This window comes from Vidua macroura, chromosome 3, assembly GCF_024509145.1.
Source record: "Vidua macroura isolate BioBank_ID:100142 chromosome 3, ASM2450914v1, whole genome shotgun sequence".
Lineage (NCBI taxonomy): Eukaryota > Metazoa > Chordata > Aves > Passeriformes > Viduidae > Vidua > Vidua macroura.
In genome coordinates, this window is record NC_071573.1 from 17,869,920 (window position 1) to 17,931,909 (window position 61,990).

General features: G+C 49.4%; 2 protein-coding genes across 10 annotated transcripts; one reads left to right on the top strand and one right to left on the bottom strand.

Annotated features, from left to right (window-relative positions):
* Positions 1–1,183: 1,183 nt before the first annotated feature.
* Positions 1,184–11,532, bottom strand: MRPL14 (mitochondrial ribosomal protein L14). 5 transcript variants are annotated; one of them, XM_053972388.1, is made up of 3 exons: positions 11,467–11,532; positions 4,160–4,246; positions 1,184–1,844 (listed from the first exon to the last, which is right to left on the bottom strand). In XM_053972388.1, exons 2-3 carry the CDS (start codon positions 4,231–4,233, stop codon positions 1,478–1,480), a joined length of 441 nt encoding a protein of 146 aa, XP_053828363.1. In that variant the 5' UTR covers positions 4,234–4,246; positions 11,467–11,532; the 3' UTR covers positions 1,184–1,477. The 5 variants fall into 5 exon arrangements, with proteins under 5 accessions (XP_053828363.1, XP_053828364.1, XP_053828361.1 ...); XM_053972389.1 differs by lacking the exon at positions 11,467–11,532 and adding an exon at positions 11,349–11,362; XM_053972386.1 differs by lacking the exon at positions 11,467–11,532 and adding an exon at positions 11,066–11,297.
* An 81-nt stretch (positions 11,533–11,613) lies between these two features.
* Positions 11,614–60,184, top strand: TMEM63B (transmembrane protein 63B). Of its 5 annotated transcripts, none has more exons than XM_053972382.1 (24): positions 11,614–11,754; positions 41,524–41,728; positions 42,333–42,412; positions 43,925–43,963; positions 47,450–47,540; positions 48,329–48,366; positions 49,119–49,261; positions 49,544–49,595; positions 49,872–49,980; positions 50,504–50,574; positions 51,370–51,450; positions 51,576–51,699; positions 51,794–51,927; positions 52,072–52,209; positions 52,466–52,619; positions 52,888–52,994; positions 53,760–53,846; positions 55,189–55,254; positions 55,394–55,556; positions 55,726–55,831; positions 55,967–56,134; positions 56,271–56,386; positions 56,610–56,690; positions 57,701–60,184. In XM_053972382.1, exons 2-24 carry the CDS (start codon positions 41,546–41,548, stop codon positions 57,863–57,865), a joined length of 2,496 nt encoding a protein of 831 aa, XP_053828357.1. In that variant the 5' UTR covers positions 11,614–11,754; positions 41,524–41,545; the 3' UTR covers positions 57,866–60,184. The 5 variants fall into 5 exon arrangements, with proteins under 5 accessions (XP_053828357.1, XP_053828358.1, XP_053828359.1 ...); XM_053972383.1 differs by having other exon boundaries at positions 11,732–11,768; XM_053972380.1 differs by lacking the exon at positions 11,614–11,754 and adding an exon at positions 40,243–40,318.
* The last annotated feature ends 1,806 nt before the right edge of the window (positions 60,185–61,990 follow it).

Here is a 61,990-nt window from a genome sequence, read left to right on the forward strand (position 1 = left end):
CAAAGGCAATGCTCATCGGGTGCAGAGGACTTGGAGCAGCAGACCCAACATTCCCCAGACAACAGCAAACAAGGAACATGTTGCCAGCAGCATGATTCTGCTTTCCCACAGAACTGAGTTCACAGGGAAGTTTTACTTAGTAGGACAGCGCCATTACTTAAAGGTTAATATTGAAATTAAACCTATAATCTTTTGTGTGTTACCTGGAGTAATGGAGTTGGAGGGGATCCAAGGCTCACTTTTTCCAGGGACAATGTGGATTTCACAGTGGGGACCATGGGGCAGATACATCTGCAAGGAGTAACTGGAGTGCGCGATAGCTCAGCACTACATACTTTAGATCTTCTCACTGAGGCAATGCAGTGCCAAAGTAAGGAGCTTTCCCAGCATAACAGGAAGAGAAGGCAGAAGGGCAAAGAGCAGCCAGCCACCACTGCCACCCAACCTGTGAGGAACTGGCCTAACTGCTGCTGACTATACCTCCTGCTCACTCTTCCCCAGCACTGCTATGTCTAGGAGTGTTCTGCACTGATGTACCTTCACCAGTCATGAGCACCAAGTTTCTCTGCTCAGCTCCATAGAAAAGCAGCTCTTTGGCTCCTGGATCCCAACCAGTCCTGAAAGCAGAGTAGCATTTGCCCATCCCTGTGCCTAAGCATAGGAAACTGGAGAACAGCCAACCTCACCAACTGCCCACTAAAGATGATGTCCAACAATGGTCCCAAGAAACAGTCCAAAAGGAAGCTTCTTTCTGTGGTCCTTTCAATCTGAACCCAGCCCTTGCATTAATCTGAGAACACAGTTTTCAGGGGTTGGTCAGGTGGAGAGCACAGGCTGTATCTCAAATCACCCTATGGCTCCCCCTTCAGTTCCCCTTCCTACTTCTGCTTCCCAGTCTCTGCTATGCCCTGTTCAAGCACACACCACTGACAGATGTCACAGGCCACCATGCCCTCCTGATTCTAATTGTTCCTAACTATTTCTTTTAGGCAAAGACAGAAATTAGTCTTTTTACCAAATGTGCCCAAAGCACCCATAGTTCATTATGTATCTCTCCTACTCTATTACTTGTGAATCCATTTTTTAGACTCCCAGTATGACTGGGCCAGGGATTGAGTCTTGTTCCTGGGGAACTGGGAAAGGCAGAAATAGAGAAAAGAGAACATAAGCAATACAGCACAAGGATTTTCATGTTCTCATTTTAATGATGACAGACCAGAATAACACCACAGGAGGAATAAGGGTGAAGGACTGTTTACCAAACATACTGCAGGTGTTCTGTGAAATAAATCAACCTTCTTTTGGAGAAAAATAAACTATTTCAATATTTAAATTAGTTGCTTGAAATTCTTAAAAGGGAGGAAATATTCTTGATGAACATCAGCTTTTTCATGTTTCACCAGTTTCTGGAAAAGGACCAAGGAACAGCTACTGCACGAAAGGATATAAAAGGATTGCTGAAGACCTCTCTTAGCATTTATACAAAGTTGCGGGCAATAGCCAATACTTTGGAGAACTCGCCTTCTCTTCTTCGCAGTGTATAGGGTATTGGTGTTCTTATTCTAGTCCCTATTGGATTTCCATTATCTTCTATGAGTACCACATTGTTGGAATCAAATCTAGGCGTCATGGTGGGGCCAGGCATCTTGTGCCCTACAATTAAAGCCTTCTTCTTTTCTCCTTTGATAGCCAGAAGGATCTTATCTCCAACTTTGCCAACTCCAGTCTTGTTATACACATGGATACATTTTGGTGGCCGGTGGTATGGTGTGTTCCCCAAGGTGCTGTTGTCCACCACTCGCACACGGGTTAGTTTCTGTATTGCTCGACATGCTCCAGTGATGCTACCAAAAGACAGGAGAGAATGAGAGACAGATCTCCTCACTAATCCTTGGGGAGCAAAGGCAAACACAGAACAGAATCTTGTCATTACACAAGCCACTCAGAAGGCACCAGCAACGAATATATACCATATGGGTGACACACTGACTGCATTCAATGTGCTCTTTGAAAGACAGATGCTACTTTAGGCTTTGCACGTTCTTTACTAAATGTCAAATACAAAATGACCTTTCTACTCCAAAACACAACTAAAAGATGGCATGAAGAGTGGCTTGCATATATGGGCTTTTTAGCAATTGCAGATGATGTAGCTTCAATCTACAAGCAAAAAAATGTGCTCACTTCTGTTTCAAACAGCCTGCAGGAAGCTAAGACTCAAGTCAGGCTCTTTCAATCTTCCACACAGTACCCAGCACTAAGGACTTTTATGATCAACCTTCCTTTCACTGACATCTGTGAGTCTCACAGTTTATTTTATTCTCAGTAAGACCTTTGAGGTCCTGCTGTGGTTGTCCTAAGCTGTTCCCAACTAGAATCTAAGAGATCACCACCTTCCCCCTGTGGAAGGAATCCAGAGAGACACAGTCTCTTCTGTATGCTTGCTTTGTGGGAGTAAGAAACAACATAAATAAACTGCACAATATTAGTTGTTAGGTCTGACTCTGAATATTCTTGGGAACAGCAGGAACATACTACCTTAGAGAAACCATTATTCTTTTATTCAGCAAAGACAATTGGAAAAGCAGGAAGATCCTCTCTGCTGCTGAACAACTGCTTTGCAATGAGGTACTAGAAATATGCTGGCCAGAGCTGCAGGAATGCCAATCTGCTGCCAGCTGAACTACTCGGTGACAGCATATGGAAGCAACCTAACGATTCATCTTGTTTTTCAGAAGTGTGTAAAGTAAATAGGGACCATCATCCCTTCTTGAAGAGGAAAGGCCTGTATTTGCAAAAATACCTAAAAGATGAGCATGCACACCAAATGTGGTGTGGATGGACATCAGTTGAAGCAGGAATTTTTACACACGCTGAAGGACAGTGGAGTCAATCTGCATTAGTCCAATTGCTCCAGAGGTCAAGCACTGCCCTCTCAAGATGTTTCACATAGTAGAGGCCTACTTTAGCTTTCCTGTCTCTCTCAGAAGTCACTAATCTCTGCAACCAGCCATGCCATCCCATCCAGTCCCATCACATCCTCTGGCAGGGACTGCAGTACATCACACTCTCTCTCCTCTGCCCACCATCTGTGGCTGCACAACAGGGAAAGCAGAAGGGAGGAGGCTAGAAAAAGAGAAGTGTTGTCACAGGAAGGAGCAGGGAAAACCTCGGTGGGACCAAGTGTATAACACAGCAGTAGCAAATAGATATGAATGTGACTGTCCAGGAACCACTATATAAGAATAACCACACTGGGAGAACTTTTTCTTTCCCTTTTTTCTTGATTTCTGCCACAGTCTTGGAGGAATACTCCACAAAGAAAAGGTCTCCCCATTAAGTTTTCTGAAGTCCTGTTGACCTCTATGGCCTGGACTTCACCTCCCTGTCATTGTCACTTATACATGCTTTAAATGTATGCTGGCCAATGCTCTCATGCAGCCAACTTAAAGACAAAGCCAGAAAGACCTGGATACCTCCTTGAGATAGCTCCCAGGACTATCACACAACCTAGCCCCAAGCATGTCTTAATCCTCCCTCTAGACCACAATTCTGGGAATGACTATTCTCATCCTTGAAACTGAAGCACTGACCCTTCAAAGAGTTGGATTCCCCAAACTGGCAGAGTGTACTGTGGGATTAAGCTCTAAGATTTGTGCAAGGCATTGTAAAATATGAAGTCCATAAATTTAAAACTTTGAATGCCTAGAGCAAGAAACAAAAGAAAAATAACAAAATAGACACTGTTAAAGTATGAGAAAGTAATTTTTCAGATTATTTTTATTCTAAATAAATTATAAACTCTTGAATAATTCTGAGCACTGTAATTTGCTCTGCACCAGCAAGAGCTCGCTGTTGTTTTTTTTTTTTTTTGCACTTGCATGAGAAACACAGACATTTTCAAGTTCTACTTGCAGGCCCATGTATCGCTGTCAAAGGCCTAAAAGCCTCCTTACACACATATGAAAATGCAGAATGCCAGGAACCTGCAAATGGAGGTTCACTTTTCAACCTATGAAAGAACAACTGTAGGATTTTTTTTTTAATTTTATTACCCTTTTGAATTACAAATGCTGTATCTTATTCTTGATCAACTTAACAGCAACTCTTTCAACCATGAAACATTCTGAAGAAAACAAAAGCAAAATTTAAAAGTTACCTGAACTGTCGTTGGATCACAGCACTACTTAGATGGGTTAAAGATAAACCAATTTGTCTATTCAGGAGAGCCATTTGGTAGCCACCCCTGCATAAGAAACAAAAGAATTATTAACTCTGGAAAATTGACAGAATTTGGTTTGCTTTCTTTCCTTTACATGAATCACACGCTAGGGCCTCAGCACCTATTTAGATGTCGCAATCCACAGGACACAGAGTGGTAGCAGCAGCTGTAGCACACTACAAGCAGATATACAACCCCTGCCTGAATTCAGGAGAAAATGTAATTCAGACACATATACTACAAAGCTGGATTCAGTATCACTGCATTGCAGTTTCCTAGACACAGAGGTAAGGGCCCCTCTGTGTGCACTGTGAATCATATAACAAGAATCAGGTTTTGAGAATTTCAGATGTGAATTGGTTTAGAGGCTGCAGTGCCCAGAAAAAGCCATCATGGTTACTCGTTAAAAGCTACCAAGGTTACCTACAAAACCAAGCAAAAGGCCAAATAACTTACAGACTGGCATCACAGCTTCAGGAAACAATTTGCCAGACAAGAAAAAAGTCAGAGCTCCATTGGTGAGGGCACGCTCTCTCTTTGCATACAAAGATGTTAAGCAGCCTCTTAAGAGACCACAGTTACACCACTGCCATTCTTGCCCTGTTCAGGCTGCCCAGAGAAAATAGTTCTCTGTACCTTTACAGTTCTCACTCCATGCTACTGTACACCATGCTGACTGCAGCAGAGCTGGGTTACAAGGGTAACCTCCGACTGAGAGCCACATCCTATCTATTCCCTGCCTACGTCTGTGGCAGTTCCCTAACCTCATTCTGTCAGACTGACTGGGACCGGCTTGCGTGTGCAGTCACAAAGGCTTATCTGAACCCAGATCACTTTCCCAAACATCATTAGGGAGTGATGACCCAGGTGGTTATGCTGGCAGATCCAAGTGAAGGGAGGAAACAACACAGACCTAGAGCCAGGCCTCTTTCAGGCCAGCTCAGGTACAGCTAAGACTTTCCACCTGACTGCAACTACTACCGTGTGACACAGCTTACTGTGACCTTGGCAGAGTAACCAACACGTGCTCTGCTTCTCCCTTTTCAAAAGCAAACACTAAAAATCCATTGATCACCTCACCTCTCTCTGACCATTCTGATGAGTTTTGGGCCAAACTATAGTAATACATTGTAAAGCCATTTTTTTAACTTTTATTTTTAAAATAAAGCTGAGTTAACTTCTCTAGGGGAAAAAACATACACACAGAACCTTCCAATAGACAATGCCACAGCTCTTAAAACAATCAAGGTCCAGCCTAAATCTTAACTCCCTTTTTTATTTTTTTTTCTCCAATTTGTTTGCTTACTTGGGGATGTGTGTAAGTTTTAGGGTTTGCAGTTGTTCTACAAAGCAAGTGTTACCTGACAGCACGATCAAAATCACAGGATGTGCACCACGGCAGTTTTGAGTGGTGCTACCTGAGCATAGCACAGGTGGCAAACCAACTCTGTCAAACAGGCAGGTTTGGAAGAGAACAGCAACAGCCAAAGCTTACATTTATTTACTTAAAAAAAAAAGCCACTTTTCTGTAGGGTAGATGATCATTAAATGAGTTGAGGGCTTACCCACACTGTCTCCTCTCTGCAATGAGACTCCAAAAATGCTGTGTTTATGCCTCATGTCCTTATCTAGCTGTGTGATCATAATGACAGCAAGGCCCTGTTGCATTTACAGTGCTGCTGGCAATCAAGGTCCAATACGTGGCCTTGCTGCTGCTCAGATTTCTAAGCAAGTTCAACTATGCTGACTTGCTTTAAGCCCACTGTCTGCCTGAGTCCTGTGCTGCACAGGGTGTGCTGTCTCCCCATGTGAAACTCAAACTTGGTGGGTAGTAATGCTCCTACTTCCTCCAGACTCACAAAGAGCCTTTGGATCCCTCTACAAAACCCAAAAAAACAGCAGCAAGTTGGGCTCTCTGTTGTCTTTCATGGACACTTCTTTGTGTCCATGGGGGAGTTCAGATAGCAGTGTCACCCCCATTTCTATTTCCTAGCAGGCATGGTAGCCTTGGTGGCTGGAGAAGGCTCATCCTCACCTTTACGAAAGACCAATAGGAGAGGTCTGCAGGCTCACAAGGCAGGCACAGCTGCAGGCTCTGCCTGCTGTCCAAGGGACAGCAGCATCAGGACCAGCATAGCCAGATGTGCTTAAAGCACATCTAAAATGTGCTGAAGTGGTGCATAAACTCTGAACTCACTCATCACTCCTGGGAGAAGTCACTGTTTGTTTCTACCCTGTGGCAGCAGTGAAGGTTTGAAGTTACAAAACTACCACCGGAAGCATCAACAGTATTAAGTGTCCAAGGACTGTTTATTTTTTCAGATGACTCAGTATCCCCTTCTTAGCTAAGAATTATTCCTCAGCATATTAAGATGTGTCACAAGCTAAGAATTTTCTCATGATTGATTATTTGGTATGAAGCATCCTGTTAGCAGGATTTACTTTAACTGAGTAAACAAGGGGGATGCGTCCAAATAGCAGGAGAGTTCGGGGTGGAGGGAAAAGAATGCATCTATGGCATTAAGAACAGCATTCAAGGGTGCAAGTGTGTTCACAAAGAGTGAATCACAACTTCAGCTATTTTAACATGCCAGTTTCCTTTCTAGAAAGGAACAGCTAATAGTCTGGGTCTGACTCCAGGTGCTCTTCAACCAGACCCAGTCCCAATTTGATCCCACTGTGGCTGTGAACATCTCTCCTGCCCTCAGTTTCCCCCTATGGAGTTGCTAACTACTAAACAATTAAGCTTTGAAGGGCACAGAAGCTTTCACTCTGCCACACTTGGTGCTGCCACACGAACGCTCCCAAGCGTGCCAAAATAGAAGAACTGCTATAAATCGATGACAGCCATCAGCCCCAGTGCCCCCAGCACTTTTCTCCTTCCAAGCACACCAGGGGGCCTTAAAAAGGCTCAGAAGAAGCTGAACTTAGGCATGAGGAATGCTTAAGATCCAAGTTTGCCTCTGAAGGTGGCTCTCCCCAGGTCACCAGGTTTCAGTGCCCCCAGGTGTACGGGAAGAGTAACCCATAACTTTCAAACACAGCAAAATTTGTAAGAATTCCCAGAAGTCTACCATCGGTACTGCCCAACTGATACAGGCAGGAGCACACTCCAAAATACCATGCCCTTGATAGACAAAACACCACCACTTGCTTAGTACTTAGTCACTAATATACCCCTGACCAAGGATTTATCCTTGAAGGGGGTTTTGGAGGTCATCTAGTCGAATCTCCTGCTCAAGCAGGATTAATTTCCAAGTTTTTCATGCTAAGCAAGAGCAGTATTTAAACAGATACTATCCTAAAATGAGAAGCCTCAAAGGCAACTATTGGTATAACATTGACCACGCACAGCTGCACCAAAGCAGCAATAAAGAACCATGAGAGTAATCTCTTGCTGTTTCTACCCTGCTGACCCTAATTTCTAGTAGTGGCTCTATCTCATGAAAATCACAGTCACAGAGACACTTTGCCCCTCTCCACATATCTGTTAAAAGTTATCACAGACCTTAGACAAGAGCTCAAAGTAACAGTCAGAAAAGGGTGAGGAATTTGTTAATCAAATATTCACTAAAATGACCCTATTTCTACTTCACTGAATTTCTTTTGAGCATGCAGTAACCTTCTACTGCAAATACTCTTCTCAAGGGCCCTTCAGCCTTACCCCATTCAATGCAGAAGAGTGACATAACATTTCAGCACTGCTCAACAAAGAAACTCTTCACCAGTTATAAATGTATGGAAGTTATTTACCCACTGCACCATTTTCAAGTGCTCTAGCTATCACCTTCAGTGGTTTTCCTTGATATTAAAGAACTAACTTGTATTTGCTGCAATCTTGAGTGGCTTTTGAATGGAGAAATTCTGGAAAGTTTCATCCCAGCTAATAAAATTGGAAAATACTAAAGATACATGTACACTATGTTCATCAAATGCATGCAAATGCACGAGTAGATCACCTCACGGAACTGATACAGAGCAAGGACATGTGCCAGACAAGGAAGACAGGATTACATACTCACTTTAAATGAACATCAGGGCACACAGCTCCAAGAAAGGAAGCCCTGTGTCCCCCCAGTACACACTTCCATCACCTCCCTTATGCTGGCTTTAGTAGTTATGTAAATCAGTCAGTTTTCAGCTAGATCAGTTTCTTGATCCAGCTCAACCTGAAGGCACATGAACACTGCTGCAACGGAATGTGGCACAACACAAGACTGGGACTTCTGCCACTGGCAACACAGCCTTATGTGGTGACAGTATCTCCAAAGAAACACAAGGAGACCTGGACAAGAAAAGAATCTCTTGTCATTTCAGCAAGAACACCGGTGTGCCTCACTAGGATGGTCTGCATGAATCTGCTGTACTAATACATCTATGGGAGTACTGAAAAGGTATCTGAACACTCCAGAAGGCAGTGCAACAGCTCTGACCAAGTTCTTACCAGTGGTGCACACCCTACAAAACAGTCAATGCACCCTGCCTGCATCCTAGAGTAAATGTAATTTTAAAGAGTGCTGTTACTTGGCAATCCAGCAGTACTTTCCTTTTTAACCACAAGTTTTGGAACTAACCCCTCCTCCCTATATTCCCAAGATCTCTAATTCTATAATCATTCAGCTATTCCTTTTCCTTCTTTCTGTTGCCAACTCATCCACACAGACAGGCCCTATGGAAAACCAACAGATGTTACAAAGCATATGCTGAGGCCAACTACCCAAAGCCTGCTGTCAAAGCCAAAGAAACCAGGTAAAAATATTCTTCACTTTTATAGCAGTGACCTGATCTGCACAGCCAAACAGTGGGGACAAACATCACCTTTATTCTTTCAAAAGGTCAAAAGAGACATGTTCCAGGCAGCATAAAGGTTTGAACTGCATCTGTCATCCATCATTAAAACACAGGAAATAAACTCAAGACAGTACATGCAACACAAATGCCTAAACCCCTACTCTGCCACTGCAGGTCTATTTATAGACCGTCTGCCACAGTGAGCTGCAGGAGCCAACTGTGAACTAGGGGACTCAATCTATTCACAGCTCTCCTCATAAAGGAAACAATGTGATTAAGGGCTGCGTGTGTTAAAAATACACAAGATAGTCATTACCAAGACATAATTGGTTTTGCATCAATGACAAACAAAAAGACCAGGATTCACAAAGAGGAATTAAGTCTTTTTTAAATCTGTTTATGAACAGGATTAGCTATTAAACAGGATATTTACTGATCCAAGTTACAGAAACTCATTACAAGTGCATCTGTTAACAATTTTGAAGCAATACACATTAACCTCATTTTCCAGACCAAGATCAGGAATGGCAGATAACAAAAGAGCTGCATACCTTTAAAATAAAACTTACTTTTGACATTTTAAGTATCCAGAAGTTACAACTCTAAAGTACTTTTTGTCCTAATATCCGAACACCTAAAATCATCCTATATATTCATATTCACAGCACTGTACTAAAACAGGGAGGGGTTATTCCCAGTGCACCAGCAGAAAATTAAATTACAGAGAGGACAACTATCTGCGTGAAGTCAAAGGAAATGAGCAGGATGGCAGGTACTGGATTAGCCACAGAAGTTCTCTCTGGTGGGCCTGTGGGGTTTGAGGTGAAGCCAAGAAAGGCCCCTCCCCTGTCTCCGCCTTTTGGGAATCACATGTGAATTCAGAGAACTGCCCGCACCATCATCATTTTACACGGCTATCACCTCTCAAATGTCTCTTTACTGGTTTTAAAAGTATTGAGATCTCAAGAACAGGACAATGGAAAGCCACAAGGCCAGATTTGGTTCCCAGCCCCGACCTGGGTGGCCAGGCCTCGACCAGTAAGGTGCAATCACAACCCAGACAGCAGTAACCACGCTGGGGGGAGCTGTGGCAAGGAGAACACAAACAAGGAGGAAGAGGTGTAGCTGTGTCTCAACCATGAAGAAACGTCAGGAACAAGTGACCTAGGCTAGTTGTTCACAGAACAAAAAACCATATTGGCTCTAGGTCTTCCTGATAAAGCTGTACCAGAAAAGGATGCCTACTGCTGTTGGAATTCAGGCTTAAGAGAAACATGACAAAGGCATGCTCGCATTACAAGGCAGTACAGAGCTACCTGTAGCTTTAGTGGCATAAGCCTCATTTCTCACTCAGAAACTTCCCTTAACTCAGTCTCCTTCCAAACAAGACCCTCTCAGGCAAGCCTGGAGCTCTGGAACCAGAGAAGCGTACAGAGCTCAGATGAGCATCTGTGTCCTGCTGTTAAAAAGGCTGGCTTGCCCACCTGTTTTTACTACAAAGATTAAGGTATGCATGCTTTTAAGAAATATGTCATACCGTCTTTTCCCGCAATTTCCTCTCCTTACTCAGTGGACCTCCAAAAGAGGTTTCTGAAGAATAACCAGGAAAGCACAGGCTAGCGCCCACACTTCCCAAGCCCCCATGACACACGCGAGTAAATACCACACTTGTCAGGACACAGGAATTTTGGTCTAACTTTGCTGCGTGACTACTCATACCCACAAAAGCCTAACCCCAGCATCGCAGTCCCATACGAACTCTGAGCAAATAAACTCTCTGAACATGCAGGAACTTCAGAAGAATGTTTTCCCTCTTTCCTAGGCCACGCCGCAGAGGCAGGGACTGCGGTCCAGCGGGAGCACAGCGTGCAAGCGACACAAAGGCTCCAGCTCCCAGCTGCTTTTGCGCGATGTCACCACCCTGTGCCGCCCTCCGTGCCGCCCGAACTCGCGCCGCGCATCTTCGGGGACAGCGCGTCTCCGTCCCTCCAGAGCAGCATGCTCAGTCAGGGTTGACGCGTTCCAAGCCTGGGCACAGAGCACCAGAGGCACCTGCCACCGGCTCCCTCCAAGGCATGGGCGGCAGGGCCGGGACCCGGGGGCAGGGAAGGCCCGGCCAGCCCCGGGGCCCACATGCGATTACGGCAGCGTCACAGCCCCAGCATCCGGGGACTGAGAGGGGCCGTCCGCGCCCCGAGCCGCTCGGCCACAGGGCCGTGTGAGGGCCCGGCGCTGGCTCCGTGAAAAAGCCAGCACGCCAGGAGCAGGCCGGTCCGGCGGCGGGGCAAGGCCGGGTACCGGTCCTGCTGGGAACTGCGGTACCCAGCTACACTACCCTGCGCTGCACTCCCAGCGTCCGGTCCGTCCCGTCCCGTCCCGTCCCGTCCCGTCCCGTCCCGTCCCGTCCCGTCCCGTCCCGTCCCGTCGCTCGCGCCCCAGGCCCCACCGCGCACCTCCGCGTGGAGCGCGCGCGCCCTACCGCCCAGCGCAGCCCCCGTGCGCACGCGCAGCACCGCCCCGCCACCGTGCCGAGCCAGCGGCTGCGCGCCCCGCCCACTGCCGGGGCCACGCCCCCCACCGAGCGCAGCCGAACCGAGCCGAACTGAGCCGAACTCGGCTGAGCGCAGCGGTCGTCGCTCGCTGCCGAGGGCGGCGGAGAGCAGCGCGGTACCGCAGCGCCTGGCCCGGCCCGGCCCGGCCCGGCCCGGCCCGGGGGGGAGCCCGTCCGCGCTTGACACGGGGTAAGGAGCCGCCGGTAAGCGGGCGGCAGCTGGGGCACTGCGGGGCGCGGCGGCCGCGGCTCCTCTAGGCCCGGAGGGATTTTGCCGGCGGGGATGGGGGGTCCGCGGCGGCGCCTCAGGCCGTGCTGCGGCCGGGCCGGGCCGGGCCGGGCGCGCGGCCGTTGCGCCGAGCCCGCGGTGGAGGCGGCCGGGGCCGGGGGCGCCGCTGCCATCTTGGGGCGGAGCGGGGCGGGGGGCGCGCCCGGCGCGGCGCCCGTGGAGCGGCACGGGCCGCCCGCCGCCCCAAGGCCGCCCGGGGTTTCCTTCTGTATCCCGGGCGCCTGTCCTTTGCCGTCCCTCGCCTCGGCTGCTGTTGGGTAACCGGGTTTGTGCACCTCGGGGGTCTCCGGACCCCTGCCCGCGGCGCGCCCGTCTCTTCTGCGGTCGGCGCTTTTGTGCGTGTTCGGGCTCGGAGAGCAGCCTGGCCGCCCCCCGCCGCTCCTGCAGGCACCGCTGTGAAGCAGAGCAGCAAGGTGGCAGGAGGGATGTTCCAAGGGTGGTGGGAGTCGCGCGCAGGTTTCTGATATTGCCCTGCTTATCCTCCCCTGGAATACTTAACAAAGGGCTATTGGATACAGCTCATGTCCGTGGCCAGATAACCAAGCAGTCCCTTTTTGCTCTTGTCTCGGTCGCCAACCCCTCCACATCAGCAAGCCATGTTTTTTTCCTCCTGCTGTAGAGTGCACCCTTTATGTAGCTACCTGCTGGAAGAGGCATCACGCCAAAAATCTGCAGTGTGGCTGTAGTCAGCCCGGTGTTCTCAGCAGGTTTGGTAGCTCTCAGCTAGATGGAGAGCAGGTGTTTTGGCAATTTGAGGTTCTGGGCACCTCCCTCCCTTGCTCCTCTCGATAGAAGTTAGAAACAAAAAGCCTGTTTGTGTGTGCTCAGGGTGGCTAATTTAGTTGTGTGTAGTCCTAGAGGAGTCCCCTCTCTCCTGGATTTATCTGTTACTGTGAAAGTGTCCTGCTCCGTAGTGTCATTCTCTGGAGGAAGCACACACAGAAGGCCATGAGCTGTGGGGCAGGAGCATCCTATTAGTGGCGGTCACAAAGCTGCTGAAGGGTTGCGTGGCTCAGGCACCTGAGCTGAGTGGTGCTGAGCTTGGGTGGTGCTGCCGATGCCCTACCTGAGTGTGGGACAGAACCTTTGCGAGTGCATGGTGGGGACCAGTACCCTTCCCCTCCAAACAATCACACTGTACAGTCCCTAATAGCTTTTATTACTCTTAATGCTTCTGAGAGAGCGCAGAGCTGACCACTCAGCTCGTAACTGACTGCAGGAGGACTCCATTCAACCAGAAATAGCAAAGCATTACTTCCAATGACTGCAATTAGCTGGTATCTACCGAGGAAGGCCTTTTTCATCTTGAGCCTTTTAGTAGTAGGAATATGCTATCTTTATGGGGAGAGAAGTCCATTCTGCAGTCCTCACCTGGATACCATAAGAGCAAAATAAACATGAAAGAGCGTGCTTTTGAGGGGATTAGGAAGAGGCTCTGGTTTGACTCATAAGTATGTTTTGTTGCAATAAGTTTGCTCTATTTTTGTCTGTTCCTGTCTTTGGTAACCTTGGAAGGAACTGAAGCTACTGTATTTTCTGGGGGTGTCAGTTTTCATGTCAAGAAGGCATCACCACAAGGCTTTCCAATGCTCTATTTTCTTGCCATTTGACCAGAGCGTAGTGTAACTGTCCTGAATTGTTCTGAATCCATGAGTTGAGCCAAGAAAAGAAAAATCCTGAGTGTGCCTTCTAGTTTGCGTGGGGGTTCATTTTTTTCTTTCTTTCTGGTCTTAAAGTATCCTTGCTTATATTTTTCAGCTTTCTGCAGTAATAAAGTAGGCTAGTAACTTGCTTGGAGGGGTTTTTATATTGTTAACATAGAAAAAAAATCTTCATGAAATCTCTTCATTTTGGGAACTAGAACTTCCAGAAAATCCCAGGTAGCCTGAGGTTTGCAGTAAAAGTTTGAGAGCTGGCAGTGCTCAGGCCCTGTTTTTTGTCTGTTGCTAATTACACTTCTCGTGAGCCTCCGGTCACTGGGAGCCCCGCAGCATCCTGCCGGCAGCTCCTCTGCCGCCCGCCCATCCACACCAAGGTGCAACCCCAGCCTGCCTCCTTTCTGTAAGTGCCCCAGCACCATCCTGGTGGCCAGCATGAGGCTGTGTGCTGAAAATCCAAGGGCTGCAGACAACACCTGCCGCTCCCACCCAAGACAGTTGGGACCTGTGTCATCTGACGTGAAGCCTGCGCAGCCGTGTGGTGCTTGGGGAGGGAGGAGGCCCTGGGTATAGGATACTCCGTGTGTGCTGTTAATTGCAGACAGCGCTGGTTATGGATCCTGTGGCGGATTTGCATATCAAAGCATCTGAGAGCTCTGCCGTGGGTAGGGATGGGCAAGGATGATAAAGCTTGCTGGAGGCTGGGACTGGATCTTTCCGGTGGCTTTCTGTGGTGCACAGATGAAACAAGATGATGGGAATGTTTGGAAAATGGAGTTTGTCTCCATGTCCTTGAATGACAGGACCATAAAGGCTTTTTAATCTAGCAGCTGCTTTCCAGAGGGTGAGAACCAAGCAATTCTTGGTGACAGTCCCTTAGGCTGCTCCTTCCCTGCCTCCTCCTGCCGCTGAGAGCTTGCTGGGTAGCCCACAGTGTCGAGCCCTGCAGATGCACACACACACACCAACACCCCCCACCCCATCATCCGACAGCCCCTGCAGCAAATGGCCAGTGTGCCAGCCTGCTGCTTGTTCTCCACACTGTCTCTCACACAAGGAGGCAGAGGCCCTGCTTGGAGCCTCAAAGCAAAGGGGCAGATTTCCTACTGCCTGAACTGGCTCTGCAGGGTCTCAGGTCTTTCGTGATAGCTCAGGAGATGTTGGGGACAGGGAATGGCAGAGCGTTGCATGGGCCATGGCCTCTGAGATACTGAATGAGTCAGAGGAAGGTTTGGCTATGTCTGAGCTCAATGAAGTTGTCTGTTCTTCCTCCTGGCTCTGGAAACGAACCTGGGGAGCTTCAGGCTTGCTTGCAGGCTGAGCTGGAAACTGAAATGCAGGTTTCCAGGAGGGGAGAGAGGTGGGGATCCCTGTGTCCCTCTGCCACTTTGATCTCAGCAAGCGTGTTGCTGGTCCTGATGGTCTAGCTCCAAAGGACCGCACTATGGGGCAGGTGGCCTGAAGGTAGCTCTGTGTTCATTGTGGGAGTGCCTGCTGCCTGGAACTGCAGTCCTCATCCTATTTCCTGTGCCCTGTACAGCTCAGGCTCTTACTGGGATGGACCCCTCACCTTGCTATCCATGATTTGTGCAGGACCTGCCTTGAGCACAGCCTTCTCAAAAGGCACCTTTCTGTCTGCAGCCTTCATCTGTCAGAAGCATTCTGGCTTGTCCAGGGTGGTGAGTTGGGGGCCAGGCCTGATGCATTGGCTAGAAAGTGCATTTCTCCTAGAAAGGAGAAAAATAAAAATCAAGGAATGAGAAAGAAATGTGTCTGTATGTATGCATTCTGCAACAGAGGGAGGTGAGATTCGCAAAGTCACTGCCAAGCTTGTAAAGCAAAGGCTTGCGGTATAAAATGGCTTTTCTCTGAGCCTGCAGGCCTGTGGTTGGCACTGCCTTCTCAGTTCATGTCCTTCCAGCATGGAGCTGGGTGTCTGCCCTCTGCCCCAGATACAGATTAGCTGCAGAAGCCTGAGGCTGGCTTGCTATGAGAGATGCAGAATCCTTTCCTCCTCCACTCTGCACAGTGCTCACTGGCCTTTACAGGGCTATGTTTGCATGCTCCCTATGTGTTCCTTGCACATGATTGCTAAGCAGTCCTGGAAAGGCTTCTGTTCTCCCCCTGGCTCTTGCATGTTGAAATTGACTGCCTGCCATTCTCCCTCTTCTATTTTCACCTCCCTTCCTTCACTCCTTCTTAAAGCCAGGTTGCGGAATAGAAATGGTTTCCCTGTATCCCAATGTTCTTGTCAGGCCAAACTCTTGGAGTGGCTACACAGTTTATATGGGCAAGATAGGCATCCTGCTGGCATAGCCCACTACATCTGAGCAAGGTCTCCTGTTCTTGATGTGCTTTGGTCTAACTTGATGTCAGCAGCCTCTGCCCACATGGTTATTGTGCTGGGAAGAGAGAGAGCTGTTCTTTTATGCATGCTGTTTTTTCCCAGAGAAATTGGCTGTTGGTAGTACAGGTCTGGCTTAAAGCAAGGTTTTGAAGATTTCCATTTCTGTTGGCTGTTTGTGCTGTTGCATTAAAGAAAGGGCTGGATCTCTTAAAGAGCTGTGTGTTAGAAAGGCGACACATTGCATCAGCACAGGAGAAAGCAGTCACTGGCAGGATTCATGCTGCCTGTTTTCAGTGTGTTCTGCTATTGCTTTTCTTAACCACCACAGCCATGCTACCTCTGAGCAGCAAGCTGGAAAATCTCCCTGCCTTTGTCTGGAAGAGTGACTGCTGCAGACCTTTCCTGTGTGTCTGTTCACTTTCACTCCCTGGAAGGAGAGTATGCCCCCAGAGCTACCCACATCCCTTCCCTGGCTGTGCTCATCACCTCTGCAGCCCTGTAATTTTTTGTGCAGAGAAGTTGCTTGCTTTGATGCCCCCTTTCCAAGCAATGCTCTCTCATGTTTCTGTGCAGATCTCTGTTCCCAGCTTATTGCAGAGGATCACTCTGCAGACAGCTAGCTGCCACCAGTGATATGACCTCTGGCTCTGTCACCATGTGGTGTTGCCTGTGGGGAGGTGTTGCGCTTTCTTCTGTTGACCTGAATGGAAGAACTGTTCTGATGGGCTCCCTTAAATCATCCACCTGTCTCCTGATATGTTGCTGACATGGGTCAGGGGAGTGTGCTATTCTTACAAGTGCAATTTTGCACAAGAGTGCATTTGGTGGGAGAGTTTTGTGCTGGCCTGGCACTGCTTTTGCCAGATAAACAGTGGCCTTTAGTAGCCTTTGTTTCAGGTCCCTTCAAAGTCAGAGACAATCTTGGCATGATCTTGTACTTAGAGGAAACTCAGATGTCAGCAGGCCTTGTCTTCTGCTTGAAGTAATTATCACATCCGATGATTTCTGCTGGAGGGCAGAGAGCACCTGGCAATGACACAGACTTGGGAGGGTCTCTGAAGATGGCCTCAGGATACTTGTGCTCTTGAGACAAAAATATAGTGCCTTTGGGTCCCAAGGAAGTCCTTAAAACGGATTCATCCTTCATCTCCCTGTGCTTATGGCCTACACTCCCTTATATGAAGCTGTTGAATTTTGGAGGGTCTCAGGTGATGCTGGTAAAGCTAACATCAAGCATATACAAGTGGGTGGTTTGGTTTTCCTGGGCTCTAAGTCCATGCTTGAGGCATAGACCTGGAAATGAATTATTGTTGTGTGTCTGCTGAGCTGTGGTTGCTGCCCAAGGACTCGCTATTACTCACAACACAGAAAAGGCAGCTTGAGCTGGCATTAGTCACAAAGTTATAAATCTGGGAGGAAGGAACTGGGTTTGCGGTGGATGTGAAACTTGGTGTGAACTCCCAGCTATGGCAGCAGGAGCTGATGCAGCTCTTGGATAGAAGGACTTAGCTCCTGCAGGCATGGAAAAGAGGAACAAATAAAATGTGACAATAAGAGCTCTCGTCTTCACCTTGCAAACAAGACCAGAGGTGATGAGTTAATTTTAAAAAGCAAATCCAAGCACAAATCAGAATAGGTGACAAGACTATTTTGGTAAATTAGATGTCGTCATATGGGCAAAGCCTTATGAAATTTCCCTGAAAGTACTTCCAGACTAAGGCAACTTTTGCATGGTGAGCAGCCACCAGAGAAAACATCCGGTGAAGGGACTGTCCAAGGTTTGATCCCTTGAAATACAGGGGAAAGAATGGGACTACATCCAGCCCGTCTTAATAAGGTAGACTAAACAGTTAGTGTTTATTCTGTAAGGGAGGTGGGAGAATATGCCAGTTAAAAATCACCAGCATCCATTTGTCTGGAACGTAGTGCATCCAGTTGGTCAACACCCCTGCCTTAGAGGATGGCCTGCCTCATAGGTGAGCGGGGGCGACAGATAGATGTAATAGATCTTGACTTAAGTCAGCCAGCTCAGTGACCCAAGGGTAAGCCTTGTAAACAAATGAGAAAGGAATAGGAGATAGGAAGCATGCCCCATGTACACCCTCAACTAATGGCAAAATTGTATTCAAAAGAGTTTCTACCTGATAAAAAAACCCTAGCTAGGCAGGCAGGCAAAAATAATGGTATTGGCAGAATTTGAGGATTGAGCATTAATGCTCTTGTGGGGAGCAGAAAAACACAAGGAAAGCCTTGTGCCAGACTGAGTTAGGAGTGACACCTCTAAGCTGCAGGAAGCAATTAGTGCTCTCCTGAACAGAGATGAGGTGTTGCTGAAGGGCCAGGCTCAGATATAGGGACAACTCTTGGACAAGGGTGTGCGCAAACAAGAGACTATGCAGCAAAGCAATAGAAATTAAGATCTTTAGAAATATGATGTGGGAGGAAGGATGAGAAGAACTGTCAGAAGGGCTGTGTAGCCTGAGTAAGAAAAGGTGGAGGAGGGAACTTCGTGGTCTTTAAGAATGTACAGCAATGTACATTTTTAGAAGACTGTAGTTGTGATGAAGATGGGGCAGGAAGTCACTTTACCTGTAATTAGTGAGTTAGACTTTATGATTCCCTGTAATATCATTTGGGATAGTGAAGCAGAAATGGAGGCTATCTTGAAGGGCTTTTGGGGGAATTGGGGTGTATATGTTAGTTTTAGAAAAAATTAGCTAAAAGTCTGTAGATCTGGATGACTTGCAATGGGCTGTGCCTCAAGTAAAACATCTTGACAGACTCTTGAATGTTAAGATATGTAGAAATGCAGAAATGCTAGGCTATGAAGAGTGGAAAAAAACCTGTGGTGGGATGCTGGGACTGCAGTCACCTTCAGAGCTGTGCAGCCAGCTCTGCCTCCTCTTGTACATGTGGAGGTCTTTGCCTGTTACTTTTTCAGTGCACCTCTGTTCTTTGGGTTTCTTTGTTCTCCTTGCCTGTTGCTCCTTAGTATCTAAGGCCTTTTGTTGAGACTCCTCTACCTTATGAGGAGACAGCTCCAGTAAAACAAAGCACTCACCTGGCCCCAGCTTATGTAGGGTGATTCCCTGACAAACCTATGCACATTCTCTGTGCATGTGCCTCTGGAATTGTTTCCTACCTGTCCTTGTCACATCCTGTTATCTGCCTCTGACTGATTTATAGCATCCCTTCTCCTGTGGTGCCCTGCTACTTTGCCAAACAGGTACTTGAGAGCAGCCAGCACCTAACACCTCTTCAAACTCAGCACCCTAGCTGGTTAAAATGATTAATGAAACCAAAGATGACCCTTGCCTCTGGTTCCTAGCAGTCTGTAATCCAGTGCTTTGTCACTTTGAGCTACTAGTTTATTTAGGGTCATTATGCCTGTTTTCAGTCCGTGAGGTGATGTTTCTTCCTTAGTCCAGTGAGCAAACCTCAAAAGGGAGACTGGGTGAGATACCTCAGCAGATGGCTCACTAAAATTTTGCTACATCCGCAATTTCCCTTTCACCCACTAACACTGTAATGCTGTTAAAAATAAAAATTATCCACTGAGCCTGACAGGATGTATCCCTTGTAAATCCCTGCTGCATAGTGCTCCTGGAATCTCATGCTGTCTTCATGTTTTATTACTGCTTGGGGTAGGAGGGGAATTGCAAAGCTAGTAGATAGCTTCTGAGTATGGTTTCAAGTCAGGGAAGGCAAATGCTTTGATATGCTTTAAGCAAAACGGGGGGAAAACCCCCAGCATTTCAATTTTTTATTTTGTTTTCTTCAAAGCTTTGTTCCATTTGATGAGAGCAGAGCTCTGGTTTGTAGGGAATGATGCCAGTAAGCCTTTGTGTTTTCATCTGGAGAGTTGAGTGCTACAGGGTGGAACAGCTGAAGTTGCTCCAGTAGAGTCTTGTGGAGTAGGAGCCATAGCTCAGCTTTCCTCTGGTGGATATGGAGTGAGGGATGCACCTTTGCAAATCAAAGGTTTAAAATCATGGTATGGTGGCACTATTTGAGCATTGTCTGGGCCATATCTCTGGGGTGCATTAGGTGTCTCCTCCAAAACACCTGCAGCTTCTGGCCTGCTTGATATTAGGACTGCCTGTTTTGATTGCTCTGCCAATACATTATTTTAGCATAAAATGCTCCTGCTTCTAAAGTCTGGTTTTATTCCACCACCTTAAAACACTGAGAAGCAGTTTTGCCAGTATAACTGCACCTCCATCAGCAGACTTTTGCCTGTAGAGACATGTTGATTGCTTGGGTCTTTGCCTCTGTGTCTGACACAGCTGTGTTTGTAGATGTCTCTGGGGGTAGCTAGATGTGAAAGATCAAATAGAATCTTTAGATGGAGCTTGCAAATCTGGGGAGGAGATAGGTCAATCTAAGTAGAGGAAGTGGGCAGTTTTGTTGAGCCTCTTTTCAGAATACATGGGGGTGAGCGGAAGTGTGTGTGTCTGGTAAATAGAGAACAAAGCAGGATCATTCCATCATTCTTACCATACTCCATCCAGCTCCTCCTTGGAGCAGGAATTGGATAGAGCAGCATTGGCTATACCAAAAGAGGAGAAATGATGCCTTAAGTTTTAGCTTTTATATTTTTCAGATTCTGTGCTGCTTTAGTGTGTAGTTCTGAGCTTCATATTAAGTGTTGGTAAGCTCTCTTCACAAAGTAGCTCAACAAAACAATTCCTTTTCTAGCTTGGGACCAAGGACAACCTATACAAGTTTCAGGCCCAAGAGCATAAACAACAGTGGACTGAAGAGAGAAAACAAGAAGGATAGGACTTCATAATCTGACGCTGTAATTGGACAATTAACTCCAATATGCAAATGGACCAACACTTAAAAAAGTGTGAGACCTCATGACTGGTTGTCCATCTTGGGCCCATGTTGGATGTAGCCCTGGCCAGGCTCTTGTACTGCGCAAGGTGTATCCATTGAGGCCTTTTAATAAATACCTACTTTATTCTTTAATTCTGTCTGCCCTCTGTTCTAGGTCAGCCTTTTCAAGGCATCAGGACAGCATAGGCAGAGGTGGTTTTGCTCTTTGAATGGCAGAACATATATTCTGTCTTGTGTTGTTTGCACTGCATTTTTTGGAGCACGAAAATAAAATTTTAAACCTGTTTGGTGAAAGTAGAGTCCAACCCTTCCAAGCAGTGTTACAGGTAGGGCTGCGTGTTGTAGCTGAATAGGTGTGTAGGCTGGAAACTTCCAGCCTAGTCCTGAAAAAATACTGCAGGGGGTGAGCCTGTCTGCCCTGGAGCAAAGATGCCCACCTGCTCTTCCCTCTGTTTCCTTTTCTTCCCTCTGTTTGTCTCCATCCTGTCAGTCATCCTTATCATCCTCTAATTGTCTTGCAGCCCACTCTAGCATATCGAAGCATCCTTTGACTTGCAATGAACATTTCTGATTGCGAAACCTGCCCTTTCTACCAACTCCTCCTTTCTGAGCTGGCTCTGGAGACTCCAGGAGCTCTGGGCCAACACTCTCTCTCCTATCCCAGCGCCAGGGCTTTGCTACCTTGTTATTCCTGCTCTGCCTTCCCACTTAGATAGGTGTACATTTTCATACCCTTTTTGCCTGCAGGAGTCTTGTGGCAGGTGGATTTCAGGATAAGAGGGTTTGCAACTCTCTTATCTCTTATCTCACATTATGGCTGGAGAGCAGTGGTTTGGTGTTGGGATTTTTGTTTCTTGGATTTTTGGGATTTTTTTATCTGCCTGTACTTCTTAAAATGTGTGTGTAGAGATGGCAGGACATGAACAGCTGTCCCATTGCTTGGTAAGTGAGTAGGTAAAAGAAGGTCCAGAAGGAAGACCTGCTGGTACATGTTGCTACCTGCAGTGCTGGGGGAGGAACCTCCCATTCCTTCCCGTACTGTGGTACCAAAGCAAAAACCAGAGGGAATAGTCAAGATGTGGTTTCCACTGTCCTGATGTGGTGACTGTAAATGCCAGGGGGAAAGAAAAATGGACAGGCATATGTGCTCTCTCTTGTCAACAGCCCCCACAGGGCTGGGGGCTGGCCTTTCCCTAACATAAATTTGAACCCTACCTCTCCGGGTAGGAGAGAACTAAAGGAGAAAATGAGACAGTGAAGACAGGTGGCAGATAGCAGGAGGAGATACTTAATAGCTTCATGAGGTGTAGAATGAAGAGCCCATGGATGGGGAGTGGTAGCTGGGGGCACTGAGCAGAGCAGCCTTGCTCCACCTGAAGGTGGATGCTGCCTGCAGACAGGAGAGGCTGTGCAGGGGCTGGCATGGGGTCCCATGACTCAGACTAGAGATGGATGGGGTATGTTTTATTCCCTCTTTCTCATTTTTTGTGTTAAACATGCAGGTTGGTGCCACTGCATGCTCCCTGGAGGGCAGGAAACATACCTGGTCCTGGAGAGCCTAAGCACTGACCTTGGATGGCAAATTAAACTAGCAGGGGCAAAGCTTTGCAAGGTGCACTGCTGCCCACTTGGGCATCTCCCTGTCTGCTTGGAGCTGACCAAGCTGGCAGTGGCAGTGTGAAGGTTTTGCTCTTGCAGTTACTCTGTCAAGCAGCTGGGAAACTATCCAAAAATATCTTTGGTTTTAATCCTGTGGCTAGTTCTTAAACAGATGTTACCCATCCAAGAGAAGGGTAGATTCTCAAGCCAGAGCAGAAGAGGGGACAGCAGAGCAGTGACAGCTCCCTGCTGCTTTCCTGGACCTTAACAATGGGAGTAGAAGTCCGACGCTGCAAGACATAGCCTTCACTCTAGTAACTCAACAGGGATTTCAGCTGACTGTAGGTGAGAGTGCAGGCAGCAACAAGTACTTGTGTGCTGCTAGTATGTATCATCTGGAAAGTGGATTGTCTTTCCAGTGGCTGGAAATTAGCTGCGTTATCTCCCTGGGAGGAGTTGTATGTGATTCTGATGAACAGAGGCATGGGGCATAGCAGCAGCATACCTGTAGTCATGCAGCTGTTCAGGGTGGGATGCACAGTACAAGCAGGTTCTCCTGTTCTGTGGATCCATGTTGCTTCACTGCTGCTCTCTAAAGCAGAGTGTTGGCTCCCCTCACCCTGTGTCTCAGAGTGGTGAGGATGCCAGAGGCAGGCTGGGTGCATGGTTGGTAGCAGCAGGGAGTGAGTCAGTGCTGGGGCGGGTAAATCAGTGCTGGGAGGAGCAGGTGGGCAGGGGTGAGGATGACCGGGAGCTGGTACGTGGACATGTGGGAAGCTGGCATAGAGTGGGTACCCAGGGGTGAACCAGGAGGATGAAAGGAGCAGAGGATTGTCCTAGGCATAGGCAAAGTTGCTGGTGCCTTCACCTCTGTTGGTGCATAGAGTGCAGAAGCCTGCACCCTTGTTGATCCATGCTGAAGGGATGGTACACAAGGGTAAGCTGAGTGGATGGCTTATAGCCAAAACTTGTTATGCAGTTGTCCAGCAGTTCCTGGACCTTGTGTGTGACAATGTCCCGTACTCCAGCCATGCCTCTGGACTCCAAGCCTTGGCTGAACATGCACTAGAAGTCAGCTGAGGCTTTCTGGTAAAGCCCCTGACACCAAACCTCCCTTGCCTGTTAGGAAAGGTTAAAGACTCAGAAATTGATCAGCCCCTTAATGTAAATATGCATTCTAGTCAGCCCACTTGGGACTGGTAAGTGCAGTGGCATAGAAGAGAAATCTGGGGAAGGAAGCCAGGACGTCCATTATGAGTTTGGTAGGATGGAAGAGATGTTGGTTGGCTATTTGAGGGCAGGAAAGCAATAATTTTCTCAAAGATGGAAAGGAAAATGTGAGGTTCTGAAAATCAGCGTGGCATCATGAGATGGCTGGATGCAGCCAGGAGGGAAAAATGGAAAATGTGGTGGTGGCTCTAGAAAGAGTCAGGGCCTGGCACTGATTGTTTTGCCTGGAGGGGCTTCAAGAATCTGATCTGCCACCATATGGGTGTGCAGTTCAATAACATCATGTGGGATCTGTTTCCAGCCATCTAGGATAGGCTATAGCATTGCACTGGAGAAAGTCTGAAAAATTCAAGGAGCCCTAGAAGGCACTCATTTCTTGCCTTCTCTTGCTCAGGAGCATATTCTTAGACAGTATTCCAAGTGTGAGATGGTGCCTTGAGGAGCTGGGATTGTAATCCCTTTCCTTCCCCTACCCTGCTTTGAGACCCATAGTGAACCTTGTCATGCTCATCTCTGCCCACAGCTGAAGCCTGGTATCACTAGTGCCTCAGCAGTTAGATGTCCTTACAAATCTTCAGTGCAAATGGAATAACAGAGTGACCATCCAGAGCAGGCTGGGCAAGGGTGAGCAGTGGGGGCTGCTTCCCCACCCACTGGCTGGAGGGGTTGTGGTTCCCCTGTACTGGGACACTACCTTGAGGTTCTGTCAAAGCACTGTAGCAACCAGCAGTGCTTTATTGAGCTGCTGCAAGAGGGTCCCAAGAACTGCCAGGAGGTTTTCAGAGCCTTCATTTTAAACTGATGCTTCAACACCTGCTGGCACTTGGTGCTTCTTAAGCCTGGAACAGGCTGCAAGGGATGCTGGCACACTCCTTTATGCTGGATCTGATCTCACACTTCCACAGGAAAGTGTTCCCAGAGCTTAAGAGTCTGATGTGAAAGAGTAAGTGTGCCCTTGAGTCTCCTTGCATTGGTGAGGGAACTGCAGGTGATCAGCTGATTCTGCAGCACCCATCCCTAAGTAACCCTCCCACGATCCCCTCATCTTCCCACGACAGAAGAAAGTTCCCTTGCTCATGCTTCCTTGACTCATCTCGTCCTCCACTTCCAGCAGGAGTGTGTTTGGTGTTAGTAAACATCATGTTTTAAATAGGCAACTGATGCTATATTGGGAGGAGTTTTCTGTGGTGATTACAGGCTTAGTGGGACCTGGGCCTGGAAGCTGTGAGTACAGCTCAGGCATGCAGGGGCATTGGTGACCACTCATCAAGGGGCAGCTGTGGATGTGGCTGAGGGGATGCTTCCCGAGCTCCAACTTTGCTTACCTGGCTCTGAGATGCTATCCAGGGCCTCCCACCAGCCCTGCTTGGCTTCTCACTACAAGGATGTTGAGCTGCTGGAGCATGTCCAGAGAAGGGCAGTGGAACTGGTGAAGGATCCAGATCACAAATCTAATGAAGAGTGGTTGAGGGACCTGGGATGTTTAACCTGCAGAAAAGGAGGCTAATGGGGAACACATGTACCTACCCTGAAAGGAGGTCGTAGCCAGATGGGGGACAGTGTCTTCTCCCACCTAACAAGTGATAAGACTTAGGGACATACCTTTAAGTTGCAACAGAGGAAGTTTAAGTTCGATTTTAGGAAGAAATTCTTCACTGAAAGAGTGGTCAGGCATTGGAACAAGATGTCCGGAGATATGGTGGAATCCCTATCCCTGGCAGTATTCAAAACCCATGTGGATGTGCCACCTGGGTACATGGTTTAATGGTGGACGCAGGAGTGCTGGGTTAACAGTCGGACCTGATGATCTTAGAGATCTTTCCTAGCATTAATGATTCTGTGAATCTGTAATGTGTAGATTGATATTAGATTGGTAGGATTCAGGAGGAAGGAGTGAGATGCAAATGGCTATGTTGGGCTAAACTTAGCCCTGAGGGTCTGCAGGTGTTCCATGTAGGGACTAAAGTACTGCTGGCCAGCAGCAGTGGAGTAAAACTGGGAGCTTGGTAGCTGTCAGCTTCCTTCTGTTGAGATGGTCCCTGATTCAGGAGGTGTGTAGCCAGCATCTGTGTGACTCTCTAAGATGAGCAGGTAACTGCCCTGGGATGCTTCGCAGTGTCCACTGGGTTGCTGAGTAGAAGGCACCAAGCAAGCGACGTCTCTTTGATTGCTGAGGAGTCACACATACACATCCCTGTGCCTGTGCCACTTGGAGAGCAAGTGTTGACCCTAAAACACTGCTGGGTCTGTGGGTTTCTGATGAGCTGCAGTAAATGAGTCACACACACACACCCAGTATGAGTGCATGAGGTGGAGCCCAGCGGAGATGCATGTGGCAGAGTTCATTGCAGAGGTCCCAGCATTGGCTCTGACAGGATATGTCCCTGCCACCCAGACCTGGCAGTCAGTCCCCAGCAACCATGGCTGGCACCACAGCCTCAGCAGAGACCCAATTTCTGTATGTGGGGATTCTTGAAGACTTTGACTGGGATGCTGGTCAAGTGGCATAAGCAGAGTGCAGGGTGCCAGTTGTCCTCCTCACTTACAGAGCTGTGGCAGGATTACTGTGGCAGGTCTTGGGCATAAGTAGGTGGTGGGCAGGGGAGCAGCAGTAGCAGCAGCACCCAAGACAGGAGGCTGGAGGAGTTGCTGCTCTCCTGCACCCTTGTGCTTTCCCATTTCAGGCCCTGGCGGACTAAGTGTGGCTGTCGGGTCTGCTCTGGGGGCAGCTGGGCACTGTCCCCTCTTGAAGCTGGCCTTGGATGTGTTTCCAGCACTAGTAGTGTAGGAAAGAGATAATGATGTACCCTCCTCAGGAGGCTGTGATTCAAGGAGGAGCTGTAAGTTGGCATGCCTGAATGGTCTTAAGCAGGGGACAGCTGATTTTGCAGCCTTGCCCCGTACTAAATTTGAGGAGGACTGGGGGAAAGGAGCAGCAGGCTTCCCTGGGAGTTCTAGGGAGGGTGTGGTGGTGGATTGCAAAGTGCAAACTGAATCTGAAAGCTCTCCAGTTTGGGGGGAGGAGGCTTTGCTTGGTCTGCTGCTCAGGTAAGCAGTGTTGTCTGGCCTTACTCTTCATTGTCCAGGTTGTGTTTTAAGCCATGTAAACCTAATGCTGCCTAGGGCTTTCCTGGGCTTGCTCCTCAGAGCTGACTGGGGTGTGTTGGAAGAGGCATCCCAGACAGCCTGATTGGCATGCAAAATGCGGCAGTGTGGCTACACTTTACCCATTGATAAAAAGCAAAATGTGTTGTAAGAGGCTTCTGCCTCATCTGTAGTGTGTAGCACGTGTCTTTCCATGCCATAATCTAAAAAGCAGATGTTAGGAAGCCTCCATTATGCGTTAATGGAGTTTGTCTCTGCCGTTGGTATCTGTAGGTTGCCTGCCCCATTAAGAGTGCAGGAAATTCTAGATCATACAGCTGCTTTGGATTACTCTGAGGCAGCTTGAGTGCTTCAGTGCAGGAGACCTTTTCAAAATACCCTGTAAGATCAGTGGAGGTAACAAAGGTTCTGTTGTGTGATTGCGTTTGCGAAGAGCCAATTGGCAAGCCAATTGATGTTGGTGATCCACAGCAAGTCTGGTAACAAGGTTTGAGTGTTCTCACTATGTAAAAATGGCAGAAATAGGATGTTTTAATGTTTGTGGATATAAATGGGAAAACTGAAGTTCTCCTTGTAACAGTTGACACTTACCAAAATACTGTGTTTATTTAAAAATAAAGAAAAAAAAATTAAAGATAAAAACAAACCTTACTCTGCCCTCTCTCTGTGGACAGTTTGAGCACCGTGGGAGGCAGCTGTGCCGGAAGGAAATGGGAAGTGAGAGGATAAGCTAGGATGACAGTGTACTGGGATATATGTATATTTGGCCACGATGTGACTGAAAGAGAGCCCTTTGGCCTCTCAGACTAAGAATGGAAAGGAGTTGTGCTGCAGAGCAAGGAGGCCGCAGTATCACTCTTCCTCTGGCTCTAGCTGTGTCTATGCTTGGGGTCTTTGGGCACAATACATTCAGAAAGATGCTGACCACACAGAGACACACCAGCTGTAGAAACAGTCACACTGGAAAGGTGTGCTTGGAAAAATGACAGGTGTACATACTTGAGCTTGAGGAAAGTGGAGGCAGGTAAGAGAGGTCTTCTGTCAGCAAGGGATCTTCAATCCCATTGCTGAGAAGGGAGAGCAGTATTTTTGATGAAGCAGTGAGAAGCAGAAGTAAGGAAATTTGGAAGCAGAATTGGAAGAAATTACATGCTTTTCAAGCCTGCCAAAACCATTTCCCCAGGAAGAGAAGAAAGCTTTCTGGTCTAGGATCATTTATTTAACTGGTTGCTATGAGGTGTACTGCAGGAACATATTTGTCAACGTTAAAGACAAATTCTACTTAAACTTTTTGGTCTTTGCTGCCTCTACCCTGAGGCACTCAGCTGGGGCTAGGTTGGTAACTGCTGCACATAGCCAGAGTCCAGAGAATGCTTTTGGAAAACATCTGGTGCTTGAAGCAGAGCACAATACTCAAGTCTGTCCCTTTTTAGGTAAACACTTTAATTTAGCCATGTACTTATGATGACTTCAGTAGAAGTGTTTCAAGGTAAGTATGTACTTGGGAGCTTTCCTGAGCAGGGGTCATTTCTTTTGCATGAAGATTGTTGAAGAAATATCTTAATGAGCATTATCCTGTACAGTTGCCAAAGGTTTGCATTAGGAGAAATACTAAGCGGTAATCTCATCTGGGTTATTAATTAGTAATTTATTTCAGAATGCCATAGTCTACTAATTGTTTTGTTGTTTTGTTTTGTTTTTTTTTTTCTCCTGGTCTTTTGATGTGTTTGGGAAGGCCAAGCAAACTTCATGCCTATAAAGCAAATGCCTCAGCCACTCCTTTGGATGGTTTCTTTTCATGCAATACATGTGGTTAGTTGTCCCCATTCAGAAATGAGATATGGAGCAGCATGTTCACCCCTGTGAACCAGCAAAGAACAGGGGTTTTGTCTCTGAATCTTTGGAGTCCACTGGCTCCTTTTTATTTGGGTGATGGCCCCTCCTGCCCCCCTCTGTGATGCTGTACTTCACATCAGTCCAGCCAGCCAGCTGTCCTTTCCACAGAAGGTGAACAGTCAGGAATGTGATTTCTTGGCAGAAGCCCATGGCATGTTTTAGTACATCCTGGGAGTGTTGTGCTGTGTGCTGGTAACTGTGTCCAGCAGAAGGTTAGGGTTGTATGGGGTGACCATCAAACTTCAGGATTGCACACAAGGATGGAGACCCAAAGTCAGAGATAGATGTCACCTCAGGTTTGGGGCACCTGGACCCACCACATTGTTTTCTTTTGATATTAGAAGTCATCTGTGGAAGCACAGAGATTGAAAAGCTTTAGGAGGGAAAGGTGGTCTCAGGAAATATGGCCAGAATAAGGATTGACGTGGAAGGGCTTAGCAGGGCAGCAGATGTGGTACAATGGGAATTGCACAGCTCTTCTGAGCATGTCTCTTTCAGAGCTAACTGCTACAGCTCCCATTAGGCTGTTCACTACTGATTTGCGCTCTTTTTAGGGCAGTGCTTTCTGTGGAAAGCAGCTTCCAGGTGTGCAAGCTGCCTTACAGCAGCTCCAGGCTATGATGCTTAGCTGCTCCTGGGTGTTCTCCAAACTCACGCCCATGGAATGCACCCATGTCTGTTTTCCTTTCAGCGCCACTGCCTGGAGCAGCAGAGCCCAGGAAAGTCTGGCATGCCTGAGGGGGTTGCCAGGTGTCTGGTCTTAGTCCTTCTGTGTAATACTCGTGTGTCTGGGCTAGAGGACCATTCCTGCCTTCATCTCCAGCAGAGAGGTGAAGGCAGGAATACCTTAGTCCAGTGTTTGGTGTGCTCCACATTGTTTTTTGAGGTGACCTCCAAGCCATTTCCTTCATATCAAGTCAGGATTTTGGTGGTCTTAGTAGATGTGAGCACCCTGGCTTGAGCTGGGGCTGCAGGCCAGAGGAACCCAGGTTACTGAACTGCAGTCTTTGGTGGACTCTCATAGGCTTAGTATTTGCTTGTGTGGAGCTGTGCTCCACGGATAAAGAGTGACTCAGAGCAGCTTCATCCAGTAAAATTACTATTTCTTTGTTTGCCCTAACATTGAGATAGAGCCTGGATGACACGAGGCTCACACTGCCACGTCTTACCAAAAATTCAGTGCCCTTCTCCAAGCCCAAACAGCTGCTTTATCTCGCACGCCTTTATCAGTGGGTCTGGGAGCCAGGCTGCTTACCTTGAAGTACCACTTCAGTGTTCCTCGGTCTCTGCTGGATCTCAGTGCCCAGCGCCCAACTGGCGCTTTGTCCCCTGTGTTCCCAAGCCAGGCCCAGCTCCTCTTGCCAAGCCCAGTGGGGTGGAGCGAAACCATTGAAAAGAAGAGCCCGATCAGCATCTCTCAAGTGCTAGTGGCTGGCTGAGGGCCCAGCCTGCTGCATGCCAGTGACTCCTGCCTGCAGACCCCAGCCCCAGCAGTCAAAAGCAGGCAGAGCTGCCCTGAAAACTCAAGAAGAGGTAAGTGTTCGACAACCCTCATTTTTCCCAGCAGGTAAAGGTAATTGGGCACCTGTCTCCAGATTAGATCTCTCTGGCAGAATCAGAGCAAATATCACATAGAAGAGGAACTGAGACATCTCTGGGTCCTGATGCGCTGAGTGAGGTCCAACAGATCTCTTGAGTCTTGGAGCAAGGACAGTCTCAATGCTCTGTTTAATGTCCATCTACCTCTGCTGTGACCTTTGTTATTTATTCAGGGCCCAGGAGGAGGTCCAAATTGGTCTCTTATAACATCTGTCTCTCTTACTGGAGTTCAGTAGCTGCTGGGACAGTGCAGAAGAGGAACCATGTACTGTAGGGCCTCAAGGTTTTTCCAGTGGCACAGTTGTCCTAGTTTGGACATGTTTGGGGCCAAGGTTGCCCTGCTACACTTGGCTGTACTGGGTGCCATGCCAACCCTGTGTGTGGTTCCCTGGTGCTGTGAGTTGGGCTGTGCTGCTATTGCTGGATCCCTGACTCTGTTGAGATTTCCCCAGTAGATGCAGAAAGCAAATTCCTAGATGGTCTCCTGTAATTGTCCTGGCTTGCTGGCCACATCTAGACCTCTTGCTGTGCGAGCCCTTTGCTGATATCTGCTGTTACTGAGGAATAATTGAAGACTTTTCTCCTTCTGCTGTGGCTGCCAAATCTTTTTACAACTCAGCGTGAAGTCATAAAGGGAGCTCAATTTTGCTTGCTGCAGGGCTGTGATTACCTTGACCTTTGGTGTTCGGCTGTGTTGTGGGTCCTTTGTAGACCAACTCTGCAAGGCAAGCACTGTCTTAGGAATACTTCAAGGAAGGTGGGAAAAGGTGAGAACATCCTCAGCCTCCAAATTGTAAACACTTGAAGCTGCAATCTGCTGAAGGACCTTGGAAAAGAATCGGCCTTTATCTGTTACAGGAAGGGTGCCGGTTCCAGGATTTGAAGTAGATGTTCCTGTTTTAGGAGCAGCACTGAGGCTGCTCCTGCTGAAGCTCATGCAGTACCCTGGCTGCTTGTCCCTCAGTGCCCACGAGAGAAGAGGGTTCCCTCTAGGCTTCCTGATTTGCATTCTGGGTGTCTGCTGCTGGACGAGAGAGCCAGGCTGGTGGGCCCTTCCCTACTAGTGCCAAGCTTCTTCACCAGTATGTGAAGGAGGGTTTTTCTATGTGCCACTAAGCACCATCTCCAGGGATGCTGCTCTAAGCACTTGGACCCATTTTGCCACTGTTCTTGAATTGATGCATGATTTCAATTTTCACATGTCCCTGTGGAGCAGTTGCTCAAGAATGGTGTAGAGAGTTGACACTGGCTGAATGCCAGGCACCCACCAAAGCCATTCTCTTGCCCCTTTCCACAGCTGGACAGGGGAGAGAGAATGTAGTGAAGAGTTCCTGAGTTGAGGACTGGGAGAGAGCACTCATCAACTACCATCACAGGCAAAACAGGCTCAAATTAGAGATATTACTTGATTTTTCTTGCTAACAAAATCAGAGCAGGATAATGAGAAGTAAAATAACACCTCAAAAATACGTTCCATCCAGCTCTACCTCCTATCACAGTAATGCAGAGAGACACAAAATGGGAGTTTAGGGTCAGTTCATCCATCACCTGTTGTTTCTCCTGCTGCTTAGGGAAAGGAGTCATTCCACTGGTCCACTGTGGGGTCCTTCCCACAGGAGACAGTTCTCCATGAACGTCTCCAGCATGAGTCCATCTCATGAGCAACCACTCTTTGTGAACTGCTACTATGTGAGTCCATCCCTCGGGCAGTAGCACCCCTCAAACTGCTGCAGCATGGGTCACTCTTCCACAGGGTGCAGTCCTTCAAGGACAGGCTGCTCCAGCATGGTTCCTGTCTCTATGGGTCTCTTGCAGGTTCTCAGCCTCCTCTCAGGCATTCACCTGCTCCAGCATGGGGTCACCTCCATGGAATAGAAGGTGATCTATGCATCCCCATGGTCCTCCATGGTCTGCAGGGGCACAGTTGCTTCACCATGGTCTTTACCACAGGCTACAGAGGAATCCTAGCCCTGGTGCCTGGAGCATCTACCCTCCCTTGTTCTCCACTGGCCTCGATGTCTGCATGCTTGTTTTCACCCCACTCTTCTCTGGCTGCAATTGCACAATAACTTCTTTCTTTCTTTCTTTCTTTTTCCATATGTTATTGCAGAGGACTTACCACCATTTCTAATTGGCCCAGCCTTGACCAGCTTTGGAGCTGCCAGGGATTGGCTCTGCTGGAAATGGAGGAAGCTTCTGGCAGCTTCTCACAGAAGCCACTCCTTGTAGCAGCCCTTTCCTTTCCCCCCCAACCCCCTTCCTACCAAAGCTTGTCCATGCAAACCCAATAGAAAGAAGCATGAAGCTTTTCTGAAGTACCATCCAGGAGAGGTAATGCTTCACTCCTGTACATGCCTAATTTACTGGTGTCAGCTTAGGGCAGGAGGACCAGGCAAGAGAGAAGTTTACCCCCAATAACTGCTGGCTGCTCAAGCAGCTTTCATGCTGCAGAGTCAGGGATAGGGATGCTCTCAGGGCTGATACACTAGGGTGTTCTGCCAGCCTCTGGTGAGGAACAGCTGTGAAGCCCTGAGAGGTGGCTTGGATTCCTCAGAGAGATGCTCCTTGCCACTGTTTGGTGACTTGCATCACCAAAGAGTTTCCTCAGTGGGAAGTGCTGATCATACCTCATAGGCAAGTAATTATAATTGCACCCAGTGAACAGAATTCTTGTGTCTTTGAATACTGTGCTGCAAGGAGGTAAAGACTTCTGTCATGCAGAAGAGAGGAGGAGGAAACAATCGATGTGACCTTGAGAGACTAGATAAAAACCCGGTTTTATGAGAGACACATTTTTTGCTCAAGAGGAAAAGCTGGGTGTAGATGAGAATACGCAGTCTGTGACTGGCAGGAAACAGGTACGAGGCCTGAGGAAAGATGAATATGTGGTACTCTCCTATACACAAGGGAATTAAGATCAGAATTTGCAATGAGGTGAGGTTACTGATAAACAAAGGAAAAAAGAATGAGAGTTGCAAGAGTGCAAAGCTCCTGCTAAAAACATGCCCCTGTGCAAAAGGGACAAGATGGTATTTAGTCACTTGAGAAACAGGAGAGATGTGGAAAAATTCAGAGTAAATATGAAATCACCAGGGAGATTGGTTTGTGTTTATACCAAACCAGATGTCATGCACCTGAACAACTCTCCATAACAGTGCTTGAAAACTAAAGTGGTATTTGTGCAGTAAAGATCCTGTATGAATAGTTACTCTCACTTAAAAAATGAAGTATGGGAGAGCTAGCCTGGGGCAGGCCCACAGGTTGTAAGGAAAGTGCAGGCCATATGCAGGTAGTATAAATGGTGATGATAGACATGCAGGGGATAATCAAGATGGCAACCAAGGTGAAGAACAGCCATTGTGCCAATGGAATCCATAAACTAGAAGCTGAAAACTACTGGTATTGTGGGGTCATGAAGTCTTCATCCTTGTCTTTGCTAAAAGTCTACTGGAAATCGGTGAAGTTGCAACTGCTGGGGTGTTAAGTGATAGGTGAGAAAGCCCTGTTATCTGGAACTTACTCCCAACCATGTGATTTGGTTGCCATATGGCCACTGCTCTTCAGAATATACTGTGGGCAGTCCAGCACCTCATCGGTCTTGCTGCTCTGATGGTTTTTTGGGTTTACTAGATCACTATCGGCATATGCCTACAGGAAACAAGGGAAGCCAAACAGTAAGCGGTATTCCTTTATGAAGTACAGGCTGGCAGACAAACTTGGTATCTTTCTGAGATTTATAGCCTAGGAACTTGAAGGGAAAGTGACAGGTAAATATATTTGTAACTTAAGTGTTTGATTTGGTAACTAATGAAACACTCAAAATTTACTGTAAATCAGGGTGACTGTGATTCTGCAGTGCAAACAGAGAGCTGATTGATGTGGAGAGCTGTTCCATAGATTGCGCTTTCTCTTGATGGCAGAGGATGAGTCCCTTGCCATGAACTGGGACACATGGATAGGATCCTATGAGACACCGTTGATGGTGTCCATGTGGCATTGAGGCTCCACAGCATTTGTCAGTAAGCAAACAAGATGAGACTGGGGACCTCTCCTTCATGGTGCAGAAATGCCAGGTACCATGGCATTGTAGCCATGTGGAGGTAGTCGAGCTGTCTTGGCAGCAGAACTGCATCATGGTGTTGTGTGGGTGTCACTGTTCTGCCAAACCTCTTTGGAGGGGAAGGGGCCATCATCAGCCCTTCTTGATGGCCAGGCAGGAACAGACACCTCTTGCCCAGGAGTACCAAAGGGAGTCCAAAGGGATGTGAAAATTGAAGCAGGAAGACAGCAGTGTGGGACGTGCAGCATGGGAACAAAATGCAAAGCCAGAGAGACCAAATTGCCCTTAGGCTGAGGACAGCTTAGCCAGCTCTGATTGAAGAGCACAAACCACAGCATACTGGGTTTTAGGCTGTGGTACAGCCCTTCTTGGCGTGGTACATTATGTTCTGGGCACCATATGACTCCAAAACACTACCATCAGATTGGAGGGAGTTCCTGTAAAAAAGAGGCATGTAAAAGACCTAGCTGTTTGGAGCTGAATCCATATCACTTGGCAAGGTAGTGTCCAGTTGGTGAAGGCAGCATGAAGTGTTTTGCTGATTTTCAAAGGCAAGGCTTTTGTGATTATCCTGGGTGATTTTGAAAGGGACTTAGTTGTGAAGTGGACAGGTTCCTGACCTTCATGAAACTCAAACTTAGGTTTTACGTGAATCCAAATGCTCCCCACTGTTGTAGTCTACTACCATCCCTGCCAGGCACCGTCCCAGCTCAGGGTCACTCGTGTGGTTTGCAGTGCTTACAGTTGTGCTGGGAGCAGGACCAGGGGTTCTTGAGCATTGGGATGTACATGATCAGCAGTGTGCAAGCCACCACAAAATGGTGCTCTGAGCACTGTGGGGTTGGGGCTGGCTGTGACAGTGACAGTAACTCCCAGCACCAGGACTGGGAACTGATGTGCACTAAAGAAAGGTGTGATGCCCTTTAGTGGTAGATATTTGAGGCCTGATGCAAAGCCAGTTGTGAGGACTTCAGACCCAGGGCAAAGGTGCACTTAGTTTTTGCTTTGAAGAAGCCAAGCCTGCCAGACCAAAGCTTTGTAGGCCTGGTATCTAGTTGCCTAGTTCATAGAGGTGAAGCATGCAGGGAGCTTTTTATTGACTGGAGGAGATGGAAAGGAGACAAAGAGATGTAGGGCTTAGGCAGGCCCCTCCTCCTTTCTGCTGATACAGGACCGATCCCTGTTGTATGCTTGTCAGTGCTTTGCCCAGGCTTGTTGGAAATGCACCAGTAGCACATTTGCTTCTTGATGCTTTTTCCCTTGGCCTGCAGATCACGTTTCTCCTCACTGCACCCAGCATGTCAGCACTTCTCCAGCCCTCAGCTGCCTGCATGCTCTGTGCCAGGATTGAAGCATGGTGCAGGACAGCTTTCCCACTGCTGTTTCTGCACCAAGAGTGGTATTTTCCCTGTTTAACTGTTGTACTCTGGGAAAGGCTTTCAGCTAACTTGTAAGACCCTTTCTCCCCACCTGTCCTGAGGCTATTCCCTACTTGCTTAACAGAGTCAGACTGTTCTTCCTGTGGTCTGCTTGTGTCTGCAAGCAGTTTGCTCAGAGCTCTGCTGGACTTTGCCACTAAGGTGCAGGTAACCTAGGTGGCTGTTTGAGAGGATGAGAAGGCTCCCTCAGCCTTGAGTGCCAGCTCCTGCCTGACGGTCCCCAAGTGCTCAGTGCAGGCAGGTATGTACTGCCCTGGCAGGCAGAGGCTCATGATGGCACATCCTCTGGGCTCTGGTCCCTGGGGTCACACTGCGGGTTACCTATGGTACTTAGGAGACCAAGGGGACCCCAGAGGAGCAGGTCTGAAAGGTACAGGCCATGCCCACAGCACCCTCCGTGTCTGAGAACCAAAGCACACCTTACCTCCCTGCCATTCCCAAGAGATTTAAGAAGGTTTGAGCTTCTTTATTTTTAGTCTGGAAATTTGGTATTCTAGCCTTAGACCTGCTGGTTTCCGGTTGCCTGTCTCTGCAGCTCCAGCCTGCTGTGAGACTGTCACATTTCCATAAACAAATGTGTCTCTACTAGAGCACAATCTCAGTGTTCTAATTACAGATGGAGTTATTAACATTTAGTGGTGAGAAAACAAATCAACGTAGCTTGTGTACTTATGTCGTTCCATCTGTGAGCTCAAGCATCCACTTTATTGATTTATATTTTTCTGCAGGTATTTCTCAGGTCACCTCCTCCTGTCTGGCTGACATCAGTGGTGTGGCTGAAGGAACACAGACACTTGCCCGTGTCAGTGCATCTGTCTGCCGGTTAGGCGGCTGTCCAGCTCCTGCGTCACTCCTGCCTGAGTCCCAGCACAGTGCTTCCTCTTTCTTCTTTCCCCCTGGTGCCAGGGGTTTGATAGAGGATGTGAGTGCTGAGTTTGAGGGGCAGAGACTTCAGGGTGAGCTGGTGAGAATGGGAAATGCTCTGTTTGAGAAGACCTGCAGTGCTGTTTATGTTGTCTGCCCTGGCCTTACAGTGCTGCAGCAGAGTTCAGTGTGGGACGGGCAGCCTCCTCAACAGGCACCTCCCCATCCCCTGCCTGCATGTGGGATGACTCAGTAAGCATCCTGATGCACACTTTGCACCCAGTCATAGCAGTGAAGGACTTGGCCTTCCCAGCCTCATTCTGCTTTCTTTCTTCTTTCTCTTTGCAATGGATAGATGGGAGCGTGGAGGCTTGCCTGGTTGTTGTTGGGTCCTCATTTGGGGGCTGACCTGCAGGCCAGGCACAAAGACAAGGAGGAGGAGAAGTCCTACCCTGCCCTGCCGAGGCCACCAAACTCTCAAGAACAGCAGTTCTCAGGGCTGTGTTTGCACAGGGCTTAACAGGTGGAAGTTGGGGCTGCAGCACCAGGTGGGATGTGCTGTAGGGACTTCAGGTGGGAAGCTGTATGCCTCTGCTCCTGACATGTGTTGGTGAAAGCAGGGGACACTGGGGACATGCTGGTCCTGCTGGGGATGTAGGGGCTATGCTGCGGGGTAGGGAACAGGTTTCTCTGTGCATGGGAGAAGCTTCCTCTCTTCTCCTTCGTACTGTTAATAGAGAAGAGTCCAGTGTTGCAGAGTAAGAGTGGAAAATGCCTTTTGGCAAGTCTGTCTTTGCTGTTTTGAGGAAGTCAGCATTAATTATGCAGAATGCAGGAAGGGAAGCCTCTGGGACTTGCATGGAACCTGGTTTGATATCCTGCTCTTACTGTGCTTTTGGCCCCACTATATTCTGTGGTGACAAGCCATGCTTGTGATCAGGAAAGGGCTTTCATACCTTGAGCTGGTTCCCACCACTCCAGCCTCACAGCAGCTTCCTACCAACTCCCTGTGCCTTGTCTTTTGATGCTCAGGAGCTCATGCTGATGTTAGCATCTCAGCCCGGGCTGAGCCAAGCTTGCCCTGACCTACAGCCTTTAAGGGCAAGGAGGGACCAGGAAAGGCACCTTTAACCTTGTTCCGGTGCAGCACAGTTTGTGTAGTCAAAGATGCTCCTTTACTTGTGGTGGTGACATAAGGTATAAGGAAACATGCAGGGTCCTTCCCTAGAGGGAGACACTGGGATCAAAACAGAAAGCTTTGCAGAACCACCTCTGCCTTCAGTGTGTATTTGAGCTGAGGAGAGCAGCTGTTGCTAGAAAAATCCCCTTATCCCTCCCACACTGCTGGAAGGGATTTCCTTTCATAATTTGGAACTGTGCTTCTGTACTATAAGACTGTGCATGCTGCAAGCACCACCTTTCCTCCCTGCCTGTGCTTTGAGTGAAACACCGTATCCAACATCAGCTGCCTGCAGGGCTGGCCCTGCACCTTGCAGCACAGGACACATTGGAGCATGCCCTGCCTGGCTGAGGGCGGGGGCAGAGAGTCCCCTGGAGTGAGCATCTGAGACCAAGGTTCAAACTAAATGCAAGGGAAGAGGTATTGCCAAGCCCATGGGTTGCACTGTGCCTGGGAAAACCAGCCAGTCTTCTGCTCAGCTGAAAGACTCCTGGGAAAGGCCTTTGTGAAGGGTGCTAGCTAGGCACTGTTGATAGAGACTGCGGAATTGGTTGCCAAAGCATTTTCTTAGATGCCTAAATAAGTAACCCCAGAAGAACCCTGGTAAGTCTTACCTAAATTGATACAATGGCAGGTCACCTCTTAGCCTGCTGCCAGATGTTCTTGCAGCTGGGAGAACTAGAAGGGCACAAGCGCTCTGAACATTCCTGCGAGCTTTTCCCAGCTTCCCACACACCTGAAGCACCTCTGTCTCCATGGGGAGTTCCTTGTGCTTACCAGCTGGGTGGGAGGTTGCATAACTAAGGATGATGTGGACTACTTCTGTGCCTCTTGACTCAGCTAATGAAAAGGCAGTGTAAGCCTTGGGCATACACCACATCTTTTCCATTGCTGGGTGTTCTGGCTGGGTTACTGAAGAGGCTAGGAAGGTTTATATCCAGTCCATCCTCTAGGCTTCAGGGAAAAAGTGTATCTCTGGGGCCTGTCTCTCTGAAATGTGTCTTAAATTGCCTATAGGTTTGCAGAATTTGTCTTCAGTATGTAATGGTTTGTATAAATAATGTTTAGATAGGGTTGTGGGCAATCTGAGCATATGAGCCTCATTTCTTTTAAGAAAGACTACTGGAAAAATGGGGCCATAAAACATGCAAGAATGAGGTAAATAGTTTGGTGTCTGCAGAGGAAAATCATAGTTCCCTGATCTGTTGCAAGTCTTTCAATACTGTGGTAAAATAACAGCGTCTGGCAGACTTATGTAACTTGATTGGATGTTCAGAAAACCTCTGAAATTTCTCACAGAAAACTGTTAAGAAAACTGTCTACTGGAAGAGACATAGAGTTCTGGCTCAAAAATTGGCTGAAGTTCCACAAACAGAGTCAAGGAGTGAACTAGCAATTTTAATGTGACAAGAGCAGAGGGATGAGGTCCTTTGCTATTAATGACCCAGAAAAGGTAATATGCAGCAAGGTTCCTAAAATCTGCCAATACCCTGGGGTCATTCAGATTTGTCAAGAGGAAGTGACTCCCAAAGTGACACCATATGTAGTGAAGTGGTGTGAGAAGTTGAGAAGCATGCAGCCAAGTGTATTGGAAGGAGTGATTTGCTCTGGGACGTGGCTGGCTTCTAATTTACCTTGGCTACTCAGGACAGTGGGATTGCAGGCTGATGACAGATGCTTTTCTTCAATATGCAGAGATGCCATCGGAGAAGTAAATTGTGCTCAGCCACCTGAGGAGTAGTGTAAGGAGAGATGCTGAGAGCATCAGGGCGCGGTTCTGGCAGTCAAGGTCATTTCCCTACCCAGGATGGTGTATGTGGTTCTGGTCATCTTTCCATAGGGTCAGAAGAGAGGATGTGTTAGGAATGTGTGGGTGAGTGGTTAAAGCTAGAAGACACCTTGTGTCCTGGGAAGGAGAGAGCTCTTAGGAATAAACTTAGTAGATCTAGAAAAAGCAAATGCTTTTCTTCTTTGCCTTTAGCACTATAGAAGGTAGCACTATAGATTGTAATCTTTACTCAAAATCTGGAACTCATTGCTAAAAGTTTACAAGGCTCCCAAAAAGAGGATTGAGAGATTTTTTTTTTTTCTTTCAGTTCATCTAGATTGCACTTACAGAGGGGTGTGACCATTTGTGCTCCAAAGTGTGTGATATTCCTTTGAGTCTCATGCCATCATTTTTTCCCATCATTCCCCTAGAGTTTCCGAGTCTCTAGTTAATTCAGCCTGGGTGAGTTATCCTGTCTTCCTGATTTATTCCCAACTGTGATCTCATGTCTTGGCTTGTTATTCTCCTGCTTTTCTGCTCCCTTGTTGTGCCCTAGGCAGCCCTGCTCCACCTCTGTACCTGTGAATTATGTCTTAACAGGCTGCTTTGTGGCTTTTCCAATTTGGCTGACCCCGTCTCAATGCCTATACCCAGCTGGGCTTTTGCTTCTCAGGCTGCCCTTTGTCATTGCTGCTTCAGCTGGTTTGTAGCTGTGCACCCCTTTGAGCTGAGCTGGGAGGCATCACTTTGAAGCGGAGCTCTCTAGGTCACCGCAGCGAATCGTTTTGTGGTCATTTTCCAGCTAGCGTTGTGCTGCGATGCTGATAAATCTCTGCAGCCAGGCAGGAGATGGCCAGGATTATACCCGTGAGCTGGAGGTAAGGGCCCTGCATCCCTTCTGCTAAAGTCACCAAACAATGCAGAGCTTGAAGGGCAGCCGGTGGCAGCTTTCTCATCCTTTGGGCAAACGATGGCTCTTTTGCCCAGCCCTGAGGGATGGCATTTCTGGGGGAAAAAAAAAAAAAACCCAGGCATTGCCGAGAGGTGATACTGTGCTATCCATCCTTTTTGTGTGTTTCATGGTTGTAGTGAAGGATTTGGGGTGGTTTGTGGATGCTGGATTAAGAGGAATGGTTTAGGGATCAAAAGCCTATATAGATCTTCCTGTTATCACTGTTCCTTCTGCTATTGATGGGATTTTCTCAGTCCTGTTCTGAAAAGTGGTTGTGTTTCTGCTGTCAGCATGTCCTTCTCTGAGTTACTCAGTTCGCATTTGTCCGTTGCTACCATAATCATCTCTGTGTTTCTTATGGAGCTGCTCTGCACAGGAGGAGGACCTCCCCACGTCCAAGCAGTGATGCTGACCTGCATGCCACTGTGGGTCTTCTAACAGTTTGAGGAAGGCACTGATATAAATAAAATATTTGACCATCTAAATAGTAGAGCCTAAGCCTCCTTTCTATCCTGTATGCTTTTATCTAAATGGCCTCCAAGTCAGAGAAAGGAGAAAACAAGCAGGGGGTGTGACCAGCCCCTGATGGGTGCCCTGGGAGCTGGAGGCTGAGGCCCGCAGTGAAGAGAGGGTGATGATTCAGCCTAATAAAGCTAATGGCTTTATGCAGCCAGGCAAAGGAAATTGTGGGATCATGATGCAGCAACTGTCCTATAGCAGTTTGTTTTTATCATCCAGACGTGACTTAATGCCCCATCCACTCCACCCTTTCGCTTTTTCCTGTACCTAATCTCTTTCCTTGCTGAGGAGGCAGAGCTGAGACACCATGTTCTCAGGAAGAAAACTAGTCTGTGAGACAGCTGCACCTAAATAGTGTGAGAGTGGACACACAAGGAAGGGAGTTCTGGGACTCCATGGTGGGACAATAGCTGCTGAAGTGTCTGGGTTCTTCTGGCACCACCGAACTCAGCAGGCTTTTCAGATGACCTTGTCCCTGGATACTGGTCCCAGGAAAATCCTGTAGCACAAAGAAGCCCGAGCTGGCAGGCAAGGTTGGCCCCCAACTCCAACAGGGCTACATTGTCATCAGACTGGCGTGCGTCTAACCAGCTCTTTCTCTCCTTTCCCCAGGGAAGACGATGAAGCTGTAGAGATGCTTCCCTACGTCATTGCCACCTTGGGCTCAGTAGGGGCCCCCTGCAAAACTCCCACATGCAACAACAACAGCACTACCAAGGACTACTGCTACAGTGCACGCATCCGCAGCACTGTGCTGCAGGGGCTGCCCTTTGGTGGGGTGCCCACCGTCCTAGCCCTTGACTTTATGTGCTTTCTCGTAAGTCTACCTACTGTTGCTTCAACACCTTCTCCCCTAATTAACCATGAAACAAGAACGGTGATCAGATGATTAGGGTTGAGGGCCCCAAATGCCATCCCTGACTTTGCTGCTGGCTGGCATTCTGGCCCTGATCATGTCTCCTAGACACTGTGGGTTTAGCCACTATTGACTTAGCTCCAATAGTACCACATTGAGCCCCATGGAAAGGTGTTGCAGGATGGGGGTGATGTTGGGTGAGTCCTGCATCCCAAAACTCCCACTCTACGTTGCCAAGTCCCTGCAGCTTTATCCACCCAGTGGCTTTGCATGTTCCTCCTTAGAAGCTGTGGGACCACAAATCATATAGCCATAATTTTGACTTCTAGGAACCTCAGGGCCTTTTGATCCTGTGGAGTTACCTTAGCTATTGTGTGTTGCATCCTGGACCTCTGCCTCCCACAGTGTCCAGATAGTCTGATTTAACAGTCCTGGGGAACTTGTGCTCTCAGTGTGCTCTTAATAACCTCTCCTACTCTCCTTGTTCCTGTGGCTCTACATGCAGAGGACAAGGACAGATTTGGATAATGCCTTTCCTCACAGCTTCTTTTTTGGTCTCTTTCAGGCACTGTTGTTTGTCTTTTCAATTTTGCGTAAAGTTGCTTGGGACTATGGACGCCTGGCCCTGGTGACTGATGCTGACAGGTAAGCACGGGAGAGTGGCAAGGGAATAAGATATGAGTAGTGCCCCTCCTTGCTGTGAGGCAGAAGGGATAAATCCTATTTTATGTGCCTGAGCAGCTGGAGAGGAGAGGCAAATGTGCCAGCTGCATCCTCTGAGCTCCAGGAACAGGAAGAAATCCCCACTTACTGGCTTTTTTGTTACAGCATCCTTCTCCCAACACACGGAGTGGTCCCTGCTGGCTCCATATCACTTATTGTCCCTTCAGTGACAGTGATGTGCAGGGGCCCTAACAGAGGAACAGCAGATGGAGGGAGGAGAGGAACAAGAGGTCACAGGAAGGGTGAGGGTTGCCACAGTAAAGGCTTTGTTAAGCCTCTAAGGTGTCTTTGTGACTCTGCTAGATACAGTTCTTGTTAGGAGCACTTGACAGTAGTATGCTGCTTTTCCAGGTGTGGTACTGCTGTGCTGATACGAGTTTAGCTCGCATCCCAAATGCTGATGAGTTGGTCTGGGTGTGGATCCTTCCTGCCTAATGCATTTGTGGGCTACAGTGTCTGTCAGCAAAAGCCAGGGCCCATTGGAGATGGCAGCTCCACAGCAGAGGGAGCATTCCCTGCACAGCATTGGAAAGAATTGATTTTTTCCAGCATCGAACCAGGAATTATTCTGGTTTAACTAAGTGGTCCTGGATAAGATTAGATAAGCAACTATGTCCCTGTGGCTCCTCTGCCCATCGTTTCCTGGTCTGGCTGGGGAAATCAACTGTACAGAGGTAGTGGAAGGGAAACAAGGAGAAGGAATAATCATAGGAGACCCCAGTGGGGAGAGGGCAGCAGGGTTAAGCAGTCTGGATTCAGGTGCTGGCAGGAAGCCACGGGAACTGCACAGCTCTGGCCTCTGGGGGGAAGGAGGGCTGGATTTTCTCTGAGGCAATTCTTGAGCACCTTAGGGGCAAGGGAGTGCCAGCAATGGCTGTAGGCAGAAAGGCAGAGGGGTGCCAGCTGTTTGGAGAGGGAGAGCTGGTGAGCACAGGAAAAGGGACAGGGTGGCTGTGGATCAACGGGACTGCGGTTGCAGGGAGGAGCCCATGCTGCTTGGCTCATCTGTGGGGTAGGATGAAATTTTCAGGATGGGGGTGCATGTGTGTTTATTGCCTGGGTGGGGAGGAGATATATGGAAGGGGAGCTCAGATGGCAGCCAGGCAGTCCCTACAGTCTGTCCTAATCCCCATCACTCAGGAGCTCCCTGCAATGTCCATCGTCTGGAGCCAGGTCACTTTCCCAGTGAAGCCAGCTTCACTTCAGCTGGCAGCAAAGCATTCTACCCCTGGAGCAGTGGATATTCCAGATTGCTGTAACTTGAGGCGTTGCTGGGCTCTGGAAGGAAGGTCTTCTCCAGCCTGACCATAGGCAGGTTTCTCTTCTTCAGGATGATGGGGAGCCACATTGGATACATACTTCCCTGCAAAAGAGGAGAACTCAGCACCTACTCCTGTGGTTGTAACCTCTACCTTTCTGTTTCTGTGCCCCCAGGCGCCGACGCTGGGAGACGGAAAGAGAGGAGCGGGAATAGTATGTTGTTTTCTCAGGGTCTCATCTCTTCTCTCTTTCTTGCTCACAACCTCTCTCTCCTTTTTTCTTGCAGCTGTCTTGCTTGTGAACTAATCTAAATGGCTGGGAGTTTGGGCATGAATTTTTGTCTCTCGGTGGATTTGTGCTCTTCTTTCCCTCCCCTTTGTGTCATCCACTACCACAGCTGAATGCACCCTGGTTTTCCCCTAGTAGCCCTTAAATGCTCCTTGAGAGCAGCAGTGCCAGGTAGCTCTCAGTCCTGACCGAGGCAGAGGGTGCTGTATCACATGCCCTGCTCTATCTGCTTGTGTCCAGCTATCCTGCCTTATGATGGAGGTGAACAAACTTGCTTGCCTGAGCCCACAGTACACTAAGGTCACCCAGGTGCAGGGGAGGCTACTTTGCCTGGTCCTTCCTGTGCCAGGTTGCCACAAGAGCTGTTCCCTCACCATCTGCAAAGGTAGGCAGACGCACAAAGAGCATCTGGCAAGAGTACTGTCTTTCCTTTTTACCCCATGAGGCTGCTGGGACCAAGGCAACCTTTGGCCCTTGTCCCTTGCCACCTAAACCCACAACCAGCAAGGAAGCAGCCTTGATTTTCTCTCTTCTCCTCTGGGAGAAACCTTTTGCCTCAGTGCTGCTTAAAGCATCCTTCGTCACCTTGGCCTGGTGGTGCCCATTAAGCCCTGCCGTGGACTGTCCTCCCTGTTCTTACCTCTTTCTTTCTGCTTTTGTGCTTGAGAAAAGACCATCGCCTGTGCCTTGCTGACTGGTTGGGTGGTATGTGCTGCAGAGAGGACAATCAGCTGGCAGTGCACAGCCTGCCATGGTCATCAGCCACACTGATTTGTGCCTGAGGCCAGGGCAGCATGCTGCAGCCTCCTTTTCCCACTTGCAAAGCAGGGGCCTGCTACTGCCTTAAAGGGGGTACAAGAATGTGCCTGTTTTCTGCAGCTGATCCTTGTTCTTGGGAGCAGAGCAGTTGAAGTTGTTAAAACAGAACTAGTGGTCACTGTGGTACATGGCACAGAGGGGACTTCTTGCTCATGCTTGACTGCTTCACTAGTGGTTGGCCCTGCTTGAGGTGTGTCTGGCAACTTTTCACCGCTAACATCTTGTGGAGGGAGTAAGGCAGAGGCAGGAGAGCCATCATGCTCTGAGGATTTTTTAGGGGGCTACTTCATTTATCCTCACAAGTGCTTGTCTCACTCCAGGGGGCCACTTCTTCCTGCTCCTATTTTTCATTTGAGCTTGCTGGAGCCATCTGCTCTACACACACCACACATACCACCCCTAAAGCTACTGCATGAGCTGGGACAGTGTTAGCAGCCAGAAGCCTCCAAAAACCTGCAGAACTCAGTGAGGAAGTCTCATTCTGTCTGTGCTCCTTCAAGGCTAATGGCACATTCCCATCCCACTGTTCTCTGCTGGGGAGTGCAGTGACAGGTGGTGGGTTAGGAACACATATATGTCACCTGGTGCTCCCAGCCCCTGGATGTACAACACTGTTCTTTGCAGAAGAGAGCATCCTCCTCTGATGTCTTCCCTTTCCCTGAGAACCAGCAAGTGCCCTTGTCCTGTGACTTGTCAGAGCTTGCAGTAGCCATCAACAGTCTCAACTGGCAACTCGGTCCGCACTGGGAGGTCATAGCAACCCATTTGCACCTCTGCGTATGAGGGAATTGATCACAGAGCCCTGTGGGTCTTGCCACCTGTGCAACCACCTCCAGCTTCACACCACAGCATGCCTGGCCTGCCCTCTTGGAGCCTGTGATTCCTTCAGCCTGAGGCTAGCTGTGCCTCGGATCGTGTATTTCTCCTTCCCTGTCAGGGCCTGCACCAAACCTGCATCATGCAGGGTCCCACCTTAATCTTAATTTGGGGAAATCTTGCTTTCACCCACTTGCAGTGTCAGTGCTTTGCTTTAAAAAGTCTCCATCCAGGTGCACCTGCTGTTGGAGCTCCCTATTCAGCTTTCCATATTGGCAAGGTTTTGCATCCTCTGTCTTTAATCACTTCAGGTCATTCTGATTATTGTCACTGCATCCCCCTGCACAGAGCTGGGGTATCCTAGTTATCCAAAAGCTCATGGTGTCATCATGCTGTGCTTTCCTCAGGGCAGAAATTTCTCTTCAGCAGAAATTCACCCTCGCTCTCTGTGCCCAGCTGCAAGGCCTCTGTGATTATAAAGGGTTGAAGGTTTGGGAGCTGGGTGGAAGCTGTCTCTGTTCCTCCAGCAGAGCAGAGTGTTGGGCTGTGCAGTGGCAAGGCAGCACACCACTGTCTAATCTGCACTTCTGTAGTCCCCTGACCTTCAGCTAATCTTCTTTCCCCTGTCTCTGTTACTTCCACCTAGGAACTGGGGACTCAGCAGGTGCTACTCTGCTCTGAGAGAGGCCACGTGTCTCATCCACTTTCCTTCTGAATGTTCATGAGGATCTCTGCTTGTTCTCCTTCCCATAATGTCATCCACCTCCTCTCTAGCACTTGTCTCTCAGCAGCTGTTTCTCTGTGTTCTTGCCCATCTTACCCTTCTTGAGCCTGTACTGACTGAAGGGAGACCATATTTTCATTTGGTTTTTTCCCTTTGTTTCTAGCCTTCAGATCAGTCATCTCTCTTCTTGCACCTCCGAGATCCCAGCCTGCTGTTGTCACTTTGCAAGTGCTATTTAATTTAGATCTCCGGACCATTTTCTTGCCTCCTTTTCCAGCTGCCCTCTGCCTCTGTTTATAGTGGAGGCTGTTGCCAGCCTTGGATGCTTCTGCTGCAGGTTCTTCATCTAGGTCCCTGCCTCTGGCTGCAGTAAAGAGGTTTCGTGATATTCACCCCTTTTGCTTTCCTGTCCTTTAGCATGGAGACATTCCGTTCTAGCTGTCTCTCCTGCTCCTGCTCAAGGGATTTCCAGGCTGGAGGCTCAGCTGAGGCTGGGAAGCAGGTTGCGCTGAGCCTTGCTCCAGGCAGCTGAATTTTTCCTCCTGCACGGAAACACTAAGGGTGAGGAGGACTGGTATAGCAGGATGCAGCCCACCAGACTCCTTCCTCTTCCTGAAGATGAGTGAGGTCCTCCAGGATAGGAGCTGCTCCCAGTGCCTCTCCAGCTGTGCCAGAACCAGAGGGGCTGTGTCAGCCTCCAGTTCTCACTTCCTTTCTGCTGTCTAAACCCTGTGCTAAACAGACCTCACCTCTCCTCTGTGGCAGCCTCTGCCAACCTCTCCTTGCAGGGACTGACACATAGTATTGGGTGCCTTTCAGACGGTGCCTGACAAGTAGCATCCATGGGCTAAGCCCATGGGCTTTGCCTGGCTCAGCATGCCATCTGAGGAGGGTTCTCTCTTTACTGCTACCTCTGATCTTACCTCTCTCCACCTCGCCGGGTGCAAACTGACCTGAATTAACCTCTCGTCTCCTGGGTGCTCTTGGTTCCTGGCCAGGCTGCCTCTTCACATCTTCTAACTTTCTCCCTCACCTCCCACTTGTCATTTTAGTGTAGCCTCCGCCCTGCATTCTGACAACCATGACCGCTACGAGCGCCTCACCTCCGTCTCCAGCTCTGTGGACTTCGACCAGAGGGACAACGTGAGTAGCCACAAGAGTCAAACGCTTTGCCTTTGGGGGGGGCAGGAACCCACAGCTTGGCTGAGCCAGGGGCTCTTCAGAAGAAACACTTCTGCCTGTTCCTGGGCCTTAAGTCCCATATCTTGTAGTGTGTGAGTGTGGTATAGAGCTCAAGGAGCTATGCAGCTCTTAGACCCAGAGTCTTTATGTGCTTAAATAAATAGGCTCTACATCACTGTGGCTTTACAGACATCTGTCCGGTCTATAATCTCAGCATTACAGACAATACTTGTCAGCTCTTCCTCACACTGGGGTCTTCTCTACTGGCTTTTTCCTCACTGAGGGGGAGGATAATGGGTGTGATGGATGGGGGCTGAAGCTCCTCCAGGTGTTCTTTGAGGAGCACTGCCTTGGCCCAGCCTACCTTCCCAGTCCTTACAGAGTTTCTCTTGTCCAGCATGATGGCTGAAGTACCTGTATGCTGAATTTTCTGGGTCTGCCACGGCTTTGGAGAGCTTTCATATTAGCCAGGAGCCCCTGGGTTGACTAGAAGGTTGGGCTGCCAGTTGGTAGGGGACAGCCATACAGCAGAGTCCAACCTGTGTTGTGCTCCGTGGAGTAGCACTGTCACCTCCTTCACCTTGGCTCATCTGTGGCTCTGTACATCTGAGTGCTTGTAGTCTGCCCGCCCTGAGCCAAGTATGTGGAGGTGCAAGGACATCAGCCTGGTCCCTGGAACCTTTGAAGGAGGGAGCTGGGATAAAGGAACACAGAGTGTTGTGAAACTGTCCTGTTTTCTTTTTGTGCAGGGTTTCTGTTCCTGGCTGACAGCCATCTTCAGGATAAAGTGAGTGCCCCAAGACCTGTATGGGGGATCCACATGGGGAAGGAGGGGCAGTGCAGGGTTGTTGGGACACCCAGTGCAGTACAGCTTCATGAAGTCACTGCCCTTGCTGCAGCCCCCTCTCTGAAGAGCACAAGTGAAGTTTGTCCTCTGGAGAGGACAAGCAAAGACAGGACTATGTGAGGAGTCCTAAAGCCAAAATAAGGCCACAAAGTGAGTCTGTGGCAGAGGAGAGAACCCAGGCCCATGGCTGCCCCACCTCAGTCCCATCTCAGAAACTCTGTCCCCTGCTCTCCAAATATACTCATCTCCCTGGCGCTCTTGCTAGAGGCTCTGCTGTCTCAGGGATGGCTATGAGGAGGATGCAGGGAGATGGCCTCAGCTTGATGATGCACAGGAATAGTCTCCCAAGCACTTCTATTCAAAATGCTGTGGGATAATATCAGCATTTGTATCATAGCAAGGAAGGCAAGGCCCACCTGAAGGGTATAGGGTGTCCAGTTGCCTCTCCTGGGGAATAGAGAGCAGGGCCATGGGGAGCAGGGCTGGGTAATCATTGCACAGGCAGGTTTCTGCCCAGGCTGCTTCAAGGCTGAGTGCTGGGCTCCCAAATCCAGAGTCTGGCTACTGCTCCATAGGGCAGAACAAGGGGTGCTGTGTGTGCTCAAATCAGGAGGGCAACTGTGACACTGTACTTTTCCCCAGCACTTGAGGAAATGTAGAAAATTGCCTGACAGCTGTTCTCTCCTTGGCAGGGATGATGAGATCCGGGACAAGTGCGGGGTTGATGCAGTGCACTACCTGTCCTTCCAGAGGCACATCATTGGGCTACTGGTGGTCGTGGGTGTGCTTTCTGTGGGCATCGTGTTACCTGTCAACTTCTCAGGGGACTTGCTAGGTGAGAACAAGGAGCCTTTGGCTGGGCTGGGCCATCTGCTTTCAACACTACGTTCCAGACCACTGGGTAGGGAGGTGGAGGGCAGTGGAGGGCAGGACAGGACTAACACAGACAAACCCTAACTGATGTCTCATTTTGACTATAGCGCATTCACAGGATCATCCTGTGTAACTTGGGGTTTTAGGTATTCTGCAGGTGATGCTCTTGCTGTAGCTCACTCTAGTGGTGCTCTGTCCCACTCAGTATAACTGAACATGTTTGTGTCTGCCTCTTTCTCTCTAGAAAACAACGCCTACAGTTTTGGGAGGACAACTATCGCTAACCTGAAGTCTGGGTATGTTTCAGCAGGGGTGGGATGGATAATTGAGGCCCTCAAGGTGTGTTTTGTAAATGTTCTCTTGCTCATCTCCTTTAAGGTTGTATTTCTGCCCTTGCTGTGAGGCTACTGTCCCTGCTCCAATTTTCAGGCTGAGCTCCTGGAATTTATTGTAGGGCATCTGTGTGCTATGCTGAATACACTTATGCCCCCAGTGCCTTCAGGGCCTGACAAGACTTGTACAGACTTGTAGTGGCAACCTTGCATTGACCTTTGTGGTCTCCCTTGTGACAGGAATAACCTGCTGTGGCTGCACACCACCTTTGCTTTCCTGTACTTGCTGCTGACAGTGTACAGCATGCGCCGGCACACTTCCAAGATGCGCTACAAAGAGGATGACTTGGTGAGCAGGACCTGGCCACTCTCCCAGGAACATTCTCCCATGCCCTGTGGTCAAGTCAGGTAGCCTTGGAGACAATGCTGAGCACCTCAATTTCCACAGCAATTTAGCACTGTCATGTTTTGGCCATTTTTATTCTACCTGGCCAAAGGCAGATCACCTCCAGAGCAGCAGCCACGACTAACTGTGGGGAAACAGGAGAGGCCTGCACTGGGTAAACATGTGGAAGGACCCCATTCTTCCTTAGAGGTTGTTCCAGCTGCTTTTACCTTCTCCATTTCTGAAGGGTGGCCATGTTTCTGTTCAGGCAACTACAGTAAGTCCCTAGCCTGTCAATCTGCAGCGCACCCGGGTGCAGGATGACTACAACCAGCAGAAGCACAGGAGAAAGGGAGCCCTGGTAGCTAGAATTGATGGGGCCACCCTTTTTCATCACTGATACAGGTCTTGGGAGGGGGTCTTGGTGCAACCTGGTCTTTTACACCATCCACACCTACCTGTCTTCTCCCTTCTCTCTTCTTTCCAGGTTAAGCGAACTCTGTTCATCAATGGGATCTCAAAATATGCTGAGCCAGAGAAGATTAAGAAGCATTTTGAGTAAGTCTCACTGTGTCCCTAAAGACTGCTCTGTAACAGGGATGTTTTTATTAGGATAGTACTAGTGTTATCTGGAATGGCAATAATACGTTGAGAGCATAGAGCTAGGCAAAATCAGTGAATACCTTTATTTTGGGTCTGTCACTGTTATTTTTCTGCTTTTTATCTGAATTTGAAGTATCCTTTGTTTTGTGTCTTGGGAAAGGCTCAGGCATCTCTTGCAGAGCCATAGGGTGTCAGTGTGCTAAGCAATGGACAGGGCACGTCTTGAGTTGTAGTTAAGCTCACAGATGAGATACAGGCAGGAGGTGCTCAAGAAGTGACTGTGGGATGTTGTGTCACTGCCCTGATCACAGTCATTGTATAAAGTATATATGTTTAACAAGAAAATGAAATTCCTCTTCTGTCAGAACTTCACTTTCAGGACCATGTTTAGAAGGACCATGGGTAGAAAATAAATGCTTTGTACCCTTGGGAACCCTTCTGCCTCTTTCTGACCACAAGTCTGTGAAGGCAGAGGGGGGAGTATGGGGTCAGAGAGGCTCCTAGCTGCTATAGGGCAGATGTCCAGAAGGGCTCCTTGTTCCAAAGCCTAAAGGATGTAGCATTTGCCCTGTATTTCACGTCTGCTGTAAGGGACACAGCCTACAGGCTCCCCTGCAAAGTCTTGGTATGCATCACTGTATTCAGCCCAGGACACTCTTCTCAGGGCCAGAGAGAAGTTTTGAACACTTGGACTTTGCTAGGGGGCTACCTTTGGTGCCAGCTGTGATGAACTGATGCTTTTCTCCACAGGGAGGCCTATGCCAATTGCACTGTCCTGGAGGCCCGCCCCTGCTATGATGTTGCCCGGCTGATGTTCCTTGATGCAGAGAGGTAACCTCTATTTTTGAAGAAAAGGCAGATGTTCCTGACACCCCCTCAAGTCTGGTGCCACAGAGCTTTTATGACTCACCCTCTTTCTTTTCTTTCCTTCCTTCTCTTCCACTCTCGTGTTTCAGGAAGAAAGCTGAGCGTGGACGAATCTACTTCACCAACCTGCAGAGCAAGGACAACACCCCATCCATGATCAACCCCAAGCCCTGTGGCCACCTGTGCTGCTGTGTCATCAGGGGCTGTGAGGAGGTAGGGGAGTGCTGGAGGTGTTGGGCAGAAGTTGGGTGTCCCATGGCTTGGGTCCTCAGATCATCTCTCCTCTGACTTCTGTCCTCCTGCTCAGGTGGAGGCCATTGAATATTATACCAAGCTGGAGGAGAAGCTCAAAGATGACTACAAGCGTGAGAAGGAGAAGGTTAATGAAAAGCCTCTGGGGATGGCCTTTGTCACCTTCCACAATGAGACCATCACAGCCATGTGAGTGCAGATGGTCCCACCCTCCCCAAGAAGGTGACTTGTCCCAGCCTTTGCTTTAAATCAGAAGAACAGCAGCGCTAAGGCATCGCCTCGGCTTGTCCTGCCAGCCTTTTGTGTCAGTATGTCCCTCTTTCTCTTGTCCAGAATCCTCAAAGATTTCAACGCTTGTAAGTGCCAGGGCTGTGCATGCCGTGGGGAGCCCAGAGCCTCCTCCTGCAGCGAGTCCCTCCATGTCTCCAACTGGACTGTCAGTTATGCTCCTGACCCACAGAACATCTACTGGTGAGCAGCTCTCTTGTCCAGAATCCTGACCCACAGAACATCTACTGGTGAGCAGCTCTCCATCTGCTCCTCCAGTAACTGAGTTGTTCTTGCTGAAGCCCAGCCTGGCTGAGCTAGAGGTCTGATCTGGAGGGGAAAGGCTTGGGCTGGCACCCCAAGTGCTGTTCACCAGGCTGGGCTGTGGTGTGCATGCAAAGCCCCACACCTGGTATTCTGCCCTGTGCAGCCATCCTGATGCCCTCTTTCTCCCTCCCAGGGAACACCTCTCCATCCGGGGCTTTATATGGTGGATCCGCTGCTTTGTGATTAATGTGGTCCTCTTCATCCTCCTCTTCTTTCTTACCACTCCTGCTATCATCATCACCACTATGGACAAGTTCAATGTCACCAAGCCTGTGGAGTACCTCAATGTAAGGACTTGGGAGACAGGTGCAGGGTGGGTAACTCAGGAACCACCCCAAGGCACAATATCCCCTACAAAGCTGGGGGTAGGGAGAGAGATTGTCATTGTTCCCTGGGTCCTGTCAACCTGACCGTGAGGGAGGTGCTGAGCCCGGACAGGCTGCAGTGGCAGTCACAGTGCTGGGGCCTTGGCATCAGCAGAGGCAACTGTGCCTTTGGCTGGCACAAGAGCTGGTTCACTATGTAACATGTGATTTCTTCTCTGCCTTGTTGCAGAACCCAATCATCACCCAGTTCTTCCCCACCCTGCTGCTGTGGTGCTTCTCTGCTCTTCTGCCCACCATTGTATACTACTCTGCCTTCTTCGAAGCACACTGGACCAGGTAAGGACAGCCAGCACCTGTTCTTACCTTCTTAGCGAGCTGATTGGCTACTAGATGCTTCTCACTACATAAAGCTACGGCCTGAATCTTTCTGTTTGAACTTCTCTCTTCCACTCCAAGCATGGTGTTATGTTGCACCTCTTGGGCACCTGGGGACTGCTGTGGACAGCTGTTCTGCCACTCATTAGTTGCTGTTGTGCAGCATGATTGTGTGAGCAGAGTTTGACAGGTCAATAAGAAGAAGAAAGCTGGGAGGAGTTGGGGCTGGTCACTATGAGAAATGCTAGTAGTGAGGGAAGTCTTGGCTCAGGTGAGCAAGCAGGGGTGATGTGCCTGTACCACCTGTAAGGTGTAGCAATTCCAAGGGAAAATCATTTTAGGTGCTCTGGCTTCTGGCCTCAGGGAAGGCACTTGAAGTGCAAAGCACTAGAAGCTTGCTGCTTGTGAGGCACGTTCCCCACAGGTCACACAATGTAACCTTTGTTTTTTGGTCCGTGTTGCAGAGACTGGTGGGGAGGGTGTCACCAGCTCTGGGGATTGCAGGTCAGGGAAAATGATTGCAGAGCCTGTGAGACAAGGGGAAAGGAACAGAGACCCGATAACTGATTTCAGATATGCTGGGGGAAACGGGATGTATTTGTGTACTAGGAATGGACAGGGTGGGATTTAGATTAGACATTGGGAAGTGCTTACTGATGGAAAGCCATTGGGAGCACAGCTTGTGTGGCTGGTGGGGTGAAAGGTTAACAGCTTCTCTGTCTTCAGGTCCGGAGAGAATAGGACAACCATGCACAAGTGTTACACCTTCCTGATCTTCATGGTCTTGCTGCTGCCATCACTGGGCTTGAGCAGGTAGGGGTTGTGGGAAGGGAAGGCAAGTACAAAGATATGGAGCACAGGGAGGGTTGAGGTGCACGCCTGATTGTTCTCTTCTGTTTTCAACATCCTTTCCTCACTGCACTGGTGCCCTGGCCACCAGGCCCTTGGGAGACTGGTATTTAATTTTAGCTGAGGGAGAGCATGCCAGACCATACATGACTGGGTCTCTAGGACTTTACTGACTCACTCTGCAGATGCATTGACATGTGCCATGATGTTACAAATAATGTAGCAAATGTTGGTGTGGTAGATGAGTACGCATGAAAAGTCTGCTTGATGTCTGCTGGTGAAGGAGGCATTCTCCACCTCTGTGCTCAGTGTGCAGTCCAAATTTTGCACAAAACTAGTGGATTCCCCCTTTAAGCCAGAACTTGAATAGGTTACGTTGCTTGGCTGGGTGGGAAAGTGTGGTACAGAAGTGCTCATCTGTTTGGGTCTATGCCTCAAATTTTCCTGCAGAGTTTATAGAATCACCCTGTCGGAAACACTTATGTGTCACCTGCCAGCCATTGGTGTGGGCTCTAGTGCTGAACAGGGACCAAGCAGGAGAACAGTGTGAGGAAGAAAAAACTGGGGAGTGGGTGAGGGACAGGAAACTCTGTGCTAGTTTATTCTTTACACATTGTGGAGTCAGGGATCATCTTTAAGATCCCACCTAAATTGTGTATTTGAGATACAACCCCTCAGTGGTCAGGCAAATCCTGAGAATAAGACAAACCATCTGATAGTGGCAGAAGAATAGTCCTTCACCTTGTTACATGTAAACTTGCATCTTGGGCAGGTGAATGCTCTTGGAAGGTTTGCATTTTGACCACAAAACAGACTCCTTCCTTCTGAGGAGTCAATCCCCGTGCTGTTGCCTGTTGAGCTCCATACTCCACCTGTGCCAGAGGATTGGATAGTTTTATAAAATTGAAGAAAATGGGATTTGTTTCTTCTAAGGGATTTTTTAAATCTCTTGTTGGAGGGTACCTTGTACCTAACCAATTTCTTCTATAGAGTCAGTCATCTGTTCCTTACATGGATGTTGTGCCCAGAGGAGCGAGGAAAAATACTGAGAGGATCAGAGTAAAGGGATAAGAACACATATGAATGGGAAGCTTTGCATCCCTTTTTGAGTGTTGTATTGTTTTGTTCTGTCTTATTTTTTTTCCAATGTCCAGTTTACATAATTGCTGGTGACACACTCAACAGAGAACAGAACAGTCTATGGTCAGAGCTTTGGATCCTTCTAGAGCAGCTTCTACATACGTGCATTTCTGTCTGTTGCTGCTTATGATGGTTCATCTTTTTTTCTTCCCTTCTTGCCCCACAGCTTGGATGTATTTTTCCGCTGGTTGTTCGACAAAAAATTCCTTGCTGAAGCTACTGTACGATTTGAGTAAGTGGAGTTGAGCAGAAAGGCTTTGTTTACAATGGGAGGTGGCTCTTGTTAGCATCCAGAAGTTATGGGGACTCCCAGCTGCTGTCCTTCAAGGAGGGAGCACGCCTTGCAGCTTGCTCTTGCTGCATCTCCCTAGGTGTGTGTTCCTGCCAGACAATGGGGCTTTCTTTGTCAACTATGTTATCGCCTCTGCCTTCATCGGGAATGCCATGGACCTGCTGCGCATCCCTGGTTTGCTCATGTACATGATACGCCTCTGCCTGGCCCGCTCAGCGGCCGAGCGGAGGAACGTCAAACGTGTATGTAGCAGGGCTGAGGGATGGGTGGTGGCGTGTACCCAGGGAGGGGAGTGCTGCAGTGGGACCCTGATGGGGCTCACCTGGTGCTGTGCATCGAGCTGGGTGTGTTGCATATACCCACTCAGCTATCAGGGTCCTCCTGGTGATGGGTCTCCATTCCCTCCTGCAGCACCAGGCCTATGAGTTCCAGTTTGGGGCTGCTTACGCCTGGATGATGTGTGTCTTCACTGTAGTAATGACATACAGCATCACCTGCCCCATCATTGTCCCTTTTGGTAAGTGATACCCCTCTGCCTCCCTGTGCCAGAGATGGAGGGGAGGCAAGAAGGCTGATGTGGGAGAGATATTCCCTCTCAGTCTAGCAAAGGGGCTGAAGCCCCACTTGTCTGGCTTTCTTCTCCTTCTCCCAGGGCTCATGTACATGCTGCTTAAGCACCTGGTGGACCGATACAACCTGTATTATGCTTACCTGCCTGCCAAGCTGGACAAGAAGATCCATTCAGGGGCTGTGAATCAGGTAGTGGCAGCCCCCATCCTCTGCCTCTTCTGGCTTCTCTTCTTCTCCACAGTGCGCACAGGTGAGCACTGGGCTGGGATGCCCACCCTTAGCCTCCTACTGAGCCACTCCCTGGGCAGGTCTGATCCTGGCAGCCTCCAGCCATGGAGCACGGTCAGTCCTTTTGACACTGACACTTTGGTTTTCCTTTGCCCCAGGGTTCCTGGCCCCCACTTCCATGTTCACCTTTGTGGTCCTCGTGATCACCATTGTGATCTGCCTGTGTCACGTCTGCTTTGGGCACTTCAAATACCTCAGCGCTCATAACTACAAGGTGAGGCAGAATGGTTGGGTGCAGGACCCTTCTCCTTGGTAGCACAGCTCAAGCACAAAACAACAGGGGCTCTGAGGGGTCCCAGCCTGTTCTTTGGCAGAGCCTGTCAACCCTGACTTCACAGAGGGTATAGTCCTGAGGCTGTCTCTGCTGCCTGAATATTGCTGAGGTGGGACAGTAATTATGTTGCCCTGGCAGTCTCAATTTCTCCTTTTCTCTCCAGATTGACCACACAGAAGTGGATGCCATGGACAACAGGCAGAATGGGAGACCTGCCACCAATCTGCCAGCTCCCAAATCAGCTGTGAGTCACACTCCCCACCTCTGTACCCTGGCACACTCCTTGCCTGAGTTTGGAAAGGGGGAGGTAACTCCCTGTCTGAGTACCTCACTCCTCACTTCTCATTTTTCTGAGTCAGCACCTGGATCCTCCCAGTGAGGGTGGGAGGCAACTGTTGGCCACTGTGCCCCTCACCTGCTCTCGGTGAAGTGTAACCCCCACACACACACCTCTTTCCCACTGCTGCTCCTCAGATGCTGTGCATTTACTTTCCGTCTCTCTTTCGGCTGGGACAGTGAATCCAGCCGGGTCAGTCTCCCTTCTCATTCTGCATCTTTGCACGCTTGCACGCCAGCAGAGGCTATCACCCATCAGGCTTGTCCTAGTGCCAACACAAAGGTGTCTCCATGGACATTGCTTTGAAGGCCATGGAAGTGCTTTGGGGACTATTCTCTCCCCAGTCCAACATCCTGAGACTCCCAGAGTTGGTTTTCTGAACTTCACCTTGGCTCAACTGGCTCACTCCAACTGCTTCCTTCCACAAGGTTTTTGTAGTGCAGGGCTGTAGAGATGGGGTAAAGCAGAGCCTCCTGCTTCCTCAGGAGAGCAGGGCTGGGGTGTGCACATGTAATCCAGGCTTGCTCCTAGGCTCCAGACACCTAAGAGCAGCAATGTTTTGCCAAAAGGAGAATCCATATAAGAGGCAGGCAGAGCTTTAAGGACGCAAAAGGAAGCGCAGTCTTCCTGTTCACATGGGCTCCAAAGAGCCTGAGAAGCCACATTCTTTCCTAGTCCAGATGCCCTGTCCCAGACTGTTGGGGTTTGAAACACATCTAATGTTTCAGGGCCAAGCCTCGCTCTTAGAACTTTCCTGGTATATTCCATGGAGTCTGGACACTTCCTTGCCCTCCCAGCATATCCCCACGCTCAGCCTCATGCATGGTGCTTAGTGTGTTGTGCTCTGCTTCCTGGAGAAGTTACCTAGACTCATATGTGTTTCTATTCTCTCCCTGCCTTTTGCCTGCCCCTGACAGAAGTACATCGCCCAAGTGCTGCAGGACTCCTCGCCGGAGGGCGAAGCAACAGAGTCAGAGGAGCAGGGATCACAGGATGAGGAGCTCATCAATGCAGATGGCATGAATGACACAGATTTCCAGTCGTGTGAGGACAGCCTGATAGAGAATGAGATCCACCAGTAGGGACCTCAAAGGGTGGGAGGGGAAGGAGGCCCAGGAGCAGGGCAGGCTGTGCGCATGGAGACCTGGGAAGAGGCACCTGAGGGTGCTGGCTACTGCCCTCACCCTCCCGCCCCCAGGGCCGCTGCCTTCAGTGAGGGCAGGGGCCCTGCTGCAAGCTCTCCATCTCCCTGCCCCTCCACCCCTGCACCAGCCCGGCTGCTCGGCAGGCATGCTCTATACTAGCTACCTTCTTCAACGCATCCCTGGACCCCAGACTCCCAGAGGCTGGGGAGGAGGGGGACCGTAACCCCCGCAGTGCTGCCCTGGACCTGCAGGGAGGAGGAAAGCTGGGTGCTTTGTGGGAAGGGGCATAAGGGGAACTTTTGGGGTCTTCTGAGCAGGCAACTGTATCCCCTGTCTTTCTGGTGAGAAACACTTAATAATTTATTAGATTTACAGGAAGGTGATAAATGTAAAACTTCAGTTTATTGGAAACCCCACCCAGGTTGGGGTTGGCTTTTGTTGCACCTTCTCCCTGTGCCTGCGTGTGCCCTTTCTCAACTGCTTCCAGCATCCAGTTGGTGTGGCATCCCAGGAGCTGGTCCAGGCCCAGGGGTGGTGACAGACTTCCCCCTCACCACAAGGATGGCGACGGTGACCCCAACTTTGTGGTCAAGGGTGGCATCACACCAGGGAAGTGGCACTGGGTTGACATGAGTTAGATACGCCCTTGCAGGGTGAGAGGTGCTGAGGGCATTTCTCAAGAGCAGGAGGAGGCGCAGGCAGCCTCTCCCCCAGGTCCTGTTCCCTCCTCCCCCAGGGGCACAGGCAGGGGTTTGCAGCATCATTTAAAGTGGCATTTTTCTTTGCACATTTTACTCCCCTTTCAAACAAATCAACCTGACCCCCATATGGTACTGCAGCCGCCCTTTTGCTGCCCTGTGTCTGCACAGCAGGGTCTGGCTTGGGGGTGGGGAGGCTGTGTGGGGGTCTCCTGGGTGCTAGGGAGAGGGGAGAAAGGGTCTCAGGCTACAGGCCCTCAAGACCCTGCAAGATCAGCACTGCCTCGTTAAAATGAGGCCCCTTCCCTGAGCTGCTGCAGGGTCTTCCCCCACCTGAGGTGGTGAGAGAGGGAGGGAACCCTGGGAGAGCAGCCCCTAGGAGCTGTCTCCAACCAAGACCACCATCTTCAGGACCATGAAAGCCTCATGGGACTGTGCTTTCTTCACCTGCCTTGACTGGTGTAGGCTCCCCTGCCACCACCCAGCCTGAGAGGCGGGTTGTTCCTCTCCTACCTCTTGCCCTTGCCCCCTCCCTGTTGATAGCTGTGTCCCAGAGGCAGGCAGGGAACAGGATGGGTGGGAGAGGTGACTGGAGCCCCTGGCTCATGGAAGGACTGATGCTGTTTAAAGACACTTTCTGGTCCGTATCAGTTGCCCTCAATTGCTTCCCCCCTCCCCTTGTGTAAAATGTAAAGGAAAATAATAAATCCCTCTGCTATTTAGCTATATTTATTTCCCTCAAACCCTGCCACCGTCCTGTTTGGTGCTCATTGCAGACACTATCACCCTCCCTTTGCCTGTCATTTGTGGGTGCTGTACCAGCTCCCTGGGGCTGTACCCTGAGGGGCCAGGTGAAGGGGGACAGTCATTTACCTTTTCAATCACCCGTGCTGGCCCAGGAGCTCCAAGCACTTTAATTGACCAGAAAAGTGAATTGTCAGCCCTGCCCACCTCAGCTGCCAGGAACAGTGGTCACATCTTACAGCTTTTCTCCCCTGTGCCTTCCACTAGAGGAAGGGAATCAGATCCACAGAGGGGGGTGCTGGGGGGTGCTCCAGGCAGGACATAGCTGCCTTTCCTGTACAAAACTTCTATAGGAATCCCAGGCCTGGAGAAAAGAGTGGATGGAACAGAAGAGGTGTGGGTCTTCAGTGCATGGGGAGGGCAGGTCACACCAGCTTCCAGGGCTCAGCTGGGGCTGGAGCACACCTGGGTGTGAAGGGGTATGGTGAGAGTCGCCCTTCCCTTCCAGGTAGCGGCCAGGAATGAAATGAGCATGTGAGCTGAGAGTTCCCAGTCTCAGCTTACAGGCTGGGGCAGGGGGGATGTTGATCCTGCTTCCCTTCTTCTCACACCCACCTACTGCCCTTGCTCCTGGTCCAGCAGATGGGCTAGGATGCTGTGGTCTCTGTAGGTACGGCCGTGCTCTGGGGCTGCCTCTGTAGCTGTTGGGGCCCTACCCACAGAGGGCTGTGTGTTCTGAGTGGCACTGTCTGTGTAGAGATGTGTATAATACCCTGTATATATTTGTGTACAAAAGAAAAAAGGAAAAAAAGGAGCTATCGTTTGTGCAGTCTTTTCTTTGTGGAGTGGGTTGGGGGCTGGGACCTGGGAAGAGAGGACCCCAGCTGCTGCAGGGCTGCAGGAGCATGCGTGATGGAAAAGGAGGGGTGGGGAATAGCATGAGCACGAGCCCTGCCCTGCTGCCAGCAACTCAGCCACAGCTCAAAGGCTCTCACAGCATGATTGGCTTTCCCTCTGACTTGCAGAGGCATCAGGGACTCTGCTGCTAAAAGCAGGCAGATGGGGAGCTGTGTGCACTGAGGCTGCAATGGAAGAAGATGGTTTGGGAATGATGTGGTGGGGGAGTTCCACTGGTAGCCTCGTGCCACATGTCAGCCCACCCTTACTGTTCCAATAGTAGGTTACATAGCCACTCCCGCAATATCCATTCAAAACCTGGACGCCTGGTTTGGGTGGGCAGCTACAGCCTTTGGGAAAGCATGAGGAGTGCCAGACCCCTGGAGCACGGAGCAGCACTTTCCCAAAACACAATGCTGCTCATATGTAGCCATCCCCTGAATGCTGGGACAGACAGCAAGCAGCCAGGCCCCAGGATACTCCCTGCTGCTCTCTGTGCAGGCTGGATCTGGCGTGCTTCCCAGGAGCCTGCTGCGTGCTATGCTCCTTACGTTGTGCACAGTGGCCGTTGCTTGGAGGATGGCACAATGGAGAGGCGAGGCCTGGTCTGGGGCTGCCAAGAGACGGACAAGTAACCGCAGCTCCATCCCCACCTCACTGTGATCAGGCTTCGTGTGCCAGCAGTGCAGCACTGGCGGGGGACAAAAGACCCTCCTGCCCACAGCCAAAGGACAAGGGAAGAAGCAATGCCAGAGAACAAAAAACTGAAGACAGAAAGAAGAACCGTGCCTGCTGCCAAGTTCCTGCAGCTATCACTGCAAAGGAAAGCTTGAGGGAAGGAAACAAGGAAATTGCAAAGAGATTTTGCAGGTGTTTTAGAGAAACAGTTTTCAAGCACAGGGGGAAGGACGTGGGACAGCCTTTGTGACAGGATTATTGAGGAGCTGTCTCCTGCCCCAGGAGAGGGATCTGTGAAAGCAGCTTTGGAGGCTACTGAAGGATAATAAGGCAGGAGCTGAAAAGGACAACAGCGTCAAAAGGACGGGCACAAACCCAAAGCAGGAACAAGCCCTGGCCCTACAGGCTTCTTGCTGTTTGAAAGCACAGTGCTGCCTGCAGTTCTGTGCAGAGCTGAATAATGTCCCCCTTATGCAGAGAGCCCTTTATGCTTCCAGCCTGTGGCAAGCCTGGCTGGGAAAAAGATGAAGCAGCCCTTGCAACAACCCAGAGCAGGGCACCCCAAGGCCGTCTCTGCACTAGGATGGCAACAAGCAGAACAAGCTGCCTGTAACAGAGTCCCCTGTATAGGAACAGGACAGCTCTAGTGGGTGCTGGCCAGGATCGGACTGGTCCCTTGTGCGTGCAGCAGCAGGACCACGCTACAGCTGGTTTTGAATGTTTGGTTTGCCCTTCCCTCAGGCAAGGGACATGGCTCCTGGCCCCACGTGCAGCCTGCTCCCTGCTTAGGAAGGATTTACCCCCTGGGGCAAGGTGGGGTGAGGTAGAAAGCAGGTGCCCTGTGAGGCCTGGGCTCGCACAGGCTTGATGGCAGATGCTGCAGTGAGTCTGTATGGGCACAGCCTCCCCAGCTGCAAACAGGCACCACAGAAGGAGAGGGAGTTCCAGGGCTGGTGACACCCATTAAGTTCACCCTGTTCAGCCCTGGCACCAAAAGAATGGCAATACAGAGCCTCTTTCCTGGGGCAGGGCTGAGCTGAGCTGC

Coding starts and splice junctions, on each gene's coding strand:
- MRPL14 (XM_053972386.1), bottom strand. CDS start 11,148: ATGTGGGCCCCGGGGCTGGCCGGGCCTTCCCTGCCCCCGGGTCCCGGC. Junction 4,247..11,065: donor TTGGAGGGAGCCGGTGGCAG/GTGCCTCTGGTG, acceptor TTTCTTATGCAG/GGGTGGCTACCAAATGGCTC. Junction 1,845..4,159: donor GTGATCCAACGACAGTTCAG/GTAACTTTTAAA, acceptor GTCTTTTGGTAG/CATCACTGGAGCATGTCGAG.
- TMEM63B (XM_053972380.1), top strand. CDS start 40,290: ATGGCCAGGATTATACCCGTGAGCTGGAG. Junction 49,596..49,871: donor ATCGCTAACCTGAAGTCTGG/GTATGTTTCAGC, acceptor CCCTTGTGACAG/GAATAACCTGCTGTGGCTGC. Junction 52,620..52,887: donor AGCCTGTGGAGTACCTCAAT/GTAAGGACTTGG, acceptor GCCTTGTTGCAG/AACCCAATCATCACCCAGTT.